This window comes from Triticum urartu, chromosome 3A (genome assembly GCF_056163025.1).
Source record: "Triticum urartu cultivar PI428250 chromosome 3A, HENAU_Tu73, whole genome shotgun sequence".
Classification (NCBI taxonomy): Eukaryota; Viridiplantae; Streptophyta; class Magnoliopsida; order Poales; family Poaceae; genus Triticum; species Triticum urartu.
The window spans coordinates 445,458,854-445,530,942 of record NC_141875.1 but is presented as its reverse complement, the minus strand read 5'-3'; the positions used below and the strand labels follow the sequence as shown (position 1 = coordinate 445,530,942).

The 72,089-nt window shown below is 45.3% G+C and overlaps 1 protein-coding gene and 1 pseudogene across 1 annotated transcript; both read left to right on the top strand.

Annotated features, from left to right (window-relative positions):
- Positions 1-1,091, top strand: part of LOC147980015 (uncharacterized) — a 6,293-nt pseudogene extending 5,202 nt beyond the window's left edge.
- A 46,676-nt stretch (positions 1,092-47,767) lies between these two features.
- LOC147980014 (uncharacterized) lies at positions 47,768-50,484 on the top strand. The gene is made up of 3 exons (XM_087516809.1): positions 47,768-47,857; positions 49,464-50,330; positions 50,438-50,484. The coding sequence occupies exons 1-3, from the start codon at positions 47,839-47,841 to the stop codon at positions 50,482-50,484; spliced, it is 933 nt and encodes a 310-aa protein (XP_087372935.1). The 5' UTR covers positions 47,768-47,838.
- The last annotated feature ends 21,605 nt before the right edge of the window (positions 50,485-72,089 follow it).

Sequence of the window (72,089 nt, the reverse complement as noted above, 5' to 3'; positions counted from 1 at the left end):
CCTATGTAACTCTTGGCCTACTAACGGCCCGTGGTTAAACTGGCCCGTAATGAACAGTGTATCACTTTACACCCATTAACGGCCCGTGGTGAAACTGGCCCATAATGAACAGTGTATCACTTTATACCCATTAACGTACGGCCCATTATTCCGTTGGGCCGTTTCCAGCCCATGTTACCTTTCGGCCTTCTCAGAGCCCATTTATTCTTGGGCTCATTTCCAGAATTCGTTTACTTAGGGCCCGTTACTGTCATTTTCTGCTTGTGGGCCAAATTCAGCCCGTGGTTACAGTCGGCCCATTTGTGGTCCGTTAATACGTTGGGCCGATTTCATAGCGTCATCAAATACGGACTATTAATGATGGCCCGTTATGGTCGGCCCATGAACGGACGATTCCAACTCTAGCCCGTTTACGGCCATAATGCGGTCTGTTTGGCCCATGTTTGGTCAATCGATTATACGGCCCGTATAAGGCCCATTGATAATACGGCCCGCAGAAGGCCCATTGTTTCTACGGCTCGTAGAAGTCCCATTGTTTCTACAGCCCGTAGAAGGCCCACTGTTTCTACGGCCAGTAGGAGGCCCAGTGTCACTACAGTAAATATTAGCCCATGGTTATTGTGGCCTAGTTTTAAAAAATAGGTTATTGCAGCCACTAGCTAACCGCGGAAAAAGAACTGCAATGACTACAAGCAAACAAATAAACAAGAAAACAAGGAAATAAATAAGCAAGCAACTAACGCTAGGCTATCACGGCTATTACACATATTACATCCACTGGGCATCAAAGTTCACCACCAGTGCAAATATAGGGAACAAAGCAGCATATCATATACACTGGTTGTCAAAGTTGGCGACCAGCGCAAATAAACGCCGCAACAAAACAAATCCAGAACTGAAACCACTTCAGAAGATCTCAAGAAACAATATCCTGGGTACCCATAATGCTGGCAAGATGCTTAGCAAGCTTATTTAACTTTCTCTTATTTGGCGCTTAAATCCTCCAGTGCTTGCTGTTGCACCAGAAAATATGCATCTGAATTCTGCAGGGACTTCCTCAGTCCTTTAGCTTCCTGTCACAGCACATCTGATCGATGTCTTTCAACTTGAAGTTGAGACTCAAGAAGACGAACCGATTCAGGCAGCAAGTTTGAAGAGCTTGTTCCAGCAGTAGTGGCCAGTTACTCAAACACTACATCAAGACAGGACTTTTGGGTTCCCTCACTGTCGTCAAGATAGTTTTTATCAGCTTTCTTGGAGACCAACAGGGATGTCTCACTATCTTGAACCTTATCTGCATTACTTCCTTTACCATTGGATAACGCGGTACTGTTCTCCAATATTTTGTCTGCATTCTAAAAGAGAAACAAGCAGACGCATCACATGTTTACCATGTTGTATATGAAACTCATTTTGGTAAATGAGTTCAGTAGTAAAGTGGACAGGATAACAGCATGAAACAAACATATATCTATGTACCATGGTCACTTCATGGTCTATATCATTCTAGTTTTTGTTGCCAAATCAAGATAGAGACACAGTTCAAATAATATTTGTTCAAGACAAAGCAGACTAGACATAATATAAGTGTGGGTAACTATAGAGCAATAACAACACTTGTAATGTGCATGACATGAGAACATAACTGTTTATTCAATTGAAACTGAAATCAACATAGAGCAGGTTACAACAGCAAACCAGTTGCGCCATTGGAGTTTCAATTCCATCCTTCAAATTTGAAAATAGTTGGTATGAGTAAATACAATCATGCAAGAGCAAAGGAGTATGAACCATAGCTACAGAACCTGACCTGAGAACAAATCTTCTTCTCCTTTAAGCGTTGAGTAGGGAATCGGAGTGGTGGTCCTCGTGCTTTGGGCACTGCAGTTCCCTTACTAACTGCTCGTGTTTGGGTGCTCTGTGGTGGAGATGGTGCTGTGTCAACTGGAACTGGGTTACTATCTGATGGGGTTGGGGTTAGAAGGGTGTACCTGGTTCTCTGTCCAACTAGGTAGGTGTACAATCTGCGGGAGTCTCGGTTATGTGTGGTGGATCTGGTCCTTGGGCAAGTACAATCGTGGTTCTATCTGCATCAACTGGTAGCACTATCTTTTCTGAAGACTGTGTTGTTACTCCCTTAGATACTGTCATCACGCTCTCTAATTCAAATGGCTGATAAACAAGAAAAGTAATTGAATGTATAGACATTGTATGATAGACAGCTGCAATGGATAGTGGGGAATAAAAGAGGGCATGAAATAATTCATATTTATGTTGTCTAACCAAATAGGATAGCATGACACAATTTCACATATATGATGGCTAACTAAACAGGATAGCATGACACAATTTCACATTATGATGGCTAACTAAAAAAGATGGAAAGACATAGTTCAAAATATGAGACTATGTAAACAGGATGACATGACATAACTATATAATGTGTTTATTAAATAGGTTGGCATGCCATAATTCACATACATTCACGGATAGAATGCCATAATTCAAAATATGATGACTGTAAACACTAAACAGGATGAGATGATATAACTATATGATGTCTTTATTAAATGGGTTGCCATGCCATAATTCAGATAGATGATGTGTATGTACTATGTAAACATGATGGCATGATATAATTCAAATATATGATTTATATAGTAAGCAAGTAAGCAGATGGAAATCCATATATGATGTAAAAACTAAGCAATGCAAGACAACATGCATGGCATGGGTAATATAACCCTGCCAAGTTTGACCATAGACCTCAGGGGGAAAATAGGACTGGTCATCAGTCTCTGAATCCTCCTCTGAAGAGCTCTCTGTAACCAGCAAGATGTCTGCTTCAGCAGGTAGCATTGTCTGCTCTGAATACCTTGTTTTCACTCCAGATACTTCCATCACCACTTCAAATGGCTGATGCACAGGAAGAGTAGTTGAATATACAAACGCTGTCGACAAATGGAACACGTAATACAAAAAAATGATAGCATGATATAATTCACATACATGATGATTGGCTAAACAGCATGGCATTGCATAATTCACATATAGGATGCCTTTGCAACAAGATAGCATTGTATAATTCACATATATAATGTCTTGCAACAAGATGGCAATGCATAATTCACATATATGGTAATTAGACACTGAACAGGTGGCATTCACACAAAGCATGTCTAAACTAATCAAATGACATAGCAATGTGAGACACCATACGCACGATATGAGCAACATAACCCTGCCAAGTTAGAGCATACACCTCGGGGGGAGGGGGAATAGGACTGGTCATCTGTCTCTGAATCCTCCTCTGAGGAGCTATCCGTAACCAGTGAGATATGCGCTTCATCAGATAGCATAGTCTGCTCTGAAGACCTTGTTTTCACTCCAGAATTTTCCATCACCGTGTCAAATGGCTGATGCACACGAAGAGCAGTTGAATGTAATAACATTGTTGACAAATGTAATATGTAACCAAAAAAAGGATGGCCTGATATAATTTACATATAAGATGACTGGCTAAGCAGGATGGCATTGCAAAATTCACATATATGATGCCTGGCTAAACAAGATGGTGTTGCATAATTCACATAAACGATGAATAAACTAAACAGATGGCATTCGCACAAAGGATGTCTAAACTAAGCAGATGACATATTTGATGTATAAAGTAAGCAATGCAAGACTTCATATGCATGATATAACCAACATCAGCATGCCAAGTTAGAGCGAAGACCTTAGGGGGTAAATAGGAGTTGTCTTCTCCTTCTGAATCCCCCTCAGAATAGATATCTTCCTCTCGATTACAATCCAAAATGCGTGGAGGGGGGCTGCCTTTGCACCTACCATGGAGCGACGTCTGCATGAAATTTTATTGCCACGCAAGGCTCATCTCTTTTGCTCTACATGTTCAGTTCCACTGTTTACAATAACTGTCATGCATAGGAATAAAAAAAAGTGAGATTATGTAAGGAGTGCATGCAGAAATCCAGAGTGATGGTAGCAACCTGTGGATAGACCCAAAACCAATAATAGCAGGCAGATAATGGCTTCAGTTAAAAAATACAGATAATGGCTTCTTTACTGTTTGTTTCCCACCCAACATGAAACTCATAGTAGACACCGGAGATTAACCAGATAGTAGATAGATACTATTGATAGCGGCCCCGATATGTACCCCACAACCATTTAAAAACTCAAGTTTGACCATTAGATTGGAGCTGACTCAGAGTCTAATAGGTGAACAGGACGATAAAGTAGCATGTAATATTAAACGATGCATAACCTAAGTAGACACGAAAGAGTGCGACCTCTCTTGCGGACCCGTGTAGTCCTCGAGGTCATCTACTCGGTTGATGATGGTAGTGCAGTTTTCATGGCTGCCAGCGGCGGGGAAGAAGATCTGAGGCGGCGAAAGACAGTCTGGAGGCCGGATCCCTACTGTGCTGGACCCTTCTGTCGTTGGAGCAGCTGAGCTGGGGTGGACAACGGCGCAGCAGGAGCGGGACAAACCACGCAAGGTTTTCTTTGACAACTACCTGTAAGAGAAGTAATTCTGTAAGGGCTCGTTTGAATTGGAGGATTCCAACAATGCAGGGATAGGAAATAGACAGGAATAGGATAGGAATGCACGTGCAAAACAGAGAATTTAAAAACGCAGGATTTCTGCCAATCTGGGTGTTTGATTCACAATAATTGGAAGATCACAGGATGCAAAGAAGCATGGTGAGATTAAATCAAACCACAAGAAAATGTACGGTTATAATGCTATTATGCTACTATCTCTTAGTCTTGTGCTTCATGAATAGGAATTTGAAAAGGAGGACAAGTGAAAATTAAAATTCCTACGTTTTTTCTTTCAATGAGACACTAAAGGAACAAATACGTGTGCTCAGTGGACAATATATATAACATGTAGAGTAAAAAAAGAGATGCAACAAGTGTACAACCTCTTTGGCGAAGCCATGTCGATCTCAGCGTGATTGGGTTGGCCGGTGAGGATGCTCCGGCTGACTTGGCTGTCAGAGGAGGGGAAGAAGATCTTAGGCGTCTGGAGATGGAGCCCGAGGTACTGCTCCGCTGTGATGGAGGGTTTCGTCGTTGGAGTAGCTCTGGTGAGTTGTACGACGCCGAAGCTGAAGCAGGACAAGAGAGACAACAAACAACGTTAAACCGAGTGGAATTCTAATAGCATCTCCAATACATGACGTAAAATACATAAAAACAAAGTGCTAGATGTAAAATACATCAGCCGCTCATCTCTAAACTTAACTGTTGAAACTGAATTTAACTTTCCAAACTGAACTTAACTGTCGAAACTAAACTTAACTGTCGAAACTGAACGCACTAGCAAGGTGAGGCTACATGTCGGTCGACTGACTTTTTCATCTCTGGTCAGTCGATTTTGCAGCCGTTGGATACGAAATCAAGGGCCGGCGATTCATCTTCAACCTCCACCCCCCTGAGCCGGCCAAACAGCAGCCCCCCGTCGCCCGCGGCCGGCGGTGCGCTACCCCGCCCGCCCCGAAAACACTCCCCACCGCCGGTCCGCCGCCACCTCGGCCATCCCTCTAGGCCCCCCGTGCTGAGCTTTTTCTCCGGCGATCCCCACGCCACTGCCCCGCCACCGCCGGCGACCACCGCCCCCATCCTGAACCCTAAGATAGATAGTGGGTTACCTCTCCGGCAAGCCCCCTCCCCGCTGCGGCTGGTTCTTCCTTCACCCCGGCGGCATCGGAGTGAAGTGTAGCTAAATCAGAGCAGCATCGCAAGCAAGAGCAATAGCGAGAGCAGCAGCACGAGCAAGAGCGATAGCAAGAGCAGACCAGGCAGGGGACCGAGAGCAAGAGCAGAGCAGCAGTGTGAGTGAGAGCTAAAGCAGCAGCAGGTCCTACTGATGTGGACGTCGCCGCCGAGGGAGCGACACCGTGGAGGAAGTGGCCGGCGACGCCGCCGTGGATGGAGCTGCGCCATGTCGGCTCGGGAACGAGCGCCGGCAGCACCGTGAGATCGAATCAAGAAGAAAATGCGGCGATTAGTGTACAACTTCTTTGGTGGCGCCGATTAGGCCGCAGCTTCATCCGAGGAAACGGTGATGATGATGCTCTTCCGGTGGTGTAGGTGAAGACGGCGGTGTGGGAATGGAGGTGGCGCGAAAGACGAGGGGAACATCGGGGCAACTCCTTGGAGGTGGAGGACGGGGTGGCTGAACCGGCGGGACGATGAGATCGACGACGGATCCTCATCCGGTACGGTGGATGAGGGACGTCGAGGTGTTGCTGTGGACGACGTCGTCGGGGAAGAGGCTCCGGCTGGGTGGCGGACGGAGCAGGGTGTGGGGTTTTGTCGCGGGTTTTCGCGGCCTCGATGTACGAATGGGTGGGCGGATGGGATGGCAGTGGGGAACCATGGCTTAGAGACGCGCTTGTCCGAAATGTGGGGTAAGTTACGAAAGTACCCCCACCGATTTGAGGCGGTTCTTTCGGTTCAGGGGTACCACGAGCATTTCGCATGTCGGGATTTCACAGGAGGTGGGAGTTTTCGCACGCGTTGTAATTTCGGAATAGTAAGGCGCGGGTTGAGATGGAGGGAGTTGTCGGAGCACAACGAGACAAAGATATAACTTAAATATTTCGGGCTAACAAGGCGCGGGTTGAAATTTCCGGACAAGCCTAATGTGTACTGTACCAAATCAATGTGCCCTACAAATGTCATTCAAAAGTTTGAATTCATGTTATGTTCAATTAAAATATTTCGCTACGTGTATAATGCATGCAACCTACTACTCAAATGAACGTTTTAGTGCATTCCAAACGTATATACTATCGCTTCAATATGAACTAAATTTGAATTCGTTTCTCTATTTGAATAAGATCTACAGTAATGATTGTTGTGAAGTCAAAGCATTTGAATTCGTTTCTCTGTTTTAATAAGATCTACAATCATCATTATTGTCAAGTTAAACCATCGTTTGTGTATTATCTTCACAGCACACCACATGATTAGTCTCGAGTTACATATGAACTATGTGTACTATATGAACTCGAACTAGATTTTTTGAATCCACTTTATTTTGATTTCAAATCACATTACATTTCTAGCTCTAGCTAGATATTCATAATCTAAACCATGTCTCATATGTATAATGTGTTTATCACATTATGTATAGTGCCCCGCCCCCTAAGCCTACAAGTATTTAGATATGAGTTGCAAACACCACACATTACCATAAATTCAAATAAAATGTGAGAATGTTCGACATATAGTATTGTTTAGATTGTTCAATATTTAGTTGTAAGCTGCAAACGCCACACATTATCACAAATTCAAATAAATTGTGAGATTGTTTGATGTATAGTATGGTTTAGATTGTTCGGCATTTAGCTGTGAGTTGCAAACGCCATGCATTATCACATTATGGTATAACATGTGCACAGCACGTGTATCACCGCTATATTCATGCATGCAATGTTTAAAACACTATGATCTCCTATTCAAATATATGAATCCGCTTTCATATCAAATTATGATCTTTGTTAGTCTCTTACACCCACACAATCCTCTAACCATTGTAGCTACCACTAACTTTCTCTCGTGCATGCACACGCCCTCCTCGCCCTCCCCCTCCCTCGACATTCTATCCACCAGGCACATTCATTTTTTTCTTTAGGTCGTTCTCCCAGAGTCTCCACATCTCCTTTCCGGCACACACCGATCGATAAACCTCTCCAGCGATGCCTGCCTACAACATACAAACACACCTTCAATCTCCTTTATGTGTCCTTGCCTCATGTCTCTCATACGGTCAAACACACGTGTAAACTTTCTCCCCTCTTTTCATTGCTCTCACAACCGCACACTCCTCCCCCTGTCTAGCTAGTAGTTGGGCCTCTCGCACCACCTCCTAGCTCCATTCTCTCTGTCTATCCGTCTCGCTGGGCCTTATTTGCCTCTAACAAATGGACGTACACCGACCGATCTCTCGCTATACATATAGCTAAATAGGTCCTTATAACTCGTTTTTACCCACACGTTAATCGATCTACCTCATTAGTTGTGTCTCTCCCTTCCTCCGACGAACAACAATTGATCTACCGATCTAGTTAGGTTTGCTTACCAAACACATGGTTCCCCTTCATCATCCATGGATGCGTCCCGACAGATCTATCACGCACAGGCACACACAGAAACACATCCCCACTCTTATTGATAACATTGCAGTTCCACCCTCAGTTTGTCTAGTAGGCCTCTCCCACCATCTTCGAGAAGCAACTCCATCACCCATCCAGCACTCTACCCCTCTACCTCCCTCTCCCTCCCTCTCTCTCTCCTCTCTCTCTCCCATCATATTTCCCGTCCATCAGTTATGTATGGATGTCGACCAATCTCCATCAAGACATAGCTAGGTATCTCCTTCTCAACACATATACGAGTCGTTCTACCTCTATAGTTAGGCCTCTGCCTACCCCTCCCACCCCCCCCACACACACACCGATACATCCAGCGCTCTAGTCATGTCTCCCTGCCACACACAAACTTGACGTGTGCCCTCTAACGTTCCGGTAGGCCAGTCGCCCTATATCTTTGACTTGTACACACACACAATTTCGATGGCTCTCTTCATCGATCTCGCACCCACCCACTTGATCCTCTCTTCGACTCTATCGATAGCTATGACCCCTCCCTCTCTTCTCGTGGATTGCCCGACCCTCTATGTATGATATGGATAGGCCTCCATTTCACACACATTGCATGCAAAAAAAAATTTGAGATGTCATCGACACATATTCCCACAAATAATTCACGAAATCAACCCCCCACCCCACCCCCACCCCAAAACAAAAAACACTCACGAATGCGGTTTGTATCTCTCTCACACACCCACGTAGGTGGGGTACGTGCACGAAGAGAAGAGGTGCATGCACGGCGCACGTACTCCCGTCTCTTTCCCAACCACACCCGCGCGGGTACACAGTGGAGCTCATTTCTGTACGAAAAAGGCAGCCCACGTGGTAATTTGGCACGTGTACTGGTTGTCCACTTGGTGGAGGGAGGATTGTCTACCACGGGTGAACAAACAAATTGCGACTTGATGTGTTATGTTAAAAAAAAGAGGCAAACCATGTGGGGCTTACCTTAGAGGCAAGGCTCTATACACTGGAGTACTTTTTATGTGTCCCGTCAACTCGCAGAACGAGGAGAAGCTTGCATAGTACGCCGTCTCCCCCGCCCACGGGCGCAGTGGCTCGCAGGATGAGGTGAAGCTTGCTTACTACGCCTTGCTCCCTCGCCCATGCGCGCGGTGGCTCGCGGGACGAGGAGAAAAATTTACTACTCCCTCCGTTTACTCCTCGTCCCTACTACCTTGGTTATAGAGATTATATCATATTGTTTGGAATATATATGTCCTTTAGTAGATTTCAATATGAACTACTAGTACATACTTCAAACACTGATGTATATAGACGTATTTTAGAGTGTAGATTCACTCATTTTGCTCCGTATGTAGCACTCTCCCTCGCCCCTCGACCCTTGCCCACGTGGTGGACGTGCAGAAATTCATTCGGTCTCATATAGCCAGAACGATATATACTACACTACCATTATTGCTCGACTTCCCGAAGAGGCGAAGAGCCAATCGCAAGGTTAATATTTTGGAGATGCCAAGCGCAAGGTTATAGGAGAACGAGTAGTAGGTGCCGCGTCATTTATAAATAAAGTTTTTTTTCTTTAGTGGAATGTACGCAATATGATAGGTTCATACGGAGAGAAAAGGAAACCGCTCCACTATATACATAGTCAGGATGGGCCAGCCTACACGGTTGCTTGCTAGGGTTGCTCTCTTCACACTCTCTCGCACAAAACGAGTGTGGCCACATCTCTAACATCCCGACGGATCACGTCCTCTTGGGGAAGGGGTGGATGCTTAGTGTAGATGCGGTGGCCGTCGCCGACGGTGAAAACCCACTGTCGGCACGTCCCGATCAGGGGTCCCGGCCGTTCTCTCTCACAAAGCCGGTGAGGTTTCCTTCGTCCCTTGCTCACTGCCGCGACATGGGCAGTTGTCGCCTCCCGCCGCCCTCCTCAAGGTTGAGCTACGTCCCTCAGGTACAACTCCCTTTACAGCCGGCTTGCACCACTGCTCCAGCTGCCCACATCACTCCCCGTGGATATTTCTCTACTTCTTTGCCCTGCACATACCTCTATTGGCTTCTACGTACCGTATTTGTGATGAGTTTATGTCTCATCAACTAGTCCCAGTAATCATATTGTAATCACACTTTTTCAATTTCTTTGCCACGGGGATGCTCATCTCGATTTTGGTGAAACTGCACAAAATGATCCGATGGTCAAAAGGTTGCAAACTTCATTTATTAGGAAACTCGAACGTTGCCAGCAAATTGAAGCCTGGTCAGGGTTCACGGTTCAAGGGCTAGGGACTGCATGGATCATTTTTTTCTTTAGCTGCCTCTGTTCCAAAATAAGTGTCAACTTTAGTAGTAGTACAACTTTGTACTAAAGTTTGCACAAAGTTGAGAAACTTATTTTGGAACGGAGGAAGTACATATTTGCTATGATCTGTCAATCATTGAGATGCAATAGCATGCATGTTAGTCTCGTTTCTATTTGATGAAATGTTGCAACGGGCAACCTTGGATGCAAGATACATGTAACAGAAGCTGGAAGCTTCAGAGCATTGTACAAATTTATCTCGTTGATAAATTACAGTACGTACTATACTAGTACTTCCTCCGTTCCTAAATATAAGTCTTTGTAGAGATTTCACCATGAACCACATGCGGATGTATATAGATGCATTTTAAGTGTAGATTCATTCATTTTGTTCCGTGTGTAGTGGAATCTCTACAAAGACTTATATCTACTAGTAATAGCTAGCCCCCACTACTAGGAATTCTCTATCCTCTCCTTGAGCCACGTCATCAAAATTGATGTAGCCGTTAGATGAAGTAAATCAGTCCATAATAGCCGTCTGATCTTGACGTTGAGAGGCTCTGCACTAAGCCACATGCATGCAGAAATACCGTGCCACATGCATGTGAGTGGGTTTTAAATCACATCAACATGTCTGCATGCAAGCATGCACCGGTAGCATGCATGTAAGTGAGCTTTTAAGTCCCATTAACATGTCAAAAAGAAAAATATAATCCCATTATGCAGTAGGAGTTGGCTGATCTTTTTTCCTTATGTGGGATGATCTAAATGATGATGGGAGTTTATTTAGTTTGGCTACACATTTGTCATGCGGTTATAGAGTTTTTTTGTTCTATGAAATCGATAATTTTGCGCAGAGAGATATACCGTTGTTTCACTCCAACGCGTGGGGACTCATCTAGTAATATTTAGGAACGGAGGGAGTACTATGTAAAGAGTTAGGTGTCGCACGGTGATAGTGTGAGGTGGACCATGTAATCACTGAGCCTGGGTGTTTTCACTGCTCTTGCACGCCTCCGCTGTAAGAATGGAGAAAATTGTAATCTACTAGTATACCTCCTTTTGCCGAAAGCGTGGGACATCCAGCAGTCCTACCACCTCAGTAATAAAGACCAATGAGCCATCAAATCACATAGACCCAGCAGTAAGTTGGACGGACGAAGCAACCATCACTCTTGCGCCAGTGAGAGGTCGCGTCCGCTCTGCCCGGGCATGAATGCGGCACCGATTCTTTGGAGCAGCGCTGACTGTTTCGGGCGAGAAGCGCGTGCGGGCGATGGAGGGGCTTTGGGTGGGTCAGGCTGGTCAGGAGCGGGCGTGGCAGCTGTCCGCATGTCCCTACCGGACACACCCGGAAACGAGAGGATGCACCGACTCTCGCGGCTAAAATCGTACACTACACAACATCTCCCTGTAGGAGTAGGTCGATCTGTCGCTCTCTCTAACACACACACATGGTGTTAAACACACACACACACACACACACGCACCTTGGTCTCCTTGCACCTTCTAACGTGACTTATTACACCTAGACAGAGGGAGTAGTAAGTATACGAGATACGGTGGCACACTAACTTAAATCGAATACAAGTGCCCAAATTTTGTGTGCATGTTATAATAAGGATTCACTTAAGATAGTATGTGAGTGAATAGAGGGATCAATTGGACAGTGTTCCCGACCAGTAGCGAGATGTGTGAGGTAAGATACACCGCTGACGCTTTTAATTTTTCTTATTAATTTGTTTGTTTCACCCTCTGACTGGTGGGACCCAACGTACTACGTGGAGAGAGGTAAGGTGACTAAGGCAGCATTATTTCTGCACCACTGTGGATAGTCTTACCACCAAAGCCACATGACACGATTATGATTGAAATCCCAATGACTCCCACACACACAAAAAAAAACACGGCATGCTTGTCACACGAATGCAGGAATGTATAAAAGGTTATTCCTCTCGTTGAACATAACGGGAGGGTTGTGTAGCTGGTTAGCCTGTTCGCTCATCAAACTTGAGGTCTCGGGTTCGATAACTACACTTGAGCATAATTTGTGCCATGAGGATTCTTTGACTGGTCACAATGTTTTCTAGGGTTTGCACACTTCACACACTCTCTCTCTAGTATATATATACACGCTGGAGCCTCGGCGCTTGTAGTTGCTCTCTTCACACTCTCTCGCCCTCTCTCGCTGGAGCCTCAGCGCTAGTAGTTGCTCTCTTCACACTCTCTCGCCCTCTCTAGATCTAAACAAGACTTCGTTGCCCTCTCTCTCCCCTCACTGCTGCTCAAAGAGCCGGCATGATCCGTCCGCCGGGAAGGGAAGGAGGCTTAACGCTGTCGCCGTCGGCGAGGGACTACCGGCGCAGCTGTTCACTTTCCACCCAGCAGCGGCGCGGGAGGGCCTCCGACCCCTTCTTCTTCGCCGTCCCGTCGCCCACCGAACCACGCCCCAAGAACCATAAGGTATAATTTACTTACTCCACATGCATTGCTCTAGCTGCATGTATACCATGAATCTAGGACGTGGTTCAAAGAGGAAAGGAGTGGGGGAAAGTAGTGGGAAAAGTTGTATATAGCATGAATCTAGGACGTGGTTCAAAGAGGAAATGAAGGGGGAAAGTTGTATAGCATTAATCTAGGACGTGGTTCAAAGAGGAAAGGAATGGGGAAAGTAGTGGGGAAAGTTGTATCGCATAAATCTATGACGTGGTTCAAAGAGGAAAGGAAGGGGCGAAAGTACTAGTTCAAAAAGGAAAGGAAGGGACAAGGCCGTAGAGTTTGAGAAGGACTACATTTGCTGCGCTCACATAGGGAAAGGCGTCTAAAGATAACAAAACTGGGACCAACACAAATATGCTCCTTGGTTGTTTGTTCTTTGTTGCAACAGACTGTGCATGACCACAGTACATCGGTAGATGCACATGGTGCTGGTGCGTCCACTGTCCCGTGCAACTCATTAGCTGTTGTTAATCTAAGGCCCTGTTTGGTTAAAAACTCCCAAGTCCCTACCTGCTGGGTTCCAGGGACTAAACATGGATTAGAGGTTATTAAATGACATACTAAAAGACCATGTTACCCCTAGTAATGAACTAATAGAGACAAGGTGTGATGCGTGGCAGGGGCAACTATTGGAAAAAGTCCCAAAAAGACTCCCTCGGGGTCTTCTTTCTTTAGTCCCAAATTCCCACTTTTAGTCCCTAAAAGTCCCTCCTCTTTGGTTTAGATGGGACTGACACGGAGTTTTTTTAGTCCCTACACCAAAATGTCCCTGTACACAAACACCCTCTAATAACGCCACTGGAAAATTGATGCAATGCCAAAGTTAAAAGCAAATTACATGTTTAACGAATTTTATTGTTAATATAATCTCTATGTTAATATTAATCAATGCCACCATTTGAGAAATGCTACGGTCTTGCTTTATTTCCCATTTAGATAAGGTAGATGCTTCTTTTTGTTGGCTTCTGTGTCATCCACCGTTATTGACCACTAATTGTTTCCTTTGCACCTCTGTGTAAATAGCGTTATCTGCTTCACCTCGTTGCCATTGTGACCTTTTGTTGCACTGCACAAAACACTTTTGTTTTAAGAGTGTTTTGTGTAGTTCAACCAAAATGTCACACTGACAACGTTGCTTGATTTCTTGATCTTAGTGGAACTGCACAAGAGGAGATCTTACTTCCTATCTGTTAAGGCGAATTTGGTTCAGATCTTCTTCTTGTGAGTTGTTTGAATTCCGCATCATGAGAGGTCAGTACTAGCCTTCTTTCACATGATTCTGCAGTGTGCATTCATATGTTGTGCTACTTGTACGATAATGTTGCTTGATTTTAGTGAACTGCACAAATGGAGACAAGACTTCCAATCTGTATGTGCACCGTAATATCCCATTGAGGTAAGATAAGGATATTTCACATCTGTTGGCCTGTATTTTGCCACTTTCATCAGAAAATTAAGTTTAGTACTATACTTGTGCTCCCTAATTGACATGCCAAATCTTACATTGAAGGCGAAGCTTGTTTGTTATTGAACCAAGTGATGAAGGGGAAGAAAAACAAAAATCAACTCCCGGTGCTGTAATGAAGCACTAGAACTGTGATGACACAAGTAATGATATAGTTTTGCATCTTAATTTATTGCTATGGCTGGAACGAGCAATTGTTTTGCCACTGATTTGATGCCACTCTTAATGTAATATGTAATTATCTCTACTTGTGCAAATAGGGTTCTTCTTTGAAGATACCATATATTTTAGTGGAACTGCACAAGAAGATGTTGGAAACATTAAACTTATTGAGGAGTATATAGTAAGCATGGCCACCACCGTAGATAGCAACAGATGGTTCCGGAGAATTGCTTCATCTGTATGCTCTACACAATAAGCCTCCTGACAAAGGTTGGTACTCGCCCACTGATTTCTTCCATATGATTGAGCTTTGTCATCTCTATTGGAGTTGTGCTACTGTTTAGATACTGTCATGAAAAAGTGGTATTGTCCTTGAGAAGTGCTTCATCTGTGTTGTTTTAAATATTTCCTTTCCTTTTTTCGAGCAAACAGTGATGCTATCATTTAGTAGTCCTCTTGTCTTTGCACAACAGGATCATCTTCCTCTGAAGAAGAATATGGAGTACGTGAAGTGACTAGTTCCGATTATGCCAGGATGAACAGGCCCTGTCTATCTTATCATCAGAAGGAGCAGTTGAAGGATGGTTACATTACTCCCCACTAGACCAAACTAACTTCAGCTCAGAAGGACTGACAAAATCTCCATTTTTTGCTGTGACAAATGTCCGAACTGATGGCAAACCCTGCCCATTCCACAATCGTAGGCATTTGATATTTTGGAATGGGACAACTTGTCAAATTTTTCTCATTGATTTTAGCAAGACATGCGTTTGATATTTTTGAATGGGACGCCCTTTGCTGTCAGCAGCGTCGATCAATTTTTTATTTATTCTTTAGTTGTGAAGTAAATATTGCCTCTGACATGTGAGTCGCTGAGATGCATAATCATCGATTGTTTTGAATGTTCTCTATGAATTGCCAGGCCTGTGTGTTTGATTGCAATGTACAGAAACGCTAAAAAGCTGCTCAAACTCTTTGTACTCCTTCTGTTCCTTTTACTTCACACATTGTGAAAGTGCATACTTTTTTGTATAAGATTGGTCAAAGTAGAGATACTTTGACTGTAGACAAAACTTGTATGCAGACTAGAAAGGACCGAGGGAGTACATGTGAAACTGCTGCAAATGAGGTGATCACCCTGGGAATAATGCTAGTACGTATTGTTTTGCATGTTCATCCAATGCCAGTGATACAGGAATTCGAACTAATCGAAATAAATTCATTCATACGCAGTCGAATTTCATATAAACATGGCAGATTTCATTACATTTCATACATTCTTCAACTAAAAAGGGATGCGCTGGAGGTATAATTAATTAACCGAAGCTACCCACCTGTGTCTTGCTGAGCCGAATAGAAGCTTCAGTGACTTAACTACAGGTGCAGTTGCGTAACTGACATGTGGCCTATTGGGCCCACGTGTCAGTCAGCCAACTGCACCAGCAGTTAAGTAGAAGCAGCGTTATTCTCCAGCAGAACTCCCCGAGTCCATGTCGCCGCCAAGAAGCTAACCGGCTGTCAATGGTCAACCCGCCTACCTTGGCTTCAATAGGAGGGTAGCAGCGGTGGCCTTACTTGGACCCGAGCGACGGCGACCTACCATGTTCTACTCTTCCTCGTTTTCTGTGTGGCACGGCCTCGTTGGCAGCGGGGCGGGGCCTCGGTGGAGCCGGCTATGTCCTCTGTCTCGTTGTCGGCGGGCGGCGCCTCAGCGGAGCGGTGGAAATCCTCCCCCGTGTTGCCGGCAGGGTGGGGTCTCGGCTGAGCCGGCGATGTCCTCTGCCTCGTTGTTGGCGGGGTGGGGCCTCGGCGGAGCCGGCGGTGTCCTCTGCCTCGTTGTTGGCGCCACGGGGCCTCGGCGGAGCAGGGCCTCATCGATGCCAGTGGAGCGGGGACTCATAGGAGCCGGCATTATCCTCTGCCTCGTCCTTGGTCTCGCCAAATAGCGCCTCGCCCGCTTCATTACCCTCTTTGCTAGCCTCTTTGTAGGCGGCCGCAGCCTCCGCCACCCGCATGCGGTACCGCCAGCGCTCGAGGCGGCCCTTGCGGGCGGAGCGGTACGAGTCGAGCAACGCCTCCTGCTCCGCCTGCTCCGCGGCGATCTACTCCTCCGCCTGCAGGTGCTCCTGGAGGAGGTGGTGGTTGTAGGCGGCGTCAGCCTGCGCCTCCCGGAACTGCTCCTGACGCATCTGCCTCACGGTGTCCATATATTGGGCACGGGCCTCGCCGATGGTCATGGTGCAATGCACCAGCGAGGATGGCGCGGAGGAGGGGGTTGGCGCCGGATCGTCGACTACCATGTTCTCCATTGGGACGTCGTCGTCCTCCGGCTGCCTGCCGGCCATCCGGTCGGCAGCAATGGCTGCCATCTCCTTGTGGTCTGTCATCCGCCCGTCCCAAAGAGCGCTGGAGCGCGAGGAAGCCATGGTGGGCAGTAGTGGTGTGGACAGGAGAAAGGGAACGGATGCGGATGACTGCGGCTATGGCCGGCGCAGCAGTTTATATAGCAATGGTGGGCAGGCGGAGGGACGGACGTGTGGCGCCGGAGTAGCCGCCTCGGCAACCGTGTATTATTAATGTGGGCGGCAGATGGACGGACGGACGGCACTTGTGTCGTTTGAAGGCGGAGCAATCGCCTGCACCGGGAAGCGGGGCGGGCGGCGCTGACTGTTTCGGGCGGAAAGCGCGCGCAGACGAGGAGATGACTTTACTTGGAGAGGATGACAATGAGGACCCACCAGGTCCATAGCCTCATGTACGCAAGTGCCTCCTTATATATATATATATATATATATATATATATGTATGTATGTATGTATGTATGTATGTATGTATGTATGTATGTATGTATGAAACTATACTCCCTCCGTCTAGGTGAATAAGTCGTATTAGAAGGTGCATTACGACCTAGGTGCAAGCAGATTGGTGGAAAAAAAGAATATTTCTCTCTTCTAAACACAACATTTAATCACGGCAGTTAAGAGGATGCCTTATTAGCTACCCATGCAGGCCATCGTAATTCATAGCATGCAAAGCGCTTTTATTTCTTGCCTAATAACCGCATGGACGTGCTGCATGCATTGGTCCTTGCCCGAGCAAAAAAAAGGGAGGAAAGGGGTTTCCACTGGAGACAACGAGGCAGAGGTGGAAACGCTCGCTGGAGTAATTTATTTTGCTTCCCCCTGGTTTCCTAACATCACGGTCCCACACCATTGTCAACCTATGTAGTAGTCAATAAACGAGAGAATTGTACAAGAAGCGGCCAACAGCTGGGACCAAGTAGCTCGAGCAGTATTTGTGTTTTTGAGGTGTGAGCACTGCAGAGTTTTTTGATGTTTAGCCTAGATATTAATTTTTCTCCTCTGAACAACAACGAAAACATCGCTGCACGTATTAACTGGGCGGGCTGTGGCCCGTCTAGCCCAGGCCAGATATCCAGCCCAGATATTAATTTTTTTCAAGCTGAAAATGGCTAGCCCGGCTATACTTTTTTTAGGAATACCCAGGCAAGGCCAAGTTGTTATTCTCCGCCCCGCTGGGCTGCAAATCTTTCCTAGGAGGGATGCATTAGGCTTAACAAGAAAATGGGCTTTAAGAAATAATAAATGGGATGTAATTATAAAAACTGGGCAGTAACTATAAAAAAATGCACCAAACACGTGATTACTTTATAAAATATTATTTTTGGATATTGAAAATTTTAATTTCATTAATTGTTGTGAGCGCAATGTTTCGTTGGATTTTTACGTAATATAAATTTATATTGAAATCGTATTTAATCTGACTAGAAATTTTGGGATAAAAATATTTCGGATCCCATCAAAATGTGAGAAATTTTATTGAATTCTGTTTTGAACGGTTGGTTGAAATGGGCTGTACTTCTAACAAACTGTAAATGGGCTGTAGTAAATTCCATTAGAATTCAAAAATGGGCTACACATTCTTACAAATCTCAAATGGGCTATAAGTTCTCTGCCACACACTTCTGGCCTTACTAAGTTGACGCGTCCCCAAGAAAAACAGAGTTGACGCGTATGCAAGGCTTTGTCAATTTATAGTCAACACACGGTTCTAGCAGCAGTGGCCATTGGATGTCCATCCAACGGATGCCGTGCTTCTTCTTCAATCTCGGATATTCTAGCTTCACCCGCCCAAAAAATAATTCCTCCCCCTGACATCTGGGGCGCACCGTTTCGGAAGCTGACCTGTGGGCCTACTAAGTTGACGTACTAAGGGCTTTATCAACTTAGTCAATATAAACGATTCTAGCTGCAGTGTCCGTACGATGTCCATCCAACGGCCGTAGTACTTCTTCAACCTCTGGTCTTCTTGCTCCAGCCGCCCAAAGCAGCGCCGGTCGTGCCGCCTGCTCCTGCCTCTCGTGGTCGGTTGTGCTGTCGCGGAGGCCTCACCGCCCCCTACTATTCCCACCGCTGGCCAGGCCCTGCGGCGACGGCAGCCTCACACCGCAGCCGAAGGAGTGAACCCTCATACTCCTCTCCGCATGGGCATCCACTGCCGCGTCTTCACTGGCTCCGCGTCGTCCCCTTCCTAGGCCTCGCCGTCGTCCACCGCCCTGGTGCTCTCGGCGCGGTGTGGTCAACATGGTCAAGGAACGACTTCCATCGGACGTGGACTGTACGTGGAGAGGCTGACAGCTGGGTCCACGGTGGTAGCAAGGAAGTGCCTCCTTATTACGCAGAAAATAATGATTCCTCCACCTGACAGCAGGGACCCACCGGACGGGCCACCAGTATTTTGCGAAAAAAATCGTTTCCCCCTGACTGCTGGGACCCACCGGACGGGCCACCGTCTTTCGCGAAAAAAACGTTCCCCCCGCTGTCAGCTCGGACCCAGCGGAAGTGCCTGCTTATTATGCACAAAAAAATAAATACTCCCCCAGCTAGCTGGGACCCACCTTGCTGGGAGGCTGACTTGTGGGCCTACTAAGTTGACGGGGACGAAGGGCTTTGTCAACTTAGTCAATATGAACGATTCTAGCTCCAGTGACCGTACGATGTCCATCCAACGGCCGTAGTGCTTCTTCAACCTCTGGTCTTCTTGCTCCAGCCGCCCAAAGCAGCGCTGGTCGTGCCGCATGCCCCTGCCTCCCGTGGCCGGCTGTGCTACCGCAGAGGCCCCACCGCTAGCCAGGCCCTGCGGGGACGGCAGCCTCACACCACAGCCGAACCAGTGAACCCTCGTAGTCCTCTCCGCACGGGCTTCCACTGCCGCGTCCTCCCCTTCCTAGGCCCCGCCGTCGTCCACCGCTGTGGTGCTCTCCGCGCGGCATGGTCAACATGGTCAAGGAACAACTTCCATCGAAAGAGTATTGTACGTGGAGAGGCTGACAGCTGGGTCCACGGCCACAGCCCAGTTTTTTTTTCTGATTTGCCAAGTAAGTCGCTTTGTCAGGCCTGTTGGGCTGCAAATCTTTCAAGACGAGGAGAGCTTTCATTCAGCTAGCCGAGAAAACGGCCCATCAGTAATGAGAAATGGGTTGTATATTTTTAGAACACATCAAACCAGCAATTAGTTTCAAATATCTTTTTTTCATTTCAAGATTTTAAATTACATTAATTTTTATGCGTGGAGAATTTGTTGGATTTTATATTGATATACATTTATTTTTTAAATCAGTTTGAATGTGAGTCAAAATTTCGGGATTAAAAACAGTTCGGACTGCACCGAAATATGCAAAATTTCGTATAATTTTTTAACCGTTGCCACAATATGGACTGTAATGCTAACAAAAAGAATATGGGCTCCAAAAAAACCTTAAGAATTAGAAAATAGGCTGTAAATTATTAGAAATAATGGCAGATGGGTTGTATGCTGTTTTCCACAGATTTGAGGCTTTCCTAAAAAAAGGTTGACGCACAAGCACTGACTGTTGGATGTACATCCAACGGTCGTCGTGCTTCTTCAATCTCTGCTCTTCCTGCTCCAGCCGCTCAAACAAGCATCGGCGGGACTGTCTGCTCCCTCCTCCTCGTGGCCGGTTGTGCTGCCGCGCAGGCCTCACCGCCCGACTGTACTCCCATCACTGGCCTAGCCATCCCTCCACTCACCCACACCCGCTGTTATTCTCCGGTGATGGTAGACGAACCAGTAAACCCTCGTACAGTCGTACTCCCCTCCGCATGGGAAAAAACTGCCGAGTCTTCCCTGCCTCTGTGTCGTCCCCTTCCTAGGCCTCGTCGTCGTCCACCGCCCTAGTGCTCTCGGCGCGGCGTGATCAATGTGGTCAAGGAACGACTTCCATCGGACGTGGACTGTACGTGGAGAGGCTGACAGCTGGGTCCACGACCGCAGCAAGGAAGTGCCTCCTTATTACGGGAAAATAATGATTCCTCCACCTGACAGCTGGGACCCACCGGACGGGCCACTCTATTTCATGAAAAAAACGTTTCCCCTGACTGCTGGGACCCACCAGCTACATCTTCGCACGCAAGGAAGTGCGTCCGGGCAAAAAAAACGATTCGCCCCCTGACTGCTGGGACCCATCAGCTACATCTTCGTAGGCAAGGAAGTGCCTGACAGTCGGGACCCACCTGGTCGAAGCATACGTAGCGTTGTCATTCTGGTCGCGAACGTGTACGTACATACTGGTCGATGTAGAGGCGCGCACATGTCGTAGTAGAGGCATGCATGTGTCGTAGTAGAGGCGCGCACGTAGCATGTACACGTACGTACAACGGCCAGGGTGCAAGAAAGAAAATACGGCCACATATGTGTACATACGGGCGGGGTCTCGAACGCCTACTCGCGCATACGTACGGCCAGGGCTCGTGTACATGGCTGGGTCGGAACGGAGAAACAGCATCGTCGTCGTGTTCATGGGGAGGCAACGGAATGCGTCGTGTTCATGGGGAGGCAACGGAATGCGTCGTGTTCATGGGGAGGCAACGGAATGCGTCGTGTTCATGGGGAGGCAACAGAACGCGTGGGAGCCAACCGGCTGGGTCGGAACGGAATGCGTGGTCGTGTTCATCAGGGAGGGCTTGGACGGAATAGGTGATGGAAACGAGGCCTGGCGTACTGCAAAATGGAGGAAACGGCCTTGTGTTTGACCGGCCACGTTCGAAACGGGATCCTGTTCATCGGGAGGGGTCTGGCGTACCGCAAAACGGAGGAAACGGACCTCCTACGGTCGAAACGGGGGTCCTGTTGATCGGGAGGGGTGTGGCGTACCGCAAAACAGACAAAACGGACTTGTGTTGGAGCGCTACGGTCGAAACGGGGGTCCTGTTCATCGGGAGGGGTGTGGTGTACCGCAAAACGGGACTCCACGGGACACTGTTCATCTCCACCGTCGACCCCATCCAGCCTCCACGAGCTACTGTTCATCCACCGTCGACCTCCTCCAGCCTCCACCTGCGACTGTTCATCCACGGGCTCCTGTTCATCCAGCCTCCACCGCGCGCTACTCCACCGGCTACTGTTCGACCAGCCCTCTCCACAGGCTCCTGTTCAACCACCCCTCCACGGGCTACTGTTCATCCTTCCCTCCACCGTCTACTGTTCATCCTGCCCTCCACGGGGTGGTCCTGTTCATCCAGCCCTCCACGGGGTCATGTTCATCCAACCCCAACCGGCTCGACCGATCGGGGTCCTATTCATCTAGAGGCAACACCACGGGGTCCTGTTCATCCACCCCCACCGGGAACTGTTCATCCAAATCCCCCCCCCCAACGCTCACTATTCATCCAGAGGCAGCATCGATCGGCTTCAGTTAGCAGCAGTAGCGAAGGAATCGCTCGATCGAGTTCAGTTAACAGCCATCGATCAATCGCTCGGGTTCAGTTAGAGCCCAACGCCTTGCTCGGGTTCAGTTAGAGCCAACGCCTCACACACACACGCATACGTGTACAACAGAAACGCGCATTGCTCGGCCCCCGACCTCCCACTGTAACCAGGAACTCCCCGAAATTTCCTCACCCTCACTTCTACCACGGTTTTTTCTGTCATGGACGGCCCAAAGAATGTCATGCAGCTGCGTCTCCGGCCCGGCCAGGACGAAAAGCCCATTTTCTGTCATGATTTTTTTGTCATAGAAGTAGGAGCCCACCACATCTATGATGATACCGGGTTTTGTCACAATTATCGTCATAGAAGTGTCATAAGTATGACAGGAAAAAAATTTCGTTTGGCCCAAAATGTCACGGATGTGTCTTTTTTTGTAGTGATGGTTCGCGAACCCGGAGGGTCTACATACTTACGGTTCGGTGACGCTAGAGTTGTTATGGGAAATTGTATGTGGTTACCAAAGATTGTTCGGAGTCCCGGATGAGATCCCGGACGTCACGAGGAGTTCCGAATGGTTCGGAGGTGAAGATTTATATATGGGAAGTCCAGTTTCAGTTATCGGAATGGTTTCGGGGGTTATCGGTATTGTACCAAGACCACCGAAAGGTGTCCGGGGGTCCACCGGGTGGGGTCACCTGCCCCGGAGGACTTAGTGGGCTGAATATAGGTGGGAACCAGCCCCCTAGTGGGCTGGTGCGCCCCCAAGGCACCTAGGGTTGAAAACCCTAGGGGGAGGGGCCGCCTCCCACCTGCTTGGGGGGAAAGTCTCCCCCTCCTGGCCGCCGCCCCCACCCTCTAGATGCATCTAGAGGGGCCGGTCGCCTCTCCCCTTCAACCTATAAATAGGTAGGGGTGGGCAGGCAGATGCACCCCTTCCCCTAACGCAGCCCTCCACCCTCCAACAGCTTCTCCTCCTCCGTAGTGCTTGGCGAAGCCCTGCCAGAGAACCGCAAGCTCCACCACCACGCCGTCATGCTACCGGAGCTCTCCCTCAACTTCTCCTCTCCCCTTGCTGGATCAGGAAGGAGGAGACGTCCCCGGGCTATGTGTGTGTTGAACGCGGAGGCGCCGTCCGTTCAGGGCTTGGATCGGATCTTCCGTGATTTGAATCGCCGCGAGTACGACTCCATCAACCACATTCTTGTAACACTTCCGCTTAGCGATCTTCAAGGGTATGAAGATGCACTCCCTACCTCTCGTTGCTAGTATATCCTAGATTGATATTGGTGACACATAGGAAAATTTGGAATTATTACTATGTTCCCCAATAGTGGTATCAGAGCTAGATTTATGCGTAGATCCTATGCACGAATAGAACACAATGTAGTTGTGGGTGATGATTTGGTCAATTTGCTTACCGTTGCTAGTCTTATCTTGATTCAGCGGCATTATGGGATGAAGTGGCCCGGACTGACCTTACAAGTACGCTTACGTGAGACTGGTTCCGCCGATTGACATGCACTTGATGCACAAGGTGGCTAGCGGGTGTCTGTCTCTCCCACTTTAGTCAGATCAGATTTGATGAAGAGGGTCCTTATGAAGGGTAAATAGCAATTGGCATATCATCATTGTGGCTTTTGCGTAGGTAAGAAACATTCTTGCTAGAAACCCCTCGGAGCCATGAAAAACATGCAACAACAATTAGAGGACGTCCAACACGTTTTTGCAGGATATGTTATGTGATGTGATATGGCCAAAAGGATATAATAAATTATATATGTGATGTATGAGATTGATCATGTTCTTTTAATAGGAATCACGACTTGCATATCGATGAGTATGACAACCGGCAGGAGCCATAGGAGTTGTCTTAATTTATTGTATGACCTGCATGTCAATGAAAACACCATGTAATTACTTTACTTTATTGCTAACCGTTAGCCATAGTAGTATAAGTAATAGTTGGCGAGACAATTTTCATGAAGACACAATGATGGAGATCATGGTGTCATGCCGGTGACGATGGTGATCATGCCGCACCTCGAAGATGGAGATCAAAAGCGCAAGATGATATTGGCCATATCATGTCACTTTATGATTTGCATGTGATGTTTGTCATGTTTACATCTTATTTGCTTAGAACGACGGTACCATAAATAAGATCATCCCTCACTAAAATTTCAAGAAATGTGTTCCCCCTAACTGTGCACCGTTGCGAAGGTTCGTTGTTTCGAAGCACCACATGATGATCGTTTGTGATAGATTCTAATGTTCGCATACAACGGGTGTAATCCAGATTTACACATGCGAAACACTTAGGTTGACTTGAGGAGCCTAGCATGAGAGACCGAAAGGTCGAACATGAGTTGTGCAGTAGATGCGATCAACATGGAGATGTTCACCGTTGATGACTAGTCTGTCTCACATGATGATCGGACACGACCTAGTGGATTCAAATCATGTATCACTTAGATGACTAGAGGGATGTCTATCTGAGTGGGAGTTCATTAAATAATTTGATTAAATGAACTTAATTATCATGAACTTAGTCTAAAATTGTCTTTACAATCTATCTTGTAGATCCAATGGCCCACGCTAATGTTGCCCTCAACATCAACGCGTTCCTAGAGAAAACCAAGTTGAAAGACGATGGTAGCAACTATATGGACTGGGTCCGTAACTTGAGGATCATCCTCATAGCTGCCAAGAAAGCATATGTCCTTGATGCACCCCAAGGTGACGCACCCATTTTCCCAGCAACTCAAGATGTTATGAACGCCTGTCAGTCGCGTAGTGATGATTGCTCCCTGGTTTACTGCGGCATGCTTTACAGCTTAAAACCGGGGCCCCAAAAGCGTTTTGAGCAACATGGAGCATATGAGATGTTCCAAGAGCTGAAAATGATTTTCCAAGCTCATGCCCGGGTCGAGAGATATGAATTCTCCGACAGGTTCTACAGTTGTAAGATGGAGGAAAATAGTTCTGTCGGCGAGCATATACTCAAAATGTTTGGGTTGCACAGCCGCTTGTCTCAGCTGGGAGTTAATCTTCCAGATGAATCAGTCATTGATAGGATCCTCCAGTCACTTCCACCTAGCTACAAGAGCCTTGTGATGAACTACAATATGCAAGGGATGGAGAAGTCCATTCCTAAGTTATATTCGATGTTGAAATCAGCTGAGGTGGAGATCAAAAAGGAACATCAAGTGTTGATGGTGAATAAGACCACGAGTTCCAAGAAAGGCAAGGGTAAGAAGAACTTCAGGAAGGACGGCAAGGGAGTTGCCCCGCCCGGTAAATCAGTTGCCGGGAAGAAGCCAAAGAATGGACCCAAGCCCGAGGCTGGGTGCTTTTATTGCAAGGGAAATGGTCACTGGAAGCGGAACTACGCCAAGTACTTAGCAGATAAGAAGGCCGGCAACGCCAAAGGTATATATGATATACATGTTATTGATGTGTACCTCACCAGCGCTCGTACTAGCTCCTAGCTATTTGATACCTGTGGGGTTTCTCACATTTGTAAATCAAAATAGGAGGTGCGGAATAAGTGGAGACTGGCGAAGGACGAGGTGACAATGCGCATCGGGAATGGTTCCAAGGTCGATGTGATTGTCGTCGGCACGCTACCTTTACATCTACCTTCGGGATTAGTTTTAAACCTCAATAATTGTAATTTAGTGCCAGCTTTGAGCATGAACATTGTATCTGGATCACGTTTAATGCGATATGGCTACTCATTTAAATCCAAGAATGATGGTTTTTCTATTTATATGAGAGATATGTTTTATGGTCATGCCCTTCTAGTCAGTGGTTTATTTTTATTGAATCTCGAACGTGATGTTACACATATTCATAGTGTGAATGCGAAAATATGTAAGGTTGATAATGATAGTCCCACATACCTGTGGCACTGCCGCCTTGGTCACATTGGTGTCAAACGCATGAAGGAACTCCACACAGATGGACTTTTGGAATCTCTTGATTATGAATCATTTGACACGTGTGAACCATGCCTCATGGGAAAAATGACCAAGACACCGTTCTCCAGAACAATGGAGCGAGCAACCAACTTGTTGGAAATAATACATACTGATGTATGCGGTCCAATGAGTGTTGAGGCTCGCGGTGGCTATCATTATGTTCTCACCCTCACTGATGACTTAAGTAGATATGGGTATGTCTACTTAATGAAACACAAGTCCGAGACCTTTGAAAAGTTCAGGGAATTTTAGAGTGAGGCAAAGAATCAACGTGACGGGAAAATAAAGTTCTTATGATCAGATCATGGAGGATAATACTTGAGTCACGAGTTTGCACGCACGGAAGGAAAGGTGGAATTGTTTCACAACTCATGCCTCCTGGAACACCTCAGCGTAATGGTGTGTGCGAACGTCGTAATCGCACCCTATTGGATATGGTGCGATCTATGATGTCTCTTACCGATCTATCACTACCATTTTGGGGTTATGCTTTAGAGACTGCCGCATTCACTTTAAATAGGGCACCGTCTAAATCCTTTGAGACGACACCGTATGAATTATGGTTTGGAAAGAAACCTAAGCTGTCGTTTCTAAAAGTTTGGGGATGCGATGCTTATGTCAAGAAACTTCAACCTGAAAAGCTCGAACCCAAATCGGAAAAGTGTGTCTTCATAGGATACCCTAAGGAAACTATTCGGTATACCTTCTACCTCAGATCCAAAGGCAAGATCTTTGTTGCCAAGAATGGAACCTTTCTGGAGAAAGAGTTTCTCTCGAAAGAAGTAAGTGGGAGGAAAGTAGAACTTGATGATACCCCCTCTTGAACTGGAGAGTAGCGCAGGACAAGAAAATATTTCTGTGGTGATTGCACCGACTAGAGAAGATGTTGATGATGATGATCATGAAACTTCGGACCAAGTTGCTACTGAACTTCGTAGGTCCACTAGGACACGTTCCGCACCAGAGTGGTATGACAACCCTGTCCTGGAAATCATGTTGTTAGACAACGGTGAACCTTCGAACTATGAAGAAGCGATGGCGGGCCCAGATTCCAACAAATGGCTTGAAGCCATGAAATCCGAGGTAGGATCCATGTATGAAAACAAAGTATGGACTTTGGTGGACTTGCCCGATGATCGGCATGCCATAGAGAATAAGTGGATCTTTAAGAAGAAGACTGACATGGATGGTAATGTGACCATCTATAAGGCTCGGCTTGTCGCTAAGGGTTATCGACAAGTTCAAGGAGTTGACTACGATGAGACCTTCTCACCCATAGCGAAGCTGGAGTCCGTCTGAATCATGTTAGCAATTGTCGCATTCTACGATTATGAGATATGGCAAATGGATGTCAAAACGGCATTCCATGATGGTTTCCTTAAGGAAGAATTGTATATGATGTAGTCGGAAGGTTTTGTCGATCCTAAGAATGCTGACAAGGTATGCAAGCTCCAGCGCTCCATCTATGGGCTGGTGCAAGCATCTCGGAGTTGGAACATTCGCTTTGATGAAATGATCAAAGCGTTTGGGTTTATACAGACTTACGGAGAAGCATGTATTTACAAGAAAGTGAGTGGGAGCTCTGTAGCATTTCTCATATTATATGTGGATGACATACTATTGATGGGAAATGATATAGAACTGTTGGAAAGCATAAAGGCCTACTTGAATAAGTGTTTCTCAATGAAGGACCTTAGAGAAGCTGCTTACATATTAGGCATCAAGATCTATAGAGATAGACCGAGACGCCTGTAGGATCGAAAGTATGTCTAGAGGGGTGGTGATTAGATTACTTGACCAAATAAAAACTTAACCTTTTCCCAATTTTAGTTCTTGGCAGATTTTAGCTATTGTAGGACAAGTCAAGCAATCATCACACAATTCAAGCAAGCATGCAAAGAGTATATTGGCAGCGGAAAGTAAAGCATGCAACTTGCAAGAATGTAAAGGGAAGGGTTTGGAGAATTCAAACGCAGTTGGAGACACGGATGTTTTTCCCGTGGTTCGGATAGGTGGTGCTATCCTACATCCACGTTGATGGAGACTTCAACCCACGAAGGGTAACGGTTGCGCGAGTCCATGGAGGGCTCCACCCACGAAGGGTAATGGTTGCGCGAGTCCACAGAGGGTTCCACCCACGAAGGGTCCACGAAGAAGCAACCACCCACAAAGGGTCCACGAAGAAGCAACCTTGTCTATCCCACCATGGCCATCGCCCACGAAGGACTTGCCTCACTAGCGGTAGATCTTCACGAAGTAGGCGATCTCCTTGCCCTTACAAACTCCTTGGTTCAACTCCACAATCTTGTCGGAGGCTCCCAAGTAACACCTAGCCAATCTAGGAGACACCACTCTCCAAGAAGTAACAAATGGTGTGTAGGTAATGAACTCCTTGCTCTTGTGCTTCAAATGATAGTATCCCCAACACTCAACTCTCTCTCATAGGATTTGGATTTTGTGGAAAGAAGATTTGAGTGGAAAGCAACTTGGGGAAGGCTAGAGATCAAGATTCATATGGTAGGAATGGAATATCTTTGTCGCAACACATGAGTAGGTGGTTCTCTCTCAGAACATATGAGTTGGAATTGTGTATGTGTTCTGATGGCTCTCTCCACGAATGAAGAGGAGGTGGAGGGGTATATATAGCCTCCACACAAAATCCAACCGTTACACACAGTTTTCCAATCTCGGTGGGACCGAATCAACAAACTCGGTCGGACCGAAAAGGTAAACCTAGTGACCTTTAGAGATTTTCGGTGGGACTGACATGCAACTCGGTAGGACCGATATGGTTAGGGTTTGGGCATAACGTAATCTCGGTGAGACCGATTACACAAACTCGGTGAGACCGATTTTGGTAATTAACTAACCAGAGAGTTGGTCAGGCAAACTCGGTGGGACCGATTTGCTCTTTCGGTGAGACCGAAAAGTTACAAAAAGGAAACACTGAATTTACATTGCAATCTCGGTGGGACCGAGATCCCTATCGGTAGAACCGAATTGCCAGGGTTTGGCAGTGGCTTATGACAAGTGAAACTCGGTGGCGCCGGATAGGAATAATCGGTAGGTCCGAGTTTGGCTTTGGGTTTAGGTCATATGTGGAAGTGGGAAAGTAGCTGAGGATTTTGGAGCATATCATTAAGCACATGAAGCAAGAGGCTCATTAAGCAACACCTCATCCCTCCTTGATAGTATTGGCTTTTCCTATGGACTCAATGTGATCTTGGATCACTAAAATGTAAAATGAAGAGTCTTGAGCTTGAAGCTTTAGCCAATCCTTTGTCCTTAGCATCTTGAAGGAGTTCCCACAACCTTTAGTCCATGCCACTCCATTGTTGAACTTATCTGAAACATGCTAGATAGAAATGTTAGTCCAACAAGAGATATGTTGTCATCAATTATCAAAACCACCTAGGGAGCACTTGTGCTTTCAATCTCCCCCTTTTTGGTAATTGATGGCAACATACATCAAAGCTTTAGTTAAAGATATAAAGAACAACAAGTAAAGCTTTGGAAGGACATGTAACAAGCATAGGCTCCCCCTACATGTATGCACTCATGTAAATATGAAATATAGAGGCATGTGAGAGCATAACCATGACAGAGTAGGCAATGTGTTACATGTATCTTGGCCATATGCATCAGAGCAAAAGATTATCAAGGAAAATACCTTCATGCTCATGAGTCCTTCTTGCAAACAGTATGTACATAAGCAAGAACTCCTCATACTCATGATTTTGATGCATATACTTACCTTGTGGTCTAGAGTTGGCTTAGGATGGAATGAACCTGCACAAACAAAGTTAGATAACACAGGTACATCCACTAGCCAGAGCAAACAAAAGAAACCACAAGAATACCAAGACTGGGATGACATGTAGAGAGTGAGTACAAGGTACCACATTGGATTCAACATGTCCCCAAGAATAAAGATATGCAATGAATTTGACTGATTTCTTTCCCTTAGGTGTCTTGCTCCCCCTGAATCTTACATGGGATATTGGGAGAAGATAGGGAACAGAAAATCAGAGCTGAAAGATACAAATGAACATGTCTTTCCCCCTAAAAAGACATGTGACATCTCTCCTCTTGAACATCAAGCATCAAGCATCTGGGATCCTTGAGTATTCTCTCCCCCTGGAAGTCTCTCTCTCCCCCTTAATACTTTCTCTCTTGTAGGTTTGGTCCTTGAGACTTTTTCTCTCCCTTGATGTGATCTCTCTCTCCTACAAGCTTTGATGTGATCTCTCTCTCCCCCTTTGACATCAATTTCCAAGAAGGGATTTCTGGAATCCGTTGTATAGGTTTGGTCCTTGAGACTCAGCACAAAGCAATGGATAAAACTATGATGCTTGTAGAGGACAAGATTCATTGAGTAGAGCTGGATCGGAAGAAATATAGAACAAGTGGCAAACTGTTTTTCCTGTTGCGAAGTCGGTGGCACCGAGTGGCATGTTTCGGTGGCACTGAAAAGATTCGGTTGGACCGAAAATTACAAGTCGGTGAAACCGAGTTCACACAGAGAAAAACACTTGTCACCTCAGCTCACTAGACATGTAGGATCTCACAAAGATTTGTAATGAATTACCTGAAGGATTTGCAAGGAATTGAATGCAGAAAATGCAGAACAAAAACAAAGAGAAAAGAGAAAAACTGAAAGATCTAGATGAAGTTTTTTTTTGAAAAAGAGAAAGAAAATAAACATGCATGAGACAAATGCAATAACACAGAAAAGAGCACAAGAGAACTTCATCTAGAGTTGGGTGGTGACATAGTCACCTATGTTAGAGTATATTGACTTAGGAGTCAAGTGAGAACACTTGATCATAGGTCATACTCATCGTTTAGGCTCAAAATGGGGTTACCATTTTTCGTTTAAGCATATTGATGTATTCACATCTTGTTGAGTTGCTTTGACTCATGTCTTGGAGTAAAGCTTCTCTAAGATGGAATAACATACCTTGGGTGGTGGTGTGGTTCTTGCTCATGTAGTTGAACTTGTGTGGGTGCTCAAGGTTGATGTAGCTCATCAAGAGTTGGGAGCACCACTTGGAGTTTGAGTTCATCTACCTACATGGATTAGTTCTTGCAAGGAAGAGCACTTGTGTATCCAAAAATGACAATCATGAAGCTCAACATAGAATTTGTCAAAGGATATGTTTGAATGGTTTTGTGCTTCCTTGTCTTCAACCACCATTGTGTAGAGTCTTGGTGATGTAGAGATTGCTCAAGATGTGAGTGAGTCGCAATCTCATGGAATTAGATTCAACCAAGCACCTACATGGGTTAGACAACATGCAAGGTGCAAAAATATCCAAGACATAAGATAGTTATCATAAGAGATATATCATGGATTAGTCATAAGCTCATGTCTTGCATGTATCCAATGGAGTTTCTACTCCAAGTTCGAAGCATCAATGATGTTCAATTCACCTCTCAACCTGCAAAATACTTTCTCATCAAGAGGTTTAGTAAATATATCCGCTAATTGCTTATCGGTGCGAACGTGCTTAAGATTAATGTCACCCTTAGCAACATGATCTCGAATGAAATGATGACGAACTTCAATATGCTTAGTTCGAGAATGTTGTACAGGATTATGACCAATTTTGATAGCACTTTCATTGTCACAAAGTAGTGGAACATGTTTCACATAGATCCCATAATCTTTAAGAGTTTGGGTCATCCAAAGTAATTGAGCACAACATGAACCAGCGACAATGTATTCCGCTTCGGCGGTGGATAAGGATACCGAGTTTTGTTTCTTGGAAGACCAAGACACAAGAGATCTACCAAGAAATTGACAAGTACCCGAAGTGGACTTTCTATCAACCTTGTCTCCGGCATAATCCGAGTCAGAATAGCCAACAAGATCAAAATAAGATCTCTTAGGATACCAAATGCCAAAGTTTGGTGTATGGATTAAGTATCTCACTATCCTTTTCACAGCCTTAAGATGACATTCTTTAGGAGCAGCTTGATATCGTGCACACATGCACACACTTAGCATAATATCGGGACGTGAAGCACATAGGTATAACAATGAACCAATCATAGAGCGATAAACCTTTTGATCAACCGGTTCACCATCTTTGGTTAAATCATTATGTCCACTAGTAGGCATGGGTGTGGACATACCTTTGCATTCTTGCATATTGAACTTCTTGAATAAGTCCTTGGTGTACTTTGTTTGAGAGACAAATGTACCTTCCTTAGTTTGCTTGATTTGCAAACCGAGAAAGAATTTGAGTTCACTCATCATAGACATCTCAAACTTCTCTGACATTAGCTTTCCAAACTTTTCACTAAAGAGAGGGTTAGTTGAACCAAATATGATATCATCAACATAAATTTGGCATACAAATAGTTCTCCATTAACCCTTTTAGTAAAAAGAGTAGAATCAATTTTACCAATTTCAAAACCACTTGTAATAAGCAACTTGGTCAAGCATTTATACCATGCTCTAGGAGCTTGTTTAAGACCATAAAGAGCTTTGTGAAGTTTGTAAACATGATTTGGTTTCTTAGGATTGATAAAGCCGGGAGGTTGTTTGACATGAACTTCCTCCTCTATTTCACCATTTAGAAAAGCACTTTTAATGTCCATTTGGTACAAGGTGATATTATGGTGATTAGCATAGGCAAGTAAGATGCGAATGGACTCAAGTCTAGCAACGGGAGCATATGTCTCACCATAGTCCATACCTTCGACTTGTGTGCACCCTTGGGCGATGAGACGTGCTTTGTTGTGAACCACTTGTCCATCTTCATCTTGCTTGTTGCGAAACACCCATTTGGTACCAATGATGTTGTGGTTGTTGTCGGGCTTCTCAACCAATGTCCAAACTTGGTTTCTCTCAAAATTGTGTAGCTCTTCATGCATAGCGTTTATCCAATCCGGATCTTCCAATGCTTCTTCTACCTTCATAGGTTCAATGCTAGAGATGAATGAATAGTTTTCACAAGAGTTAGCTAAACGAGTTTTTGAGCGAGTGATTCTCCCAGTTTGTATATCATTGAGGATTTGCTCGACGGGATGATCTTTGGCAATTCTTGCTCGAACTCGTGAGAGCTTTTGCTTGGGTCTTCGTTTAACATCTTCTTCATCTTGTTCTTCTTCTTGGCCTTCTTCATTGTTGACGTTGTCGTTCTCTTGTCGTGGTGGAGAAGGAGGTTGTTGATGTTCGTCTTGATGCATTTCCTTGTCTTCTTCATCTTGGTGTGTCCCACTTGTGGATGCTTCCGTGTCGATTCTTGGTTCACCTTGTCGTGAAGTAGAAGCTTCCACTTGGACGGATGAAGTACTCTCCTTCACCTCCGTTGGATGAATTTTGCCAATGGACAAGTCTTGGATTGCTTCTGAAGGGTCTTTGTCTCCTACATCAATTGGCAATTGCTCTACTTGCGAGCCATTATATTCATCAAACTTCACATCTACCGTCTCTTCAACCTTTCGGGTGAAATTGTTGTAGACACGGTAAGTGTGAGAGTTTGAGCCATAACCAAGTAGAAAACCTTCATGAGATTTAGGAGCAAACTTTGAACGATGATGCTTATCAAGAATGTAGCACTTTGAGCCAAATACTCGAAAGTATCCAACTTGGGGTTTGTTACCGGTGAGAAGCTCGTATGCCGTCTTGCCGAGTAGCTTGTGAAGATATAAGCAATTTGTTGCGTGACAAGCTGTCTCAACCGCTTCTGCCCAAAAGTGCTTCGGCGTCTTGTATTCATCAAGCATCGTTCTTGCCATTTCGATGAGCGTCCGGTTCTTCCTTTCAACAACTCCATTTTGTTGAGGTGTGTACGTAGTCGAGAACTCGTGTGAAATCCCTTCTTCGTCAAGAAAGGTGTCCACATTTGCGTTCTTGAACTCCGTTCCGTTGTCACTCCGAACCTTCTTGATCTTCACGTCAAATTGATTTCGGGCCTTCCTAGCGAAGTTTCTGAAGATCTTCTGGACCTGCGACTTGTCATTAAGAAAGAACACCCACGTAAATCTTGAAAAATCATCAACTATAACTAGACCAAAAGAATTTCCACCGAGACTCTTGTAGGCGTTGGGACCAAACTAGATACGTGTATATTTTGAATGGTGGGGCAGTCAGCTGGTGCAGTTGCAAACAAAGCGTCGTGGCGGGATCTACATGTGAAGCGGAGTACATAGCTACCTCGGAGGCAGCACATGAAGCAGTGTGGATGAAGGAGTTTATCACCGACCTAGGAGTGATTCCCAATGCGTCAGGCCTAATGACTCTCTTCAGTGACAACACTGGAGCTATTGCCCTTGCCAAGGAGCCCAGGTTTCACAAGAAGACCAGACACATCAAGCGTCGCCACAACTCCATTCATGAATATATTCAAGATGGAGACATAGATATTTGTAAAGTACATACGGATCTGATGTCGCAGATCCGTTGACTAAACCTCTTCCACGAGCAAAACATGATCAGCACCAGAACTCTATGGGTGTTCGATTCATCACAATGTAACTAGATTATTGACTCTAATGCAAGTGGGAGATTGTTGGAAACATGCCCTAGAGGAAATAATAAAATAGTTATTATTATATTTCCTTGTTCATGATATAATTGTATTAACCAGAAACCGTAATACATGTGTGAATACATAGACCACAACATGTCCCTAGTGAGCCTCTAGTTTACTAGCTCGTTGATCAATAGACGGATGTGGTTTCCTGACCATGGACATTGGATGTCGTTGATAACAGGATCACATCATTAGGAGAATGATGTCATGGATAAGATCCAATCCTAAGCATAGCACAAGATCGTGTAGTTTGTTTGCTAGAGCTTTTCTAATGTCAAGTATCATTTCCTTATACCATGATATTGTGCAACTCCCGGATACCGTAGGAGTGCTTTGGGTGTATTAAACGTCACAACGTAACTGGGTGACTATAAAGGTGCACTACAGGTATCTCCAAAAGTGTATGTTGGGTTGGCACGAATCGAGACTGGGATTTGTCACTCCATATGATTGAGAGGTATCTTTGGGCCCACTCGGTAATGCATCATCATAATGAACTCAATGTGACTAAGGAGTTAGCCACGGGATCATGCGTTACTGAACTAGTAAAGAGGCTTGCCGGTAACGAGATTGAACGAGGTATGGGGATACTGACGATCGAATCTTGGGCAAGTAACATACCGATGGACAAAGGGAATTGTATACGGGATTGATTGAATCCCCAGCATCGTGGTCCATCCAATGAGATCATCGTGGAACATGTGCGAGCCAACATGGGTATCCAAATCCCGTTGTTGGTTATTGGTCGGAGAGATGTCTCGGTCATGTCTGCATGGTTCCCGAACCCGTAGGGTCTACACACTTAAGGTTCGATGACGCTCGAGTTGTTATGGGAAATTGTACGTGGTTACCGAAGATTGTTCAGAGTCCCAGATGAGATCCCAGACGTCACGAGGAGTTCTAGAATGGTCCGGAGGTGAAGATTTATATATGGGAAGTCTAGTTTCAGTCGCCCGAATGGTTTCGGGGGTTATCGGTATTGTACCGGGACCACCGAAAGGTGTCCGGGGGTCCACTGGGTGGGGCCACCTGCCTCGGAGGACTTAGTGGGCTGAATATAGGTGGGAACCAGCCCCCTAGTGGGCTAGTGCGCCCCCCCCCAAGGGCCCAAGGCTCCTAGGGTTGAAAACCCTAGGGGGAGGGGCGCCTCCCACCTGCTTGGGGGGCAAGTCTCCCCCTCCTGGCCGTCGCCCCCCCCCCTCTACATGTATCTAGGGGGCCGGCCCCCTCTCCCCTTCACCCTATAAATAGGTGGGGGTGGGAGGGCAGCCGCACCCCTTCCCCTGGCGCAACCCTCCACCCTCCAATACCTCCTCCCCCGTAGTGCTTGGTGAAGCCCTGCCGGAGAACCGCAAGCTCCACCACCACGCCGTCGTGCTGCCGGAGCTCTCCCTCAACTTCTCCTCTCCCCTTGCTGGATCAAGAAAGAGGAGACGTCCCCAGGCAGTACGTGTGTTGAACACGGAGGCGCCGTCTATTCGGCTCCTGGATCAAATCTTCCGCGATTTGAATCGTCGTGAGTACGATTCCATCAACCGCGCTCTTGTAACGCTTCCGCTTAACGATCTTCAAGGCTATAAAGATGCACTCCCTCTCTCTCGTTGCTAGTATCTCCTAGATTGATCTTGGTGACACATAGGAAAATTTTGAATTATTACTACGTTCCCCAACAGAAAGATGGTGGTGGTCGTAGCCCGTTCGCCCAGCAGGGTCGCCTTAGGGATAAACGGCTATGTGCGTATGAAATATGAGGGGTGGATTTGCTAATCTAGTGTCCACCCTTTCTAAGGTTGCCTCGAGCCTCCTTTTATAGGTTAAGGGGTCACCACAGTGGCAAATCAGTCATTATGCACTGATAAGATAGCAAACCGAGCTATCATACCTAACTCTGCAGGCATACAGAGCGCATTAAATGTGCCGCTCGACGTCACATCGTCGCTTGCCCGGCAAGCCTTGACGGGTGGTTTTGCTAGCTTCGCACCTGCTCGCTTGACACGTCATAGGACGGGTGTCATCTGTGGGTATTCCCTGTAGAAAGAGGCCGCCATGTGGGAGATGGCTGCCACTTAGTCATTTTGCGGCTTAACACCGCACTGATCAATGACGTGCATCGTGGTGAAGTGGTTTAGTGAGGTAGCTGCGTCTCCGTGAGCCCAGTAGGCCCTACTGGGGTGTCTTGTAGGCCTTCTTCCGGGGGTATCCCCGCCCTTGCCGAGCTCGCCTGCCCGGCAAGGGAGGCTTTTCTCCTGATGGTTTCTTACTCCTCTGGCATGGTCTTGGTCCTCTTGATCTGCATGTTGGCCTTATGAGAATCTTGATTTCTTGTACTTTGGCATGTCCTTAGTGCTATAAACTTGCTCCCGTGCCTGTGCATAGTCTGGGCAACAGACCCAGGGTTTGTTGCACTAAGACAGAGTAACGCCTTAAGTAAGATGACATGATGTAGAGGAATAAACTCAAGCAATATGATGAAAACCCCATCTTTTTATCCTTGATGGCAACAATTCAATATGTGTCTCGCTACCCCTACTTTGTCACTAGGTGAAATCATGCAAGATTGAACCCAGAGCTAAGCACCTCTCCCATTGCAAGAAAAACCAATCTAGTTGGCCAAACCAAACCGATAATTCGAAGAGAAATACAAAGACATCAAATCATGCATATAAGAATTCAGAGAAGACTCAAATAATATTCAGAGATAAGCTGGTCATAAATCCACAATTCATCGGATCTCGACAAACACACCACAAAAGAAGATTACATCGGATAGATCTCCAAGAACATTGAGAATCAAAGAGAGAGAATAAGCCATCTAGCTACTAGCTATGGACCCGTAGGTCTATGGTAAACTACTCATGCTTCATCGGAAGGGCAATAGAGTTGATGTAGATGTGCTCCGTGATCGAATCCCCCTCCGGAAGGATGTCAAAAAAGGCCCCAAGATGGGATCTCACGGAACATAAGGTTGCGGCGGTGGAAAAGTATTTTCGTCGCTCTTTTTGGTGGTTCTGGAATATATGAAAATATATAGGAGGAAGAAGTAGGTCAGTGGACTCCCGAGGGGGCCACAAGCCAGAGGACGCCCCCCTAGGGCGTGCCCCTGCGGTTTGTCACCGCTTCGTGGGTCTTCCGACTTGGACTCCAAGTCCTACGGATGTCTTCTGGTCCAAGAAAAATCATCGCGAAAGTTTTATTCCATTTGATATTCCTTTTCTGCGAAGCTAAAAAACAAGGAAAAATAGAAACTGACACTGGGCTATAGGTTAATAGGTTAGTCCCAAAAATAATGTAAAATAGCATATTAGTGCATATAAAACTTCCAAAACAGATAATATAATAGCATGGAACAATAAAAAATTATAGATGCATTGGAGATGTATCAATCAACGAGCTAGTCTAGTAGAGGCTCACTAGGGACATGGTATTTTGTTTATGTATCCATACATGTATCTAAGTTTCCAATCTATACAATTTTAGCATGAATAATAAACATTTATCATGAATAAGGAAATACAAAATAACAACTTTATTATTGTCTCTAGGGCATATTTCCTTCAGTTTCCCACTTGCACTAGAGTCAATAATCTAGATTACATTGTAATGAATCTAACACACATGGAGTCTTGGTGCTGATCATGTTTTGCTTGCGGAAGAGACTTAGTCAATGGGCCTGCTACATTCAGATCCGTATGTATTTTGCAAACTTCTATGTCTCCATCCTTGACCTTTTCATGAATGGAGTTGAAGCTCTCTTGATGTGTTGGGTTCTCTTGTGAAACCTGGATTCCTTCACTAAGGAAATTGCTCCAGTGTTATCACAAAAGATTTTTATTGGACCTGATGCACTGGGTATTACACCTAGATCGGATATGAACTCCTTCATCCAGACTCCTTCATGTGCTGCTTCCGAAGCAACTATGTACTCCACTTCACACGTAGATCCCGCATGACGCTTTACTTGTAACTGCACCAACCAATAGCTCCACCATTCAATATAAATATGTATGCGGTTTGTTACTTAGAGTCATCCAGATTAGTGTCAAAACTAGCATTGACATAACCATTTACGATGAGCTTTCGTCACCTCCATAAATGATAAACATATACTTGGTCCTTTTCAAGTACTTTAGGATGTTCTTGACTGCTATCCAGTGATCCACTCCTGGATTACTTTGGTACCTCCCTGCCAAACTTATGGCAAGGCACACATCAGGTCTGGTACACAACATAGCATACATGATAGAACCTATGGTTGAGGCATAGGGGATGACTTTCATTTTCTCTCTATCTTCTGCAGTGGTCGGGCTTTGAGTCTGACTAAATTTCACACCTTGTAACACATGCAAGAACCCTTTCTTTGACTGGTCCATTTTGAACTTCTTCAAAACTTTATCAAGGTATGTGCTTTGTGAAAGTCTTATTAAGCGTCTTGATCTATTCTTAGAGATCTTGATGCCCAATATATAAGAAGCTTCACCGAGGTATTTCATTGAAAAATTCTTATTCAAGTATCCTTTTATACTATCCAGAAATTGTATATCACTTCCAATCAACAATATGTCATCCACATATAATATCATAAATGCTACAGAGTTCCCACTCACTTTCTTGTAAATACAGGCTTCACCGTAAGTCTATATAAAACCATATGCTTTGATCACCTCATCAAAGCGTATATTTCAACTCCGAGATGCTTGCACCAGTCCATAGATGGATCACTGGAGCTTGCACACTTTTTTAGCACCTTTAGGATCGACAAAACGTTCTGGTTGCATCGTATACAACTCTTCTTTAAGAAATCCATAAAGGAATGCAGTTTTGACATCCATTTGCCAGATTTTATTTAAAATGCGGCATTGCTAACATGATTCGGACTGACTTAAGCATCGCTACGGGTGAGAAAGTCTCATCGTAGTCAACCCCTTTAACTTGTCGAAAACCCTTTGCGACAAGTCGAGCTTTGTAGATAGTGACATTACCATCAGGGTCATTTGTCTTCTTATTGAAGATCCATTCATTCTCAATGTCTTTCCGATTGTCGGGTAAGTCCAGCAAAGTCCATACTTTGTTCTCATACATGGATCATATCTCAGATTTCATGGCCCCAAGCCATTTATCGGAATTTGGGCTCATCATAGATTCCTCGTTTTTTTGGAAATGGAGGAGGACCCCCGGCCTCTGCATATGGCCGATGCATGCAGCCACTTTATTAATTGTTCACACAAGACCTTACAAAGCAAAACAACAATAAGAGTAATGCCACCGTCCAGGCAACATCTGTCGCTACTCCTATCCAATTGATGAAGGGATGCCGATAGTCTGGGCCTAATACCAAACAGACATCACAGCCAAACCTAACATCTAAGACCAGAGGTCCCATCCAGGACGCCTGCCGGGTATGGGTCACTCACCAGTCCGGCGCACTCCTCAACCAGGATGCCTGCCGGGTATGAGGCCGCCACAGCCACTTGCCACCAATCCATCTTCAGAGTTGTACTGTTGCATCTACCTTGCCCGGTCTAGCTGTCGTCGACGCCACCACGATGCTAGACCGTGTCACCCTCCTACACGAGTCCATGTCCGCGCATCGGACGCCGAGTCACCACAGTGCCATGCCGCCGAAACCAGCCGCCATCAATGAGTGAGATGACGCACCGCTCCACCAAAGAATTCGTCCTCTAGTCCTACATCTAGCCGCTGCTCAAAAAAATGCCCCCATGAGGGAAAACGACGCCAAAAGCACCGCCATCATCCGATCCAGAAACTCCAGATCTAGGTTTTCACCCAGAGCAGCGGAAGCAAGTCGACAGAAGCTGCAGTGGTGATGTCTTCAACAAGATAACGACGCAAAAATGCCGCCATCGCCCGCCATGACCCGAGTCATAGCATCGTTTTCACCGGCAGCCTTGTCTCTCCACTCGATGCCGGGACTGGATGCGAGAATCCACAACCATCTAGCCGACCACCTCCGATGAAGAAGATGGCCACCACCTCCACGCCCAGGGCCGGAGCCCTCAACGTCCTCGTGTCGCGGGCCTAGGCCAGAGGCCGCTTGCCGCGCTAGAACAAAGGGTGCGCACGATGGCTTGAGGAACCACCACCCCGATCCGAATGGGATCTAGATCGGGAACCCTAGCCGCCGACGTGATCTCTTCGTCGCCGTCGCCAGCACGACAACCCTAGTCGCTGCCGGCCTGCACCGCCACCCTTGAATCGGCCGGAGTGGGTCACCACCACCCAGATCCGATCGAAAGCCGAGGAAGGTTGCCACCGCCATTGCTGCGGCCCGCAGGCTTAGCCTACGGTGCCATCGGCAGCGGCGGTGGCGGGAGGGTCGTTCGCTGGGGGAGGAGAAGAGGCCCGGCGGGTTGGCCCCGGTGCGGCGCGGCGCCGCCGCACGGGAAGGAGCACCTACTGTCTATATAGCTTCTTCATAGTTCGTAGGTTCGCCATGGTCTAATAACATGACTTCCAGGACATGCTTACCATACCACTCTGGTGCAGAACATGCTCTGTTCGACCTATGAGGTCCAGTAGTAACTTGATCTGAAGTTTCATGATCATCATCATTAACTTCCTCTCTAGTTACTATTTTTTTATCAATCAAAGACAGTAGGAGAGGCTCCTACTGACATTTTTCATTCATTTTTACACCAAATACATTTTGTAGGGGTACACAGGCGCACCCAAGGGGGTATCCTCTGACCCTACATCCTCATCCTCCAATCACATGGTGAGGGGGTGATAAGGAGAAGTAGTATGTTACAACTAACACAAAGTTACTCTTATACAATGGAGTTTACAAAACTTTCCACGAACCCCACTAAGGAGGGTTTGACTCTATGAGCTAGAAGAGAAAATCCATCTTAAACCTTTTCTTCCAAGAGGGGAGCGAGTTGGGGATACTCCTGAATATTTTATCATTACGTTCCTTCCAGATTGCCCACGGCGCCGTCATAAAGATCTCCATAAACATGGGTTGGGTCCAGTTTTCCTTTCCTTGATGGATTTTGACCAGACGGTCACCCGGGTCAACAAATTGCATCCTGATTTCTCCCCAGCATTCAGCACTAAACGGACAGTCAAAAAATAGGTGCTCCACTGTTTCCTCTTCCCCATTGCCACACAGGGCACAATTGGTTACATCTGGAAACGTTCCAGTGTCGTCTTCTCAGCATGTTTTTAGTGTTAGCGCGATCAGCTGCGACCAACCACGTGAAAACTTTGATTTTCATTGTACATTTAGATTTCCAAATCCATTGAAAGGTCTCATCCGCAGTCACATTTCTGAAGTAGTAGGCATAAAACTGTCGAGATGAGTATTTGGCTCCCCATACACAAGACCACACGTCGTTTTCCCCAATGGCAGGGTGCGTGCACGCTGTCAGTTCATGTAACTCCCGTAGTTCATCTCTTGCTTCTAGGGAGAGGGGGGGAGAACTCATCTTGCAGGTTGGTCATCGCAAGAAAGTGAGCTACCGAAGAGTCCTCCTCTCTGACAAACGAAAAAGCCCTGGGATCAGAAGTTTCCAGCGGTTGTTCGAGCCATAGATCCTTCCAGAAGAGGATGGTGGAACCATCTCTGACAGTCACCTGGGTGATCCCACGGTATGTATTGCTAAGGTTCATCACATCCCGCCACCAAAATGACCCGCAGGGCTCGGCCGCATGAGGGATTTCACCATCATAGTACGTGGACCAGATAAGTTCACACCAGGGCGTATCTTTTTTGTTGTAGAAGTTGTGTAGGAATTTCATCAGCAATCCTTGGTTTTGGACTTTTATGTCAAGGATTCCGAGGCCTCCACGTGATTTCGGTCTGCACACTAGATCCCATTCAGCCAGCGAGTTGCAGGACTCACTGTTCTCTGCTTTCTTGCACCATAGACATCTCCTTCTTATTTTGTCTAGGTACTCCACTATCTTGGGGGGGGAGTTTGAGGGTGCACGTGGGGTATATCATTAGCGAGGTAATCAATGAGTTCAGCAGGGTCAGTTTGCTCCCCAGGTTCAGCATACAGAGGGTGGAGGATAGCTTGCGCTCGGCATTTTCCACCACTGGCATAAGGTCTGATACCGATGGCCTAGTAGTCCCCATCGGCAGCCCGAGATAAGTGAACGGTGTCTACCCAATGGAGCATTGCAGTATCTGCGCCAATTGATTTACGAGATCATCCTGTACATTGAGCGGAATCATCATTGACTTGCGGAAGTTTATCTTTAGCCCGATGGAGTTAGCATAGTCCAGTAGGATCTCCTTCATGTGAGCGACTTGTGTGGGGCAAGCCGGCATGATCAGAATGGTGTCGTCCGCGTATTGTATCACCGGGTAATCTGTCGATCGTCTGCTTGGAATAGGCAGTTGAATCAAGTCGTTTCTGTGCGCATCATTAATTGCTGCTTGCAAGAGGTCCGCGGCGAGGACGAATATGTGCGGGGAGAGAGGATCCCCCTGGTGAACACCACACTTGCATAAAAATTGTCGGCCGGGAACCCCATTAAGGAGGACCGATGATGTCCCCGAGCTGAAGATCATTTTGATCCAATTCAACCATCGATCACAAAAACCCATATGCCTCATTATCTCAATCATGGATGAGTGTTCAATTGTATCGAACGCCTTCGCAAAGTCTAGCTTCAGGAGGATGATGGGTTTCTTGGAAGATTGGCATTGATATATGTATTCAAACACCCATGCCAAACAATCTTGGATCGTTCTGCTCCTGATGAATCCGTATTGATTTTTATGAATAATCTTTAGGACGAGTTTCTGTAGACCATTGGCCAGTACCTTTGTGATAATTTTCATGCAGCAGTTCAGAAGTGTGATGGGAGGGAAGTCACTGGATGTTTCGGGCGAAGGAACTTTCGGTATCAGCGTGATAAAGCCCGAGTTGACACTGGTGAGATCCAAGTTGCCATCATAGAAATCTTCACATAACTTATAAAAGTCTTCTTTGACGATGTGCCAGCAAGATTTTAGAAATGTTCCGTTAAAACCATCCTCTCTAGTTACTGTAGGCATCACGGGAACGATTTTCTCTGATGTGTTACTATACAATTTGACAGAAGGTACAATTACCTCATCAAGTGCTACTTTCCTTCCAGCCACTTCTTTCGAGAGAAAGTCCTTCTCTAGAAAGGATCCATTCTTGGCAACAAAGATCTTGCCTTCAGATCTGTGGTAGGTGTACCCAATTGTTTCCTTAGGATACCCTATGAAGACGCACTTCTCCGATTTCGGTTCGAGCTTATCAGGCTAAAATCTTTTGACATAAGTGTCGCATCCCCAAATTTTAAGAAACGACAGCTTAGGTTTCTTGCCAAACCATAGTTCATACGGTGTCGTCTCAACGGAATTCGATGGTGCCCTATTTAATGTGAATGCGGATGTATCTAATGCATAACCCCAAAACGATAGTGGTAAATCTGTAAGAGACATCATAGAACGCATCATATCTAATAAAGTACGGTTACAGCCGAGAAGAGACTGAAAAAAGACTTAGCAGTTGGAAAGGTAAACTGTTGTCTTTGGGTGAAAGATTGGTCTTCAATTCAGTAATAAGTAATATGGTACTATATATGATTTCCTTCTTCCAGTTGCCGAAAGTAGTTCTACATAGATTTGATTACTTCCGATCAAGATTCTTTTGTCAAGGAGATAGCGAGAGCAAGAAATATCAACTGGCTAAATGGAGTGTGGTTTGCCATCCCAAAGACCAAGGCAGGTTAGGAATTCATGACCTTGAGGTTAAGAATAGGTCCCTCCTCGGCAAATGGTTGTTTAAATTACTAACGAAAGATGGTGTATGGCAAACCCTCTTAAGAAAGAAATATGTGGGTTCCAAGGCGGTATCCCAAATATACAGGAAGCCCGGGGATTCCCACTTTTAGGCGGGTCTAATGGCTACGAAGAAATATTTCTTCTGTTATGGATCCTTCTCGATTAAGGACGGCTCGGAAATTAAATTCTGGAAGGACAAGTGGCTAGGAAATGCCACACTCTGGGAACAATATCCGGCTCTATACAACATTGTGCGCCACAAGGGTGATACTATCGCCACGGTAATGAAATCATTTCCGCTAAATGTGACGTTCAGAAGAGATTTAATTGGACCCAGACTACAATCGTGGAACATTCTGCTTCAGCGGTTGTCCACGATGCAATTCTCACATGGGTCTGATGTATTCAGATGGAACCTCCATGGGAATGGACAATTCTTAGTGGAATCTATGTATGGAGCGTAATCCAGTCTGATGTGCGAGTTGATAATAACAAGAAGTTCTGAAAGATGAAGATACCTCTTAAGAATAAAATCTTTGCATAGGATCTTCATAGAGGCGTCATTCTTACTAAATGTGACCTTATTAAGAGGAATTGGTATGGAAGTCTGCAATGTGTCTTTTGTCATCATGAGGAGACAATAAAACATCTATTTTTCCAATACAAATTAGCTCGTTCTATATGGTCAGTCAGCCAAATAGCTTCTTGCCTGTATCCTCCCTGTAATATTGCTAATGCATTTGGCAACTGGTTACATGGGATTGATCACAAGTTTAGAACTTTCTCAGGGTGGGAGCACTTGCCATTATTTGGTCGTTTTGGCTATATAGAAATGACAATATTTTTAGCAATAAAAGTACTTCTCTATTGCAGGTTATCTACAGATGTACCGGGACTCTTCATTTATGATTCTCTCTACAACGCGTGGAGAATCGTGACCTGTTTACGGGGGTGTGTACATGATTGAAGGATACGGCGAGGAACAATTTTACCCAACATGGGTGGCAACATAATCTTAGGATTAGCCCCCCTCCGCTTTAGGCGTTATACGGAGTCTAAATGTTTCTTTGTATTTTGCCTTTTTATTTTTCGTTTATGTGAGAGGTCTTTTTTGGTTGTATACATTTTAATTATGCAGAGACCGAGTGTAATGCTTAAATTTTTTAAATAATAAAAATGCCCCTTTTCGGATAAAATAGTATGTTCCACAAATGGTGTTCTCACATGAAATATAAGCCGCCACGATGGCCTTTTCCTCCAAATAAAAGCGAATCGCGTGGACTTGTTGAAATATGGAAATGCATGTACAATCTAGAGTGAGTGCATACATCAATATGCATGCCTCAGATCATCCACGCCCAGCACCAGATCAATCTTAAGTGAGGTCCTGAATTGTTGTGCAGAAATGAACAAAAGTGAGCTCCTGGACAGATCTTCTCGCGTGGTCCCACTGCCTGTTGCGCGGTTCATCCTGACGGAATAATTGCACTGCGGAACAGGATTCTGTTTTCATGTGTATTATCTCCGGGAGGAGCGTGTACTCTAGTGCTCCCTCCATTCACTGTATATAAAGCAACAACCTACATCTCAACGATACAAGATGATGAGATAACCCTCAAACAACGCTGATCTCAGGACAACCATATTACGCATGACATGACTATCCAAAAATAGAGCATAGAAAAATCTTAGTACAATGCCACGACATACCCTAAAACACTTAAACTCCACAACAACGCCCTCAGAAAAGATAACAACATTGTTGTACTAAGGTGTTCCCTCCATTCGCTATTATACTAAGATATTCTAACTTTTTAAGTCAGGTGTATATATATGTATTTTAGTGTTGTTCGCTCGTTTTCAGTCCGCATGTAGTTCATATTGAAATATTCAAAACATGTTATATTTGTGAACAGATGAAGTATTTAATAAGCTTTCTTAATCTAAGGCCAACTCCAACGAGGTTCATCAAACAGACGTGTCCGGGAACAGCGGTAAGAGAGGCGACCATTTTACATGGTGCATCATATGTCCATCTTATTTCAAATGATTATTCAAAAAGCGGGTGAATTTAATTTTAAATGAAGGATATTTGTTAAATTTTGATATATTTACATCCATAAGGACGAAATTTAACAAAATCTAAGAACTTAGCAAACTACCGATTGTGACACGTAGGCATGACCTCTGTCGGCACCTCCATCATTGTCCACTTCGACGTTGTCATCGTCATTCCAGCGGCTGAAGGCGTCCCAGTGGCCACGGCAGCCCTCGTCAGTTGTCGTTGTGTGCTCCTTGCGCAGCTGCTCGACTCTCTCCACCCGGCGGCGAGGGTCAACTGCGGATCCGCGTTACCTGCCATTACCTGTGAGTCGGGCCAAGCACTCAAACTCGACCAGCCTTTGCCCTTGACGGTGAGCCGTATGGTCATGTCAGTCTGAGCGACATGAAGGTGGTAAGCGGCTGTTTGGTCATGTCTGCTCGGAGTGACATGAATGCGGGTGAAGGGTTCGGGGGAGGAACGAGCAACAAGGGTTCTAGGTGGGAATGCACAGTCGGATGCGTACGTCGCCTATGTCCGGACACTAGCAAAGCTTTCCGGTTTGATTTTGATTTGTGGGATTTCGGATGTCTGAACAAACTTGGTGCCCCATGTTGGATGATGAAAACTGTCTGGACATTTGAGGATAGTTTGGTGAACCACGTTGGAGTAAGAGCATGGTTAATGATATAGCCAGTTGCTAGCTATAGCAAGTTGTTATTGTTGGTTTTGATCTGACGGCTTAACATGCCAGTTAGATCTAGTAATATAACAGGAAAAAAAGGAAAAGATAACGTTAAAGAAAAAGGCCCCACGCACCAACGTATGTGAGCTTTTTCTCCCAACTAAGGCGCCTTGATCAGGGGCACCCAAACCAACTGATGGTTTAGGTCCCCTGTCGCCAGCGCTACATAAAAGCGGGTACGGGAGAGGGTTGGCAGCCTGCGCAATCACAATTTTCATACGGTTTCACTCCCCTTCCGATATTCTCTCACCCCATCCGATCGGGGGGAGCGCTGCAGCGACGGGAAGACCTACTCCAGCCGCCGCTGCTGTCCCCGGGCAGTGCCGGTGGCGTCCTGAGGGCATCAGGACGTTGAGGAGGACTGCTACCTCGATTACATCACCCCTGCATCACGCCTGCATCGAGCAGGCGATCATGTCCACTGCCGTGACATGTAAAGATTCCCTAAACCTTCTCTGTTCATGCTTTTTAGGTGATCTAGATGCAATCAGTTCCTACTAATAGTATCCCAGAGATGCATAATTACTCCAACAATGGTATCAGTCGCCAATTTTGATTGCAATAGGTCCCTATATCATTGATCTGTAGATCAACATGAAGTTTAGATCAAGTCAGGTTTAGGGTTTTATGATCAAGATTGAAAGTTTTAGCCCCATGCTCATGCTATTGTTTGATGTTCATGCCAATTGTCGTGTGCAAATAATTATGTGATACCCTAATTTTGCTACGGATCATTACTGCCACCTATGTTCATCAATTTTAATTAATCTCAGTTAATATCTCATGCTCACCTTCATGTTAAGTTGATTAAAATTGAACATGCTTAAGTTCTGTTTCCATATGCACTAAGCAAATTAGAAGGCAGAGGTCTAAACAGTATACAAACAGTAGAATCTCCACATCAAGAACCCTAATTTTTATCCCCAATTCGAAAGTACACTCATTCTGCAACCAGAGCTGCTTTTAATCCAAAATAAGCACTGATGAACACGAATTGGAGAAGAATGAGGCATAGGCTCACCTAATGCGCCGCGTAGCCGCCTTTCCCTTCGGGGCCCGCACAGCGTCCATCGTGGTGCGAGGGCGGAGACGCCGCGACGCCGTCGCCTCCCACCGGAGCGACGCGCGGAACATTGACTAGCCGCCACCGCCGCCACTCGAATGGACGAGCTCGTCGCCGTCGCCCCTCATGTCGCGGTGGCCGGCGTCCCTCCTCCCTTGATGCGCCATGAGCACGGACGTCGGGGCCACGTTCGACGGGGGAGCGCGCAGGATTCATCCTGCTACACGCTCCTCCGGCGAGCGCCGCCGCCGCGCCGCCATGGCCGGCGCACCTTTTGGGCCGCCGTCGCTCTGCCAGAGAGTGAGACTCGGGGAGGAGGGGAGGAAATGGTCTAGGCTTTTTGACTGCGCCACTGTTTTTGCTCAGTCGCGGGGCGATCCGAGCCGTCGGCTCGATCCGACGACTGAGAGCATCGCGTGGCTCCCTGTTGGGCCGGCGGGTGTTTAACGGGCCATATCCGGCCGCGGGCTTCAGCCCAGGTAGTTTCAGTCCAAAAAAATGCTACTGGACTGAGCTGCATTTCGGACAGCCGTATTGGGCCAAAATCACTCTCGCGTTTTTCTGTTTTTTTTTCAGTGCGTTTAAGTTAATACTTATTATGTTTTTGCACCGTTTAAAATAGAAAATGCCTAAAACTAAAATGAACACATTATTATTCTGGGTAAAATTGAACCAACGAGATATTTTATTCAGGATTTATTATGTGTTTTGCATGATGAATTTTTAGACATCAAAAATAATGATATTTTCTTTTATGTTGATGTTTAAGTTCGGAATGAAATGACTCTAATTTTAATTCGGACCAACGTTGTTTTATTATTATGAGTCATCCCCTATGATATTTTAATTCCATATTTTTTCTGCCCAACGGTGTTTTGACATGGAGTTGAAATTAAATACTTGGCATGTTTGTTTATTTACCAACGTAAATTTATAATCATGCAAGTTTACTTGTGAATTTTTATGATGATTTCAGCTTCCGCTCCATTTCGGTCCGACACGATCGAACCACTTAAGGGGAGTAACTTCCCTCGTTGGAAGTCCCAAGTCGAATTATGTTTAGGTTGTAATGAGTTTGACTATGCCTTGAGGGAAGAAAAACCTGTGGCACCTGTGGCAGGTGTTACAGGGTATGCAGAACTAAAGAAAGACTATGATGATAAGATGGAAAAGTGGAACAAGTTCAACCATATTGCGCTTCTCATCATGAAAGCGACAATATCACCGGACATTTCTGAAGCACTCCCTAAGAAAGACACTGCTAAAGAATTCCTCACTGAAATGGATGAGCAATTTAAAGGCTCCGACAAAGTGTATGCTCATGAGCTTTTTGCTAAACTTCTTCAGAAATACACTATTGACGGAAACGTTAGGCAACACATATTGAGGGTGGTAAATGCTTACACCAAACTTAAGGCTTTGGAGTGTTCTTTAAGTGAAGCCCTTCTTGTCATAATTATTCTTGAGTCTCTTCCAGAAGAGTTTGAACAATTTAAGGTCAACTATAACTCTCTAAAGGAAAAATGGCCACTCTCTGAGATGACCGCAAGGATCGTCCAGGAGGAAGAGAGGATCATGAGGCAGAAGAAAGACCATGTTTTTCATGTTGGCTCTAACAAGAGAAAGCATGATGGGCAAGGTTTTCCCAAGCCTCAGAAAAAGCAAGTCAAGAAAGAAGGCACTAAGCCATTCAACCCTAAGGCATTCAAGGGTAAAGAAGCCGGCAGTTCTTCTTCTGCTCCTAGCAGCTCCACTACTGGAGAAAATGCTTGTAACTTCTGCAAAGAGGAGGGACACTATCAAAGGGACTGCCCAGGCTTTCTAAAATGGATGAACAAAAGAGGTATTCATGAAATTACTTTTGTAGATGAATCTTTTTATGTCGATTTTTCTATAAAGTCACGGTGGATTGATTCAGGGGAAACCACTCACATTGCTAACTCTATGCAGGGATTCGATACGATCCAAACTATAAGAGGAGGAACAAGAAAGCTTAACGTTGCGAACGGAGTTGAGACCGATGTTGAAGCTGTGGGATCTCTCACGTTGGAGCTACACACTGGCCACACTCTTAGATTGAATAATGTTATTTATGTGCCTACCTTAAGTAGGAATTTGATTTCAGTTTCTCGTTTAGATGATGATATGTATGAGTGCCATTTTGGCAAGAAACAATTTGCTTTGATCAAATGTAATAAGAATGTAGGCATCGGTGTTAGACGAGGCCAACTATACATGTTATCTCTTAATAATGATTCAATTATGCATGTGAGTGATGAAATTAATGTTGAGAAGAAATGGAAAGGAGTTAGTAATTCTTCGAAATTGTGGCATTGTCGTTTGGGCCACATTTCGAGGGGGGAGAACGGAATGCTTAGTTAAAAATGAAATACTCCTCCCATTAGACTTCTCATATGCAGACAAATGTGTCGACTGCATTAAAGGAAAATTCACAAAAACAATTAAGAAAGGAGCAGTAAGAGCCACAAGGGTTTTAGAATTAATTCACACCGACATATGTGGACCCCTTAATGTTAAGTCTGTAGATGGTTTTGATTCATTCATTACATTCATAGACGACTTTTCCCGCTATGGATATATTTATCCCATACGTGACCGATCGGAAGCTTTGGAGAAATTCAAAGTCTATAAAGCGGAGGTTGAAAATCAACTGAACGCGAAAATCAAAGTTGTACGGTCTGATCGCGGGGGAGAGTATTATGGTAGGCATGCTCCTTATGGGCAGATTCCTGGACCTTTTGCCAAGTTCTTATCTGAAAATGGAATCATTGCTCAATACTCAATGCCTGCTGAACCACAACAAAATGGTGTGGCCGAGCGTCGCAACCGCACCCTTATGGATATGGTGCGAAGCATGCTTAATCACTCTAGTTTACCAGTAAGCCTTTGGATAGAGGCATTAAAGACAGCTGCACACATACTAAATCTTGCTCCAACTAAGTCAGCACCGAACACACCTTACGAGATGTGGGCAGGAAAGAAACCGAGCTTGAATTACTTACGATGTGGGGTTGCCCTGCTGAAGCTAAAGTTTTCAATCCACAACTTAAGAAATTGGATCCAAAAACTGTTAGTTGTTTCTTCGTTGGATACCCTCATAGGGGAAAGGGATATCATTTTTATTGTCCAAGTCATACCACCAAGTTTGTGGAGACTAGACAAGCGGCATTTTTTGAGGATAATAAGGTCACTAAGTTAAGGGAGATCGATCTTGAGGAGAAGCGGGTTTGTGCACCATCCCCGATTATCCAAGAGATTGTTTTTCCAATACGAAGAAATGTGACTGTAGCGACCCGACCCGAATGGATCAAGTCTCTGTGCTTACGTGTCATCCCTGGATCGGTATGCTGACACACACAGTACTCGAAGGATTTATAACAGAGGTAAATCACATGTATAAAGTAACGTAAATACTATTACCTCAATCCATATAGCGGAAGCAACAAGGTTGTGGATTCCCATCAACACCAACGGCAAAGTTGAGTGTAGAAACCGTAACCCTAACGTATCACTTACTCGTCGTAAGAAACCTGCAACATGAGACGTTGCAGCCCGAAACGGGTCAGTACATTGAATGTACTGGCAAATTCACACCATAGAGAAAATGATGAACAATGGCTATCACTATATGCATATATGGCTGGTGGAAAAGCTCTATGGTTATAAGGTTTTTGCGTAAAGCCAATTTTTCCCTACTGCAAAGGAATAAATTTATTTAACTATCATGGTGGTCGTGAAACATTGAGAATGGTTGACAGCATTCTCAATCCCAATTAAGTAACATCATTAAACCCAACAATATTCATTTAAAGTAACGTGATGAGATCAACAGGATAATCCAAGAACTAGATACTCAAGATGTCCATAACCGGGGACACGGCTAATCATGATTAGTTTATACACTCTGCAGAGGTTTGCGCACTTTTCCCCACAAGACTCGATCGCCTACGTTTGGTTTCTCGCACTACATGGTGTTTGAGAAAACGGATGATCGAGACATAGTCTTTCAGAAGCGCTAGCACCTTACATGTGGGGTAGACTGTACCACCTACAACCCCTACATCTGCTAGTCCACCCAGTAAGATTTCACACAACTTAGTCAACTATGCCAGAGCCCATAGTAGCATGTGGCTGCACACGGAAGTTTCTAGTCTGAATAATCTTATGATCCCTTTGAGCCTGGGTGGCGGTCCGAAAAAAAACAGGCAAGTCCTGATAGACATCAGGTGCCCCAATCCACCCAGATGTGTGTTTAAGTTGCCACCTTAGATAAACCATTAAAATTATCAACTCACATCTGTCATGGATATCACTCACCCAATCCACGTCTACTAGCATAGCATGGCATAATAAGCAAACATAGAAGTAACTCCCAAAGGTTTCATAATAAACAGGTAATAGGTACTACCTCATCTACTTCCCATCCCACAATTTAATTAGACCCTAAACATGCAATGTGTGGGGATTTGATCTAATGCAATAAAACTGGGTTGTAGAAAAAGGTATGATCAAAGTGTGAACTTGCCTGCAATGTTGATGGAGATGATTCGCACTTAAAACTCTTGATAGATCTACTCGTCACACTCCGGTCAATCTATCGTAAGAAGACAATAGTAACCACACAATAAGTACTCATCTAGTGCACAATTAAAACTCGAATGAGAGAACGAACTAGATAGTTCAACTTAAGAACTCCGGTTGCAAAGAAAGAACGAACCGAACAAAGAAACGGAAAACAAACGGCGGAAGAAAACAACTCGGTTCTAGCAAGTTGAAACTAGGTCAAATTTTACCGGGGCAAAAACTTGTTTAAGTTGGTTAGACGGAACGGCGGTTTCGAAACAAAACTCCAGGCGCTTGAATCACCTGATTCCGATAAACGGGCGAGAAGATAAACTAGAACGAAGATCGGATCTGAGATCGCGATCGCGGAATAAATCCGACGAAAAGAAAGAGACGAATGGTTAAACGAACGGGCGTCGTTAACCGGGAATAATCGGTGATCATGTTCGTTGAGACAAACGGTCCGAAAGAAGAACGAAAACCGATCTAGGGTTTTTGGAAAAGAAACCGAAACGAAGAAAACGGAAAACCGATCTAGGGTTTCGGAAAAGAAACCGAAACAAAGAAAACGGAAAACCGATCTAGGGTTTCGGAAAAGAAACCGAAACGAAGAATCGGAGAGAAAAACCGGAAAAGAAAACCGGAACGGTTTCTTTTAAAAGAACCGAACCGCGGGGAAGAAAAAGAGAGGCGCGGGGCTACCTACGGCGAGGCGGGGCGAACGGTGGCGACGGCGGCGTGCTAGGGCGGCGGCGGCAGCGCTATAGGGGCGGCGGCGGGTGAGGGGCGCGGGGTGGGGCGCGGGGTGGGGCGCGGCATGGGGAGGAGAGGGGGTTTGGGTTTTTGGTGTGAGGAGAGGGGGGGTGTGGGGATATTTATATTGGTGAGGGGAGAGGAGACTTGGGGTAGGGGACAAGAAATAGAGTAGGAAAAAGAGTCCTAGAAGAAAAAAAAGGAAAACGGAACAAAGGAAAGAGGGGGGCTAAAGACTTGGCCAAGGGGCAAGGGAGGGGCGGCCGGCTCCTGGAGTCCCGCTGGGACTCGGCGAGCGAGGCTCCTGGCGCTAGCGCACAGGGAGCTGGGGCGGCGGCTGGCCTGGCTCCCTTTTTTAAAAAAAAAAATCCGCGCGCAGAAAAACAAAGAAAAAGAAAACTAAACGAACTCCAAAAATTCTAAAGTAAATTTTCCCCGACTCCTAAAAATGAGCCGAACAAAATGAACTTTTCTCCGGACCTAAAATGCAATTTTCGAAAACGCGCATTTTTCCCTATCCAAAGAAAAACAAACAAACACCCGAAAACGAAATTTGATCTATTTATTAAATCTTCATTTTTCCTATATTTTGGGAAAGTCATATTATTCCCTCTCTTATATTTTTGATAACGGAAAAATTATTGAAGATGAAATAAATAAATCAAATGATCCTCTTTTCAAATTCGAGAAAACTCTCAAATATGAAAATAACGAAATCTCCAACTCTCTCCGAAGGTCCTTGAGTTGCGTGAAATTTCTAGGATCGACCAAAATGCAAGAAAATAGGATATGCATGATGATCTAATGTATAACATTCCAAATTGAAAATTTGGGATGTTACAAACCTACCACCCTTAAAAGGAATCTCGTCCTCGAGATTCGGAGAGGCTAGCAAGAAAAGGTTAGGGTTTGGGGGTCTTCTCAAAATCCATCGATCATCTCACGGGGTCTGGGGTGCTACCACCCTTAGAATCATGGTTACTGTTCCATCGAAACTCATATACTTCATCCATATTGTTAACAGTGTCGGTCTTCTCAAATCCTTGAGAAAATTTCTCCTCTAAGCTCTTCCGGTAACGGCATAACCTTTTTCCTCAATTCTTTTGTACTTTCATCCTGGTAAGGTTATTCCGAGATTTGGTCTTCTTAGCTGATGGGTCTGGCGCCATTACTAAACAACTATCGATATCTCATGGTGGTCAACCATTTATGGTTTCTCCTGCAGGAAATGGGTCTGGGTTGATCCTCACCGTACAACCTACGGTTGGCAAAAAGCTGCCGTGTACAAGGGAAAAATACCTATACCATTCTAAGGTTTAACAAGGTTTAATATCGTCGTCTCTCTACTATAGGTAAGTCACTAAGATTTACCATTCCATATAGCAAGGCGAATAATAAGAGTAAGTCGGTATGGTGATCAATCCATCCCGCACCCAAATCATTACCTTATATACAGTTTAGCGAATCTCGCATTCTAACACTCGGTCATCCTCACAAGCATTGCAGAATTTCTCTTATTGACGAACCAAGTTCGGAATAATCCATTGATTCTGCAAGCCAGACCAACATCTATCGTTCCTTCACAACTCTCAGGTTTTGCGTAAACTCCTATAAAATCGTCTGTCGATAAGGGCATATCCTCTTCCAGGGTTTTTCCTTCAGCAAGAGTGTGCTTGCAACTTGGCAGGTCCTGGGGCCTGTGGGTTATGGCACATCTCATCACTTGTAGTCCTTGAACGTATCATCGGGCAACTGATCATTATTCCAACTTCCAACTTCCTAGTATTCTTAAATCCATCCAATTGTATTGTCTTCCTTCCTTCTATTGGCACCAAACTAAGATATGATTACTCAGACTCATCATGGAATTTTCATTGATCCAACATCATACCTCCTTTATATCCAATAGTAATTTATCTCTTCATCCTCGTGGGATATCCCACATACCGAGATAAAAACTTATACTTGTGAAGTCCATATTCCACTTCATGGAACATCATTATCCTTTCCGCGGTCAAGCGTCCTTACAGGGGAATATTGGCCATCTCTGCATGGCACTTCTTCAACTGGGAAACGTGAAACACATCCTGAACTCCTGACAGTACATCGGGTAATTCCAACTTGTTGGCCACTTCTCCCATACGTTCCATAACTCGGTATGGTCCTACAATTCTCGGGGCTAACTGTCCCTTAACTCCAATCCGTTTAACTCCTCGCATAGGGGACATGCGAAGACATGCTCTGTCTCCAATCTTATAGACTACCTCCTTGAGTTTTTGAGTCTACATAACTCTTCTGCCTGGACTGAGCTACCTTCAGTCTATCTCGAATCAACTTAACATTCTCCTCTGACTCCTTGATCACATTGGGTCCAAACAACTGACGGTCTCCAACTTCATCCCACATACTCTTGGGTCATCACACATATCGAGACACAACTCGTATTCATTTTGTCCGAAATCCATTACAGGGTACTACCACCCTTAAGATGCACAAACCTTCCATAGACCATATTTCTCTTATCCTCAAAAATGGTCAAAATCCTTCTTCATAGAGTAACAACTCATAAAATCCATATCAGTACCAACGATGCTACTTTATTCATTCTCCAATGATTACAATCTCTTGCTTTTCCATTACAAGTCTCAACTCAACACCTCAATATAAAGGAAAATGTTCTTACTACTACGGCTATATTTCTTCTGTTACAAACTCAACTATTTATCACAAGTCTCCTTCTCCTTCGGACAATCTCTGGCAAAGTGCCCTGCTTCATTACAACGGAAACATATTACTTCTAACAAGTTTCGAGGTTTTCTTGTGATTATATAGCCTCCTTGGGTTCTTGGCTTCCTTTTTGGGCAACTGTGGAGGTAGTGCCTGGTTACTATTGTCTGCTTACGATAGATTGACCGGAGTGTGACGAGTAGATCTATCAAGAGTTTTAAGTGCGAATCATCTCCATCAACATTGCAGGCAAGTTCACACTTTGATCATACCTTTTTCTACAACCCAGTTTTATTGCATTAGATCAAATCCCCACACATTGCATGTTTAGGATCTAATTAAATTGTGGGATGGGAAGTAGATGAGGTAGTACCTATTACCTGTTTATTATGAAACCTTTGGGAGTTACTTCTACGTTTGCTTATTATGCCATGCTATGCTAGTAGACGTGGATTGGGTGAGTGATATCCATGACAGATGTGAGTTGATAATTTTAATGGTTTATCTAAGGTGGCAACTTAAACACACATCTGGGTGGATTGAGGCACCTGATGTCTATCAGGACTTGCCTGTTTTTTTCGGACCGCCACCCAGGCTCAAAGGGATCATAAGATTATTCAGACTAGAAACTTCTGTGTGCAGCCACATGCTACTATGGGCTCTGGCATAGTTGACTAAGTTGTGCGAACTCTTACGGGGTGGACTAGCAGATGTAGGGGTTGTAGGTGGTACGGTCTACCCCACATGTAAGGTGCTAGCGCTTCTGAAAGACTATGTCTCGATCATCCGTTTTCTCAAACACCATGTAGTGCGAGAAACCAAACGGAGGTGATCGAGTCTTGTGGGGAAAAGTGCGCAAACCTCTGCAGAGTGTATAAACTAATCATGATTAGCCGTGTCCCCGGTTATGGACATCTTGAGTATCTAGTTCTTGGATTATCCTGTTGATCTCATCATGTTACTTTAAATGAATATTGTTGGGTTTAATGATGTTACTTAATTGGGGATTGAGAATGCTGTCAACCATTCTCAATGTTTCACGACCACCATGATAGTTAAATAAATTTATTCCTTTGCAGTAGGGAAAAATTGGCTTTACGCAAAAACCTTATAACCATAGAGCTTTTCCACCAGCCATATATGCATATAGTGATAGCCATTGTTCATCATTTTCTCTATGGTGTGAATTTGCCAGTACATTCAATGTACTGACCCGTTTTGGGCTGCAACGTCTCATGTTGCAGGTTTCTTACGACGAGTAAGTGATACGTTAGGGTTACGGTTTCTACACTCAACTTTGCCGTTGGTGTTGATGGGAATCCACAACCTTGTTGCTTCCGCTATATGGATTGAGGTAATAGTATTTACATTACTTTATACATGTGATTTACCTCTGTTATAAATCCTTCGAGTACTGTGTGTGTCAGCATACCGATCCAGGGATGACACGTAAGCACAGAGACTTGATCCATTCGGGTCGGGTCGCTACAGTGACAACTGATGATCCTGAATCTCATGGTTCAGTTTCTCAGTCAAATGGTGATCCGGAGACTAATAATGAAAATCCAGACACAAATGAGGACCACCAGGAAAATAATGATTCACAAAATGATGATGTACCACCACCACCTCCTCCTGTGGGTAGACCACGGCGTGAGAGGAAGAAAGCCATATCAGACGACTATATCACTTTCATGATTGAGGATATGAATGATCTGGGAAAGGTGGAGGATCCAACCTCTTATAAGGAGGCCATTAAAAGCGAACATTCGTCCAAATGGTTGGTTGCCATGGAAGACGAGTTGAAATCTATGGGCTCAAACGATGTATGGGACTTAGTAGAAGTTCCCGATGGAGCTAAGAAAGTAGGCAACAAGTGGGTCTACAAAACCAAGTATGATTCCAAAGGGAATGTCGAACGGTTCAAAGCAAGGCTAGTGGCAAAAGGGTATACACAGAGAAAAGGCATTGATTATAAGCAAACCTTCTCTCCTGTGTCAACCAAGGATTCTTTCAGAATTATAATGGCTTTAGTAGCTCATTACGACCTAGAACTACACCAAATGGATGTTAAAACGGCATTTCTAAATGGTGACTTAAAAGAAAACGTTTACATGGCTTAGCCAGAAGGCTTTGTTGTGGAAGGGAAGGAACATTTGGCATGTCGTCTAAAGAAATCGATTTATGGCTTGAAGCAAGCTTCAAGAGAGTGGTACCTAAAGTTTGATACAATTATCAAAACTTTTGGTTTCACCGAAAATGTTGTGGACAACTGCATATACGTTAAGTTTAAAGGCAGTAGGTTCACATTTTTAGTCCTATACGTTGATGACATATTGTTGGCATGTAGCGATAAGGATATGCTGCATGAGACCAAGAATTTTCTGTCATCCAGTCTTGATATGAAAGATCTTGGTGAAGCCTCGTATGTCCTCGGCATCAAGATTCATCGAGATAGGTCTAGAGGAATGTTAGGACTATCTCAAAAGGCATACTTTGAGAGAGTACTGAAAAAATTCAATATGCATAAGTGCTCACACTCACCTGCTCCTATAGTCAAGGGCAATGAGTTTGGGACATTTCAATGTCCGAGGAACCAATGTGAAACTGATCAGATGAAGTCGGTTCCTTATGCTTCAGCTGTCGGAAGCATCATGTATGCTCAAGTGTGTACACGCCCAGATTTATGTTTTGTAACCGGGATGCTTGGCAGATACCAATCAAATCCAGGACCGGACCACTGGAAGGCCGCAAAGAAAGTCTTGCGTTATATGCAAGGAACTAAGGATTTCATGCTTACATATAAAAGAACTGATAACCTAGAAATTGTTGGTTATTCGGACTCTGATTTTGCCGAGTGTGTGGATAGTAAGAGATCCACGTCAGGTTATATATTCACACTCGCGGGAGGAGCTATATCGTGGAAAAGCTCCAAACAAACCTTAACTACTGGATCTACGATGCAAGCAGAATTTGTAGCATGTTATGAGGCCACCGGGCAGGCTGTATGGCTAAAGAATTTTATTCCTGGACTTAAAGTGGTTGACAGCATATCTAAACCAATTTTACTGTACTGCGATAATGAACCAGCAGTTTTCTATACGAGAAACAATAGGTCAAGTAATGCTGCCAGACACATTGACATAAAGTATCGTGTTGTGAAAGATAGAATCCAGGATCAAACAGTTGATGATAAACACATAAGAACGAAGCATATGCTTGTGGATCCGCTAACAAAAGGCTTACCACCCAGTATTTTTCGTGAGCATGTTGCCGGCATGGGACTACTGGAAGCCTTATGATTCTGGAATAAGAGGACCATTAAAATGAACCACTCCCCAATTAGCAAAATGTTTTCCATTTCGAAATAGGCGGGTGTGCTATAAGTGTTGAGGTTCCATGGCGTTTCGAGTTGTTGTAACACCTCACTTTGGTACATCATTCCTATGTAGAATGGGCGAATGAAGTTAAGCCTAACGATCAAGGGGGAGAATGTGGGTTTTGATCTGACGGCTTAACAGGCCAGTTAGATCTATTAGTCTAACAGAAAAAGGGAAAGATAACGTTAAAGAAAAAGGCCCCACGCACCAACGTACGTGGGCTTTTTCTCCCAACTAAGGCGCCTTGATCGGGGGCACCCAAACCAACTGATGGTTTAGGTCCCTTGTCTCCAGCGCTACATAAAAGCGGGTACGGGAGAGGGTTGGCAGCCTGCGCAATCACAATTTTCATACGGTTTCACTCCCCTCCCGATATTCTCTCACCCCGTCCGATCGGGGGGAGCGCTGCAGCGACGGGAAGACCTACTCCAGCCGCTGCTGCTGTCCCCGGGCAGTGCCGGTGGCGTCCTAAGGGCATCAGGACGTTGAGGAGGACTGCTACCTCGACTACATCACCCCTGCATCACGCCTGCATCGAGCAGGCGATCATGTCCACTGTCGTGACATGTAAAGATTCCCTAAACCTTCTCTGTTCATGCTTTTTAGGTGATCTAGATGCAATCAGTTCCTACTAATGGTATCCCAAAGATGCATAATTACTCCAACAGTCACGTCATCTATAGTCAATCTAATAGTCAACACGTATAATAGTTAGCTATAAGAAAGTACTATTTTATTAATATATGTCCCACCTTCCTCTCTCTCATACCTTCTTAGAGCTCGTGTTACAGCCGGCTGTAAGCCTACAACCCGCATCTCTTCTCTCTTTTCCAACTTGGCAACAATATAATATTTAAATCCTTATAGCCCTCTTACATCACCTTATTATACTTGCTCTAATGGAGTTTCCCTCAGCTGAGTTGTATGCCCGTTCGCTATTCTCCTCGAGAACATGACCGGTTAATATCAGACTATACCAATGTGCAGACCCCTCAGTACAGTGGCAGCAGGCAGGACCACGAACAAGCTGGTCCCCAAGGTCAGTCTCAAGTCTGTTAGTACTTCCACGATGTTGTCGGTGTTGATCGTATAGCATGAGCCTTGCTACCACGAGATTCTGAAGCCCGTCCCACCACTCTCCTCTCCTTGCGCCATCCCCGCGGCCGCCCGGGGGAATCCCAGATCTGCCGCTCCTCGCCCTTCTCCCTCCTCCGCCCCTCCTCGTCGCCGTCGGCACGGGTCTGAAGGAAATATGCCCTAGAGGCAATAATAAAGTTATTATTTATTTCCTTATATCATGATAAATGTTTATTATTCATGCTAGAATTGTATTAACCGGAAACATAATACATGTGTGAATACATAGACAAACAGAGTGTCACTAGTATGCCTCTACTTGACTAGCTCGTTAATCAAAGATGGTTATGTTTCCTAACCATGGACAAAGAGTTGTTATTTGATTAACGGGATCACATCATTAGGTGAATGATCTGATTGACATGACCCATTCCATTAGCTTAGCACCCGATCGTTTAGTATGTTGCTATTGCTTTCTTCATGACTTATACATGTTCCTATGACTATGAGATTATGCAACTCCCGTTTACTGGAGGAACACTTCGTGTGCTACCAAACGTCACAACGTAACTGGGTGATTATAAAGGAGCTCTACAGGTGTCTCCAAAGGTACATCTTGGGTTGGCGTATTTCGAGATTAGGATTTGTCACTCCGATTGTCGGAGAGGTATCTCTGGGCCCTCTCGGTAATGCACATCACATAAGCCTTGCAAGCATTGCAACTAATGAGTTAGTTGTGAGATGATGTATTACGGAACGAGTAAAGAGACTTGCCGGTAACGAGATTGAACTAGGTATTGAGATACCGACGATCGAATCTCGGGCAAGTAACATACCGATGACAAAGGGAACAACGTATGTTGTAATGCGGTCTGACTGATAAAAGATCTTCGTAGACTATGTAGGAGCCAATATGAGCATCCAGGTTCCGCTATTGGTTATTGACCGGAGACGTGTCTCGGTCATGTCTACATTGTTCTCGAACCGTAGGGTCCGCACGCTTAACGTTATGATGAAAGTTTCATTATGAGTTTATGCATTTTGATGTACCGAAGTTTGTTCGGAGTCCCGGATGTGACCATGGACATGACGAGGAGTCTCGAAATGGTCGAGACATAAAAATCGATATATTGGAAGCCTATATTTGGATATCGGAATCGTTCTGGGTGAAATTGGGATCTTACCGGAGTACCGGGAGGTTACCGGAACCCCCCGGGGGGTTATTGGGCCTACATGGGCCTTAAGGGAGAAGAGGAAAGGAGGCTAGAGGTGGCCGTGCGCCCCTCCCCTTCCTAGTCCGAATAGGACAAGGGAAGGGGGGCGGCGCCCCCCCCCCCCCCTTTCCTTTCCCTCTTCCTCTTCTTTTGCCCCTTCTCCTTCTCCAACTAGGAAAGAAGGGAGTCCTACTCCCGGTGGGAGTAGGACTCCCCCTTGGCGCGCCCCTCCTTGGCCGGCCGCCCCCTCCCCATGGCTCCTTTATATACGGGGGCAGGGGGCACCCTAGAACACACAAGTTGATCTTTGTGATCGTTCCTTAGCCGTGTGCGGTGCCCCCCTCCACGATATTACACCTCGGTCATATTGTAGTGGTGCTTAGGCGAAGCCTTGCGACGGTAGTACATCAAGATCGTCACCACGCCGTCGTGCTGACGGAACTCATCCCCGAAGCTTTGCTGGATCGGAGCCCGGGGATCGTCATCGAGCTGAACGTGTGCCAAGAACTCGGAGGTGCCGGAGTAACGGTGCTTGGATCAGTCGGATCGTGAAGACGTACGACTACATCAACCACGTTGTGCTAACGCTTCCGTTGTCGATCTACAAGGGTACGTAGATCACACTCTCCCCTCTCGTTGCTATGCATCACCATGATCTTGCGTGTGCGTAGGAATTTTTTTGAAATTACTACGTTCCCCAACAGTGGCATCCGAGCCTAGGTTTTATATGTTGATGTTATATGCACGAGTAGAACACAAGTGAGTTGTGGGTGATATAAGTCATACTGCTTACCAGCATGTCATACTTTGCGGCAGTATTGTTGGACAAAGCGGCCCGGACCGACATTACGCGTACGCTTACGCGAGACCGGTTCTCTCGACGTGCTTTGCACAAAGGTGGCTAGCGGGTGACAGTTTCTCCAACTTTAGTTGAACCGAGTGTGGCTACGCCCGGTCCTTGCGAAGGTTAAAACAGCACCAACTTGACAAACTATCGTTGTGGTTTTGATGCGTAGGTAAGATTGGTTCTTGCTTAAGCCCGTAGCAGCCACGTAAAACATGCAACAACAAAGTAGAGGACGTCTAACTTGTTTTTGCAGGGCATGTTGTGATGTGATATGGTCAATACATGATGCTAAATTTTATTGTATGAGATGATCATGTTTTGTAACCGAGTTATCGGCAACTGGCAGGAGCCATATGGTTATCGCTTTATTGTATGCAATGCAATCGCGCTGTAATGCTTTACTTTATCACTAAGCAGTAGCGATAGTCGTGGAAGCATAAGATTGGCGAGACGACAACGATGCTACGATGGAGATCAAGGTGTCGCGCCGGTGACGATGGTGATCACGACGGTGCTTCGAAGATGGAGATCACAAGCACAAGATGATGATGGCCATATCATATCACTTATATTGATTGCATGTGATGTTTATCTTTTATGCATCTTATCTTGCTTTGATTGACGGTAGCATTATAAGATGATCTCTCACTAATTATCAAGAAGTGTTCTCCCTGAGTATGCACCGTTGCGAAAGTTCTTCGTGCTGAGACACCACGTGATGATCGGGTGTGATAGGCTCTACGTTCAAATACAACGGGTGCAAAATAGTTGCACACGCGGAATACTCAGGTTATACTTGACGAGCCAAGCATATACAGATATGGCCTCGGAACACGGAGACCGAAAGGTCGAGCATGAATCATATAGTAGATATGATCAACATAGTGATGTTCACCAATGAAACTACTCCATCTCACGTGATGATCAGACATGGTTTAGTTGATTTGGATCACGTAATCACTTAGAGGATTAGAGGGATGTCTATCTAAGTGGGAGTTCTTTAAGTAATATGATTAATTGAACCTAAATTTATCATGAACTTAGTACCTGATAGTATCTTGCTTATTTATGTTTGATTGTAGATAGATGGCCCGTGTTGTTGTTCCGTTGAATTTTAATGCGGTCCTTGAGAAAGCTAAGTTGAAAGATGATGGTAGCAATTACACGGACTGGGTCCGTAACTTGAGGATTATCCTCATTGCTGCATAGAAGAATTACGTCCTGGAAGCACCGCTAGGTGCCAGGCCTGCTGCTGGAGCAACACCAGATGTTATGAACGTGTGGCAGAGCAAAGCCGATGACTACTCGATAGTTCAGTGTGCCATGCTTTACGGCTTAGAATCGGGACTTCAACGACGTTTTGAACGTCATGGAGCATATGGGATGTTCCAGGAGTTGAAGTTAATATTTCAAGCAAATGCCCGGATTGAGAGATATGAAGTCTCCAATAAGTTCTATAGATGCAAGATGGAGGAGAACAGTTCTGTCAGTGAGCATATACTCAAAATGTCTGGGTATAATAATCACTTGATTCAATTGGGAGTTAATCTTTCAGATGATTGCGTCATTGACAGAATTCTCCAATCACTGCCACCAAGCTACAAGAGCTTCGTGATGAACTATAATATGCAAGGGATGAATAAGACTATTCCCGAGCTCTTCGCAATGCTGAAAGCTGCGGAGGTAGAAATCAAGAAGGAGCATCAAGTGTTGATGGTCAACAAGACCACTAGTTTCAAGAAAAAGGGCAAAGGGAAGAAGAAGGGGAACTTCAAAAAGAACAACAAGCAAGTTGCTGCTCAAGAGAAGAAACCTAAACCTGGACCTAAGCCTGAAACTGAGTGCTTCTACTGCAAGCAGACTGGTCACTGGAAGCGGAACTGCCTCAAGTATTTGGCGGATAAGAAGGATGGCAAGGTGAACAAAGGTATATGTGATATACATGTTATTGATGTGTACCTTACTAATGCTCGCAGTAGCACCTGGGTATTTGATACTGGTTCTGTTGCTAATATTTGCAACTCGAAATAGGGACTACGAATTAAGCGAAGATTGGCTAAGGACGAGGTGACGATGCGCGTGGGAAATGGTTCCAAAGTCGATGTGATCGCAGTCGGCACGCTACCTCTACATCTACCTTCGGGATTAATATTAGACCTAAATAATTGTTATTTGGTGCCAGCGTTAAGCATGAACATTATATCTGGATCTTGTTTGATGCGAGACGGTTATTCATTTAAATCAGAGAATAATGGTTGTTCTATTTACATGAGTAATATCTTTTATGGTCATGCACCCTTAAAGAGTGGTCTATTCTTATTAAATCTCGATAGTAGTGACACACATATTCATAGTGTTGAAACCAAAATATGCAGAGTTGATAATGATAGTGCAACTTATTTGTGGCACTGCCGTTTAGGTCATATCGGTATAAAGCGCATGAAGAAACTCCATACTGATGGGCTTTTGGAACCACTTGATTATGAATCACTTGGTACTTGCGAACCATGCCTTATGGGTAAGATGACAAAAAACACCGTTCTCTGGTACTATGGAGAGAGCAACAGATTTGTTGGAAATCATACACACAGATGTATGTGGTCCGATGAATGTTGAGGCTCGTGGCGGATATTGTTATTTTCTCACCTTCAAAATGACTTAAGAAGATATGGGTATATCTACTTAATGAAACACAAATCTGAGACGTTTGAAAAGTTCAAAGAATTTCAGAGTGAAGTTGAAAATCATCGTAACAAGAAAATAAAATTCCTACGATCTGATCGTGGAGGAGAATATTTGAGTTACGAGTTTGGTGTACATTTGAAACAATGTGGAATAGTTTCGCAACTCACGCCACCCGGAACACCACAACGTAATGGTGTGTCCGAACGTCGTAATCGTACTTTACTAGATATGGTGCGATCTATGATGTCTCTTACTGATTTACCGCTATCGTTTTGGGGATATGCTCTAGAGACGGCCGCATTCACGTTAAATAGGGCACCATCAAAATCCGTTGAGACGACGCCTTATGAACTGTGGTTTGGCAAGAAACCAAAGTTGTTGTTTCTGAAAGTTTGGGGCTACGATGCTTATGTGAAAAAGCTTCAACCTAATAAGCTCGAACCCAAATCAGAAAAATGTGTCTTCATAGGATATCCAAAGGAAACTATTGGATACACCTTCTATCACAGATCCGAAGGCAAGACTTTTGTTGCTAAATTCGGAAACTTTCTAGAGAAGGAGTTTCTCTCGAAAGAAGTGAGTGGGAGGAAAGTAAAACTTGACGAGGTAACTGTACCTACTCCCTCATTGGAAAGTAATACATCACAGAAACCTATTTCTGTGACACCTACACCAATTAGTGAGGAAGCTAATGATAATGATCATGAAACTTCAGAACAAGATACTACTGAACCTCGTAGATCAACCAGGATGAGATCCGCACCAGAGTGGTACGGTAATCATGTTCTGGAAGTCATGCTATTAGATCATGATGAACCTACGAACTATGAAGAAGCGATGGTAAGCCCAGATTCCGCAAAATGGCTTGAAGCCATGAAATCTGAGATGGGATCCATGTATGAGAACAAAGTATGGACTTTGGTTGACTTGCCCAATGATCGGCAAGCAATTGAGAATAAATGGATCTTCAAGAAGAAGACTGACGCTGACGGTAATATTACTGTCTACAAAGCTCGACTTGTCGCAAAAGGTTTTCGACAAGTTCAAGGGATTGACTACGATGAGACCTTCTCACCCGTAGCAATGCTTAAGTCTGTCCGAATCATGTTAGCAATTGCCGCATTTTATGATTATGAAATTTGGCAGATGGATGTCAAAACTGCATTCCTGAATGGATTTCTGGAAGAAGAGTTGTATATGATGCAACCAGAAGGTTTTGTCGATCCAAAGGGAGCTAACAAAGTGTGCAAGCTCCAGCGATCCATTTATGGACTGGTGCAAGCCTCTCGGAGTTGGAATAAACGCTTTGATAGTGTGATCAAAGCATTTGGTTTTATACAGACTTTTGGAGAAGCCTGTATTTACAAGAAAGTGAGTGGGAGCTCTGTAGCATTTCTGGTATTATATGTGGATGACATATTACTAATTGGAAATGATATAGAATTTCTGGATAGCATAAAGGGATACTTGAATAAGAGTTTTTCAATGAAAGACCTCGGTGAAGCTGCTTACATATTAGGCATTAAGATCTATAGAGATAGATCAAGACGCTTAATTGGACTTTCACAAAGCACATACCTTGACAAAGTTTTGAAGAAGTTCAAAATGGATCAAGCAAAGAAAGGGTTCTTGCCTGTGTTATAAGGTGTGAAGTTGAGTCAGACTCAATGCCCGACCACTTCAGAAGATAGAGAGAAAATCAAAGATGTTCCCTATGCTTCAGCCATAGGCTCTATCATGTATGCAATGTTGTGTATCAGACCTGATGTGTGCCTTGCTATAAGTCTAGCAGGGAGGTACCAAAGTAATCCAGGAGTGGATCACTGGACAGCGGTCAAGAACATCCTGAAATACATGAAAAGGACTAAGGATATGTTTCTCGTTTATGGAGGTGACAAAGAGCTAATCGTAAATGGTTATGTTGATGCGAGCTTTGACACTGATCCGGACGATTCTAAATCGCAAACCGGATACGTGTTTACATTAAACGGTGGAGCTGTCAGTTGGTGCAGTTCTAAACAAAGTGTCGTGGCGGGATCTACGTGTGAAGCGGAATATATAGCTGCTTCGGAAGCAGCAAATGAAGGAGTCTGGATGAAGGAGTTCATATCCGATCTAGGTGTCATACCTAGTGCATCGGGTCCAATGAAAATCTTTTGTGACAATACTGGTGCAATTGCCTTGGCAAAGGAATCTAGATTTCACAAGAGAACCAAGCACATCAAAAGACGCTTCAATTCCATCAGGGATCTAGTCCAGGTGGGAGACATAGAGATTTGCAAGATACATACGGATCTGAATGTAGCAGACCCGTTGACTAAGCCTCTTCCACGAGCAAAACATGATCAGCACCAAAGCTCCATGGGTATTAGAATCATTACTGTGTAATCTAGATTATTGACGCTAGTGCAAGTGGGAGACTGAAGGAAATATGCCCTAGAGGCAATAATAAAGTTATTATTTATTTCCTTATATCATGATAAATGTTTATTATTCATGCTAGAATTGTATTAACCGGAAACATAATACATGTGTGAATACATAGACAAACAGAGTGTCACTAGTATGCCTCTACTTGATTAGCTCGTTAATCAAAGATGGTTATGTTTCCTAACCATGGACAAAGAGTTGTTATTTGATTAACGGGATCACATCATTAGGTGAATGATCTGATTGACATGACCCATTCCATTAGCTTAGCACCCGATCGTTTAGTATGTTGCTATTGCTTTCTTCATGACTTATACATGTTCCTATGACTATGAGATTGTGCAACTCCCGTTTACCGGAGGAACACTTTGTGTGCTACCAAACGTCACAACGTAACTGGGTGATTATAAAGGAGCTCTACAGGTGTCTCCAAAGGTACATGTTGGGTTGGCGTATTTCGAGATTAGGATTTGTCACTTCGATTGTCGGAGAGGTATCTCTGGGCCCTCTCGGTAATGCACATCACATAAGCCTTGCAAGCATTGCAACTAATGAGTTAGTTGTGAGATGATGTATTACGGAACGAGTAAAGAGACTTGCCGGTAACGAGATTGAACTAGGTATTGAGATACCGACGATCGAATCTCGGGCAAGTAACATACCGATGACAAAGGGAACAACGTATGTTGTTATGCGGTCTAACCGATAAAAGATCTTCGTAGAATATGTAGGAGCCAATATGAGCATCCAGGTTCCGCTATTGGTTATTGACCGGAGACGTGTCTCGGTCATGTCTACATTGTTCTCGAACCGTAGGGTCCGCACGCTTAACGTTATGATGATAGTTTCATTATGAGTTTATGCATTTTGATGTACCGAAGTTTGTTCGGAGTCCCGGATGTGACCATGGACATGACGAGGAGTCTCGAAATGGTCGAGACATAAAAATCGATATATTGGAAGCCTATATTTGGATATCGGAATCGTTCTGGGTGAAATTGGGATTTTACCGGAGTACCGGGAGGTTACCGGAACCCCCCGGGGGGTTATTGGGCCTACATGGGCCTTAAGGGAGAAGAGGAAAGGAGGCTAGAGGTGGCCGCGCGCCCCTCCCCTTCCTAGTCCGAATAGGACAAGGGAAGGGGGCGGCGCCCCCCCCCCTTTCCTTTCCCTCTTCCTCCTCTTTTCCCCCTTCTCTTTCTCCATCTAGGAAAGAAGGGAGTCCTACTCCCGGTGGGAGTAGGACTCCCCCTTGGCGCGCCCCTCCTTGGTCGGCCGCCCCCTCCCCTTGGCTCCTTTATATACGGGGGCAGGGGGCACCCTAGAACACACAAGTTGATCTTTGTGATCGTTCCTTAGCCGTGTGCGGTGCCCCCCCTCCACGATATTACACCTCGGTCATATTGTAGCGGTGCTTAGGCGAAGCCCTGCGACGGTAGTACATCAAGATCGTCACCACGCCGTCGTGCTGACGGAACTCATCCCCGAAGCTTTGCTGGATCGGAGCCCGGGGATCGTCATCGAGCTGAACGTGTGCCAAGAACTCAGAGGTGTCGTAGTAACGGTGCTTGGATCGGTCGGATCGTGAAGATGTACGACTACATCAACCACGTTGTGCTAACGCTTCCGTTGTCGATCTACAAGGGTACGTAGATCACACTCTCCCCTCTCGTTGCTATGCATCACCATGATCTTGCGTGTGCGTAGGAAATTTTTTGAAATTACTACGTTCCCCAATAGGGTCGCCAGGCAAAGCCCGCTCGGCCTAGGTGGCGGCAGGGCCGTCTTCTCCTCCTGCCCGAGGATGGCAGCGCGAGACGCTTTCTTCTAGTGGCGGTGCAAGTATAGGGCACGGCGACAGGGTGGCTGTTGGGCGTACGTGGCATCGTCCTCTCTTGGGCCGGCGACAGGGTCTGGTGTAGTGCTCTCCGGTGGTGCGGCTGGGGTTTGCGGGCGGCCCTGCTGCTCGCGCGGCGCGGCTGCTGGCTGGTCAGGTGGCGACGGCCTGGATCCTACTTTCAGTCCCCGGTAAAGATGGCGGTGATCCATACACAAGACTTGATGGAGATTTTTCGAACAGGTCTGGGTGAAAAACCGTGTGGTCAGCTAGATGCCAAGGCCGGCGATGGCGGAGCTCTTCTGTGTCGTTCTATTCTTGAAGATATCGCCGTGAAGAAGTTCTAGATCTCTATCTGTTATCTCCGGGGGAAACCCTAGATCGGTAGATCGGATGACGGCGGCGCTCTTACATCGTTTCCTCCTTAGGGATGTCAGCCTTGGAGGTGTGCACGGGCTCAAGGGACCAGCGGACAGCATCTTTGATGGAGCGATGTTTCATCTTACACATCGACGACTGTGGATCTTGGCAGCGTGGGGCAGTGTAGTCTCGGCGTTCGATGTGTGTAGACGGACTCGCGCAAGAGGACGGCGTCGTCTGGCGTCGTGGTGGCGTCGATGGCAGACCTGACAAAGTCGTGGCGTCAGTACCTGCTCTGAAGATGGATTGGTGGAAGGCGGCGGCGGCGGCCTCTGGGAGTGCGCCGGACTGGTGCGTGTCCCAGACCAGGTATATAGCTTGGCTAGGGCCTTCGATTTTAGATGTTAGATTTAGATGCGAGATCTGTTTGATATTAGCTTCGGACTATCAGCACCCTTAATCAAGTGGTTAGAAGTAGCGATATATGTTACCAATATAGTGGCTTTAGATTTACTGATATATTATTTTGTAAGGTCGTTATGAATAATTAATAAAGTTGTTGTATGCATCAGCAGATGCAAATGCCAGGGGGTCTTCCTCTTTTTTAAAAGAAAATGAATACGAGCCTCGCTTAGTTTTGGAAACAAGACCCATCTCAGAGCGAGGCTGGGGACGGAACCAGCTGTAATTGGAGGGTTTATAATGGGAACTTGCCTGCAGATGCATGGACATGCATGGGAACTTGCAGTTGCATGCACCTTTAGTCGCAGTTGTCGTCGCGGCCGCTCCGTCCAACTAGCCGCAATGCAGTCCATGAACTAGTCTACCATCACCATGCATAGCTTTGGGTTAGTTATTCTAAAGCTTCGAACTCCTACAAAGGCCAGAAGTTTAGCTGTATGTGTTGGAATTATTTCCACCGGTGTTACGCCTGAGAAATTGGTTTGTGGTCCAAAAGCCGAGGGAACAGATTGATGGTCAAGTGCCAGAATCCCTGCCAGCGAGAGAAAAGACATCACGGGAGCTTATCATCATGCTGCTGGCATCGATAATACCCAGTGTTACGCGGCTGAGCTCTCGTCGTATCCTCGAAACGACTTGTTTACAGAAAAAGGTGATGCCACATCGTTCGGCATTGGTACTTCCAGTTCCGGTCGCTTACTGACCGAGGCAAGTAAGTTCCACGTGGACCGAGACACGATCGTTTCTCACTGTGGCCGGCCGGGAGAGACGAGTCAGGGAGGGAAGTGCATGCATGCGAACATGCGATGCTCCTTTGATATGTTGATCGAGGTGTGTCATTTCAAGTCGAGCATAAATAATCTTACTTCTAATCAGAACCCTGCACGGAGCATAAAGAATCTTACTTCTAATCAGAACCCTGCACGGATCAGACGACACCGATGTGATGCCAACTTCACCGCGCGACCCCAAACAAACGTTTGTTTTGTACGGATTCTGTCTATTTGAATAGAAATTTAAGGTCGTGTTTGGGCGTATACTGAAATACGGTGACCGTGCGTCCAGCGCGCGTACGCATCCATTTGCCCCATCCTATCCATGTCTATTTAAAAAACCAAAAGCAATGTTTTAAATGCCAAGCCCTAGTTTAGACCGGCCCCGGTTCATCACGCCGGCAACAGAGCCAGCGGCCTACACGTCCATCGCCAGCATCAGCCAGCGGCCGGCAACACAGCCAGCCTCCAAA

Excerpts from the sequence above, each read along its gene's own strand:
- LOC147980014 (XM_087516809.1), top strand. Across the intron at positions 50,331-50,437 it reads AAAATGGATGAACAAAAGAG|GGATTCGATACGATCCAAAC; the intron begins GTATTCATGAAA and ends AACTCTATGCAG.